At 51.2% G+C, this 63,672-nt stretch overlaps 3 protein-coding genes across 3 annotated transcripts; 1 reads left to right on the top strand and 2 right to left on the bottom strand.

The window, feature by feature from the left end:
• Positions 1–6,707: 6,707 nt before the first annotated feature.
• Pkn3 (protein kinase N3) lies at positions 6,708–19,874 on the top strand. Its single transcript, XM_032890627.1, is given in 21 exon segments — positions 6,708–7,095; positions 8,066–8,297; positions 8,498–8,643; positions 9,078–9,189; positions 9,270–9,397; positions 9,560–9,743; positions 11,473–11,619; positions 11,697–11,806; positions 11,917–12,060; positions 13,579–13,654; positions 13,736–14,106; positions 14,206–14,273; positions 15,531–15,594; positions 15,746–15,837; positions 16,148–16,324; positions 17,685–17,747; positions 17,853–17,929; positions 18,708–18,850; positions 18,935–19,042; positions 19,201–19,281; positions 19,389–19,874. Coding segments are annotated over 21 exon segments (2,751 nt in total). The 5' UTR covers positions 6,708–7,080; the 3' UTR covers positions 19,602–19,874.
• Positions 19,806–22,577, bottom strand: Zdhhc12 (zinc finger DHHC-type palmitoyltransferase 12). Its single transcript, XM_032890624.1, has 5 exons — positions 22,404–22,577; positions 21,325–21,461; positions 20,880–20,957; positions 20,534–20,700; positions 19,806–20,428 (listed from the first exon to the last, which is right to left on the bottom strand). The coding sequence occupies exons 1-5, from the start codon at positions 22,501–22,503 to the stop codon at positions 20,107–20,109; spliced, it is 804 nt and encodes a 267-aa protein (XP_032746515.1). The 5' UTR covers positions 22,504–22,577; the 3' UTR covers positions 19,806–20,106.
• A 3,415-nt stretch (positions 22,578–25,992) lies between these two features.
• On the bottom strand, positions 25,993–54,067 carry Zer1 (zyg-11 related cell cycle regulator). Its single transcript, XM_032890616.1, has 16 exons — positions 53,584–54,067; positions 42,033–42,268; positions 39,963–40,113; positions 39,444–39,880; positions 38,959–39,135; positions 37,464–37,578; positions 37,211–37,357; positions 36,756–36,929; positions 33,523–33,738; positions 32,150–32,191; positions 31,929–32,048; positions 31,331–31,446; positions 30,489–30,677; positions 29,661–29,758; positions 28,914–29,016; positions 25,993–27,508 (listed from the first exon to the last, which is right to left on the bottom strand). Exons 2-16 carry the CDS (start codon positions 42,188–42,190, stop codon positions 27,451–27,453), a joined length of 2,301 nt encoding a protein of 766 aa, XP_032746507.1. The 5' UTR covers positions 42,191–42,268; positions 53,584–54,067; the 3' UTR covers positions 25,993–27,450.
• Between the last annotated feature and the right edge of the window lie 9,605 nt (positions 54,068–63,672).

Raw genomic sequence — 63,672 nt, 5'->3', positions numbered from 1 at the left:
CAAACTGTGGATTCAACATCACCACCATGCTCTGTGGGAAGAAAGAAAAGCCCTCCAGTTCCCTTGGCTCTGCTAGAGGCTGGAGGGTGCTAGGCCCCTGTGTAGTAGTGCATAGAATTCTAGCTTTTTCTTTTCTCTGTATATTGGGCTCAGAGATTACACTGTGTCTCTATGTGAATACAGACAGTTAGCATTTACCAACATGGATCTGTCTACTTTCTCTTGTTTAATAAAAAAGGAAAAAAAAAGAAAAAGGGGGGGGATAGACAGTGAGCAAGGGTGGGATCGAGGTGTCGGGGGGCGGGTATGTGGGCATCTGACAACATGGCTTCTCCTTTGGCATGTTTCATTGTGACGTTTAACAGACATCCTTGCCGTTTAAGGTGACACTTAAATAAAACTCTCCTGATGAAGACTTGAGCCCACCACTCACGGGAGAAGCAGCAGACGCTGTAGGGGTTTATTTGGAGTTGGCATTCTCTGTTGTAACTTTCATCTTTAGTTTTTTTTTTTCCTTTTTTTTCTTTTTTTTTTTTCTCTTTTTTACTCTTTTTCGGTTTTCACTGGAAGGAAAAAGATGCTCATTTTAAATGTTGCCGTGTACAAGTTGCTTTGTTACAATAAAATCAATGTGTACACAAAGGACCTGATGCTTTTCTGTCAGAAGAGATGCTCCACAGACCTTCCAAGTTTGACCTGCGTAATGACACCATGTCAAACTTTGTCTCCCTAACTTCGTATTTTTTATACGCACTTTGCAGGATGACCTCAGGGCTGTGCAGATTGAGTTAAAGGGATTTGAATCATGTCTTAACGTCTCCGTAACTGAGTGGGCACAGCTTGCTGCTGTGGACTCGTACCCTTGATTTTTATCTCACATTTGGCATTTTTTTAAAAAAAAAAATAAGGGCCTTTAGTTACCTGGATCTCATGGCAGCACCTGCTCCCACTGTCATTGATCTGATGCTCTAATGCCATCTACAAAGGACAACTGCTGGTGTGAACTGGCAGTGTGAACTGACCGAGAAGGTGGGCTGTCTGTCAGGGTGAGCAGTCGGTGAGGTGGGCTGTCACGGGTATGTAGCAGAAACTCTCAGACGTGACTCTGACCTGGGTGGATGAAGAGCTGTCTGCCCAGCGCCATTGTGCAGAGAACAATGTTTCGGGAAGCGACCTGATGCATAAGCTTTTTAATGCTGTAAAATAGAGCTAAAATGAAATGCCACTTTTTCAGAGATGATTAATGGACAGCCTGGTCAAATTCAAAGCTTTCTGATGTATAAAACTTTATAAATGGAACTACTCCATCAATAGGCAAAGTGTAACCAAAATCTGTCTAGATGGATAGTGTGTAATTTCTGCACAGGACTCTGTTTAGTAAATACATCACTGTATACGTCAGGAATCTTGCTCCAATAAAGGAACATAAAGATTTTTTTTTGGACTGGGGTCATTCTCCTTGTTTTGAAGTGGGGTGCCAGTGCTGCTGGTTTGGCGGTAATTATGGCCCAAATGGCGTGCAGAAGGTTGAGTGATGCACGTCAGATTCATAAACGTTTGTTTGAATGTGATGTGGGGGTGGCGCTGACCTTACACTAAGTGAATACTGACCCCAGGAGAGTTGAGTGTGTGAGAGAATAGCATTGCATCACTTAAGCTATGTCCCTAACCTCCGACCCCCTTAGGTTTTTGCTGGTATACCAGTTAGTTCCTTCTATTTTTACATGTGTGTGGGTTTTCAGTGATACAAGATTCCTATCATTCTCTGGTATCTCCTTTATTTGAGGCATTTTATGCCCTTGTGCTCCATACCTATAATTCAGACAATCCTTGAGTTTTCACTTACCACACTTGAGTCTCCCAAGTATCTGGGGTTATAGGATTCAACATTGGGAAGGCTTTTTGAGGGGAAAGACCTACAGAGAGCTAGGATTCAGGAAGAAGGTGAAGGGCTATGTGTAACTTTTGTGTAATTATTTGTATGAATATTTTGCTTGCTTCCATATCTGCACAAGGAATTTTCTGGGAGGCCAGAAAAGGGAGTTGGTTGGGATTCCGTGGGCCAAATATTGTCACTGTCTCACGTAAGAATTGTAGACTGGGAGACGTGAGCAAGCCAAACGTGGGCTGCTTTAAAAGGGTTTATGAGACCTCAGAGGACTAGCATTAACAGGCCATACTGCTTAGCTGCTGGGCCCTTAGACTGGGTTTGAGAAGTTATGGTTTCATTGTTTTAAACATGCCTTTAATCAACGTTCTAGAGACAAGCGGGCAAGCGTAGTGAGAAGATCGCTATTGAACCTGCCATTGCCTGAGCCGCTTCCCATCTCAGTCCGGCAACAGCATTCTCTATAGAGCATAGCCTTGGTCAGGCATGCTGGGGGCAGAGAGATGCGGAGGCTCTGCTCAGTTCAAGGACATCCCTTTGGGGTTTTTTCGGTGGGAGGCAGGCTGATCTGCGTTTGAGACCAATCTGGTCTACAGAGTTCCAGGACTGCCAAAGCTACAAAAAGTATAGTCTGGATATGAAGGGTTTAAGTCTTGGGGGATGTTAGAGGTTAACATTTGACTCTCACAGAAGACCTGGGTTTATTTCTCGGCACCCACATAATGGCCAACAACCCTCAGTGACTCCAGTTCTGAAGCATCGTCACATTTCTGGCCTCTGCATGTACATATGGCACGGACATGGAAGCACTGATGGGACAAAAAACACATAACAAAATCTTACTTTGGGGTTGGGTAGCGCTGGAGAGATGGCTCAGTGATTAAAGTCACTGACTTTTCTTCTGTCCTGAGTTCAATTCCCAGCAACCACATGGTAGCTCACGACCATCTGTAATGGGATCCGATGCCCTCTTCTGGTGTGTCTGAAGACAATGTACTCAGATAAGACAAATAAATCTTGTAAAGGAAAAGTTGCACTGTGTGTGTCAGTTACTTTGGGTATGATGTGTGTTTCTGAGTGGATGCCATGCAAGTGGGTGGCCTGGGGTTGGAGTCGGGTTATTTGGGAACCACCTAGTGGAGGTGGATCCAAACATTGAGCCTCTGGATGCAGATGCTTTTTCTGAGTGCTGGGATTAAAGGCTCTGTCCTCCCCATCAGGTCTAATGGGTTGTAGTTGTGTGATTAGAGCAATTACAGGATGTTTCCCAGCCCTAGCCATATCTACTGATTTCCCAGAGGCCTAGAATAGCTACACCAGTGGGGTACAGGAAGATGTATCCTGTGTGGAGCCTGAGGCACCCTCAGGTTGTCCAGTATCTTAGGTGTGGCACCACGTATCCTGGTAATGGTAGAGGACCGGTGGTTCTGAAGTAGCATTCTATAAAAGACTGGGAGTTTTCATCTGTGGGGCAGGGTTTGTCTACAATGTAGAACCCCAGCATTTGACCCCCAGCACCAGAAGGCAGAGAGCATGCACGTACAGAATCTTTTAGAGGTCTTGGAGATCTAGTCACTGCCTTGGGAGTTAAGAGTTGGGGGCTGTGATCAATCACATGTGCAGGAACTTGGTTTGTGTATCCTTGGCTGCCTGGGACTCTATACTAGGCTATCCCTTGAGTTCTGCCTCTCAGATGCTGGAATTGTAGGCATGTGCCTTCCGTTCCTGGCTTTCCTTTTTTCCTGTTTGCTATGCATCTCTGATTAATCTTGAACTACCGTTAGCATCAGCCAGTGCACTTTCACCGCATGGAGGTTGGGGGTGGGGTCCCTATCTGAATTCCAGGGGCTAAAGTACTGGCAGCAAAATCCCTTTACACACAGCCGCTGTCCAAAGGAGAGCTCTCAGACGGTTTAGCTTCTAGGAGAGCAGTAGTACCTCCTGTTAAGTGAGAGGTTTGTGGGAGACAGAGGCTCACTCAAGGCCCATCTGAGAAGGTTGGAAGGCGGTGGAGGTGTGCCCATCTTTAATCCCAGCACTTGGAAAGCAGAGGTAGATGAGTTCTAGGCCAACCTGGTCTACAGAGCCATTCCAGGATAGCCAGGGCTACACAGAGAAATCATGTCTCAGAAACTGGAGGAAAGATGCATTTGAATGGTGGAATTACAGCCGTACACCACTGGGCCCCTCTTGAAATATCTTTAACCTGTGAACTGTAACACTGGCAACCCAAAGGGAGAGGTTTACTAGTGTGATTCATGGATTTTATAAGCTGTGGTACCTTTTCTTGTCGCCAGAGGTTCTTTTACTTCTAAGTGAAAGGTGAAGCCATGAATGGTGACACATTTAATCCCAGAAAGGTATATTAGTCCTTGACTCACATGTGTAATGCAGCACAGGAAGATCGAGAGAGCTCAAGAGAGTTCATGGAGAGCCTCAATTCCTGAAGCCAATCTGTGTTGCAGGTGATTCTGTCCCAAAGTAATGAAGTCGAGGCTTTAGAGATCCGTCAGAGATTTAAAACACTGCGCCTGCAGTGGATTTGATTCCTAGTACCTATATGGACCTGATGTCTTCTGATCTCCAAAGATACCAGGCAAGCGCTCTCTCTCTTTTTCTCTCTCTCTCTCTGTCTCAGACAAAACATTCCTACAGGCACATAAAGAAATCCTAGGGACCGGAGAGATAACTCAGTGGTTAAGAGCTCCGACTGCTCTTGCAGAGGTCCTGAGTTCAAATCCCAGCACCCACATGGTGGCTCACAACCATCTGTAATGGGATCCGAAACCTTCTTCTGGTGTGTCTGAAGACAGCTACAGTGTACTCTACTCACTCTACAGTGTACTCACATATGTAAAATAAATAAAAACCTTAAAAAAAAAATCCTAAAATTTTGCTAATGAAAGTAGCCCCTACCTGGGTGTTGGGGCACACACTTAATTCCAGCACTTGAGAGGCAGAGGGAGGTGAATGGATAGCTGAGTTTGAAGCCAGCAAAAGCTACATAGTGAGTCCCTTTCTCGAAAAAAATGTAGCTCCAGCAGGCTGCAAACTCTTCATCCATCTCTTACTATAGCCTTTCTGGTACTAGGATTGTAACCTATTATAGACTGGTTCCAGAGGTAGGTTTCAAACTACTGGTATTCTTAGGATTCCAGAAAGGTTTAGAGCCAGGATCCCCCCTCAGACCTTTTTTTTTTTTTTTTTTTTTTTTCGAGCTGGGGACCGAACCCAGGGCCTTGCGCTTGCTGAGCAAGCGCTCTACCACTGAGCTAAATCCCCAACCCCCCACCCCAGACCTTTTAAGACGTCCACGTGTTTTTTTTGTTTTTGTTTTTGTTGTTGTTGTTTGGAGACTTGATTTCTCTGTGTAGCACTTCTCTGTGTAACACAGCACTCTGTGTTGTTTGGAACTTGGTCTGTAGATCAGGCTGGCCTTGAACTCACAGAGGATCTGACAGCCTCTGCTCCCAATGCGCTGGGATTGGAGGTGTGGGTGTGGTGTGCTGGTGATAATGCGAACCATAGTTCTGTCTGGCCCTTTCCACAGGCACACAAGAGTGTTCATGACCACGCCTTGAGGTCAAGCGCCTCCCCCCCAACCCCTATGCTTTGGACAAATCCTACCCACCTGAGAAGTCCCAGGCCCCTAAAAACCAACAGTGGATTCTGAGAACTGGTCTAATCCTGGAGCTCGCAGCATTTTACTGAACTCCCTCCTCGGCCCCTACGGACATCCTTATGGTAAAATCACAACCTTGACTCCAGCTGAGTCAGAAAAAGCGTTTCACACGAGTCTGAGTTGGTTCGTATCTTACTTGGATCTGACTATAATTTGGGTCAAGGCTTACTCCGTGACCAAGCCAGGCCCCAGCGCACGCTGCGGGCCAAGCTGGAGCAGAGATGGCCCTCGGCTTTCCTGTCTCTAGGAAGAACAGTTGCGGCGCAGAGAGTGAGCGTGCACCGCGGGAAGGGAGCCTCGGATCCGCGGAGCTGAACTCCCGTGTGGGGTCCGGGACGCTGCTCCCGCGAGGCCGGGAGGGGGCGCTGTTCCCCAGCACCTGCCGGGCGCGCGAGTCTCCGGAGGGGGCGCCCGTCCGCGTGTCCCGCGCCACTTCCCGGGAAGTTTCAAGTTTGAAAGTCGGGCGCTGAGGCCCGGGCTTCCGGAACCGTAGTGGAGGAGAGGACTGGCGGGCAAGGCGCCATGGAGTCGGAGGGGGCGGCGCGCCAGGTGAACCAAGCGCGCGCAGCGGCCGCGTTTGCAGCTCTGAGCACCGGGTGCTCCGATCTTCACCCTACTCTGGCCTCTGCCTGAGCCCTGGGTTAAGACGCTTTGGTCCCCAGGTCCTCGAAGTGACTGAGATCCAGCCCGGCAGCATGCCTGTTACCGTGGAATGTGCCACCGGGGGTTGGGGGAAGAGGGCTCAAGTTCCTTAAAACTCGGTCTTCTAGAGACTTGCAGGCGGGTGGGAATTTGCCAGGAGCTCAAAGGTTGGGATATACGGCCCTCCAAGAGAACTCAGGGGTGGGGGGGGTGGGGGAACAGGACGGACAAGACTGTGCGCGCAGTGGGCGTTGTCCCCAACACACCACACCCACAGGCTAAAACAAGTTGGCCACTAGAGGCACTTGGCTCAGCTTTGTGCAGAAACTCTTGGCTCCAAAGAGGGGTCCACAATGTGGAGAGGTTCTGGTTAGATGTGTCACTTAAGTGGGGGAGAGAGGTACTGTTCTACGCCATGACAGTTAGAGGTGAGGGTGAGACGTTTATGTAGAAGAGAACATCCGAGTATCAAGTCAGGACACGAGGTGAGGGTAAAGTGCGGTAGATTGGAGCACCTCAGTGGTTTAGGCCGCCTGTGAGACTGGATCTCACCCCCTCCCAGTACCCTTCCTCCGGAGATCCCTCTTGGCCTGTCTAGCTTATACACATTTTCCGATTTCCTGTGAGCCTCCGCCCTGCAGCAGCGGCAGCGAGGTGACTCAGGACCCCGGTGGCCAGCAGGCCCCCAGCTCTGTGAGAGCTTTGTTTGCTCTGGCCTTCTGGCTTGGGGCGGCCAAAGGATTTCCTGAGCCTCGCCCTTGCCCTCTGACAGCTAAGGCAGGACCAGCCAACCTAGCTGAGGCCTGGGGCTGGGGGATTGGGGGGCCCCTAAACTGAGTAGCCATTCTTCTTTCATGGGTCTTAGGAGATGGAACACAGAAAGGTAAGAGGGATAAAATAGGGTGGCTTCCAGGATCCTAGGGATGGGAAAGGGGGTCATCGGGAGTTGCCCTGGGCTGAGGTCAGCCTCTGAGAGAGAGGTTTCTTCTCCATGCCTCTAATCTGGTGAACCGTTGTTGGGGTCTCTCTTTTTTTTTTTTTTTTTTTTTTTTTTTTTTTTTTTTTTTTTTTTGAGCTGGGGACCCAACCCAGGGCCTTGCGCTTCCTAGGTAAGTGCTCTACCACTGAGCTAAATCCCCAGCCCCTGTTGGGGTCTCTTATCTCCCTCCAGAGTTGACTTGCCAGACCTTGTTAGTTCTTGCTTGGCACCTCTGCTACAACACCTGTCTGTCACGTCATCTAAGGCAGAAGATAATAAGTTTTGGTGTTTTGGGGCACTGGCTGCCTTCTGCATGTGACCTAGAGTGAATTCTTTGTCTGTATTACTTCCCAGGTTCCACTTGGTTCTCAGACCTAGGGAGAGCCGTGTGGCAGGCTGGGAGAAAATGGGGTCACACGGTCCTTCGATCCAGGGTCACTCCTGTGTATTGCCTGTATGAGCAAGCCGTCTAACCTCTCTTCGTTCTTTGCTCTTGTATGAAATGAGAACCAGGGGTTGGGGATTTAGCTCAGTGGTAGAGTGCTTGCCTAGCAAGCGCAAGGCCCTGGGTTCGGTCCCCAGCTCTGGAAAAAAAAAAAGAAAGAAAGAAAGAAAGAAAAGAAATGAGAACCAGAGCTAAGCATGAGATCTGTGGCATCGCTGTGCTACGGAGGAGTAGGGAATCAGTGTGTGGTTAGAGCACTAGAACTCAGGACCCAGAAGGCAGCAAGAGGACCTGGTCTGTTTTCTCTCTCCCTTCTTTGAAAGGGAGACAGGAGCTAAACACAGACAAGGCAGAGTTCTAAGGCACCCAGGAGCTCTGCCTACTGTGTCTGTGCAGCCGGCTGTGCTAAGACTTCCCTGCCCTTTGCAGCCTAGGACTGGCCAGAGAGCCCCCGAGGATGAGAAAGAGATGATCCGTCGAGCTATCCAGAAGGAGTTGAAGATCAAGGAGGGCATGGAGAACATGCGTCGTGTGGCCACAGACCGACGCCACCTGGGCCACGTGCAGCAGCTGCTCCGGGCCTCCAACTGCCGCCTGGAGCAGCTGCACGGCGAGCTTCGGGAGCTGCATGCCCAAGTTTTGCTGCCAGCCTCAGCCCACGGTGAGTGAAGAGTCTGAACAGACCCCAGGGACCAGGAGGCGCAGGAACACCCTGATCCTGGCCTTGGCTCTGACCACTGGACCAGAGCCCCTGACCACCCTGTATCTTCTATGTTGCCTATATGGACATGAAGAAAACACTGCTTTCACAGAGGTCTGAACTCTAAGGTGGGATCACGCATCCCCTACCTTCTGTTGCAGAGCCAGTGACCTCAGGACCCCAGCCACGGGCAGAGCAGTCGAGGGCTCGGCTCCTGGAGGCCTTACATAGGCAGCTGCAGGTAGAGCTGAAGGTGAAACAGGGGGCTGAGAACATGATTCACACGTGTGCCAGCGGCACCCCCAAGGTAAGTGCTGGGCCTGGCTTCTCATCTCTCTGATGGGAGAGACTTAGCTCTCAGGTCTATGGAGTACAAAGCCAGGCCCCGTGCCAACAGGGAGATGCTACTCAGCCCTAACTCTTCAGCCAATGCTAGAAGCACAGTTGGGCGGGTGAGGCAAGGCTCTGGTCCACTCTGTCAGCTATGCTCAACAGAAGACAAACAGAAGGTCCAGCCAGCTGCCGGCCCAGATCCCAGCATCTTCTGCGCTCCATCTGACAGAATGCCTTGCTCACCCCGCCATTTTCCACCCCTATTACATAGTTCAATAAGGGAGGCTTGCCTGTAGTATCTTCCTTGTAGGAGTTTGAACCTTGGTCTCTAACAAGGACTCAGCCCCACCCAGTCCCTGGTGGTCTGCCATAACCCCCACCTGATGGGGCGAGTGTCACATCCCTTAGGAGAGGAAGCTCCTGGCAGCTGCCCAGCAGATGTTAAAGGACAGTCAGCTGAAGGTGGCCCTACTCCGAATGAAGATAAGCGGTCTGGAGGCCAGTGGGTCTCCAGAGCCAGGTGAGGCCTCTCAAAGCAGGGAGGGTAGCACCCAATGGTCAAGGCTAAGGGTCTCCCCCCCCACACCCCCCACCCTGCAGGCCCTGACTTGCTGGCAGAGGAGTTGCAGCACCGACTGCGAATAGAGGCTGCTGTGGCTGCAGGTGCCAAGAATGTGGTGAAGCTGCTTGGTGGCCAGAGAATGCAGGACCGCAAGGCACTGGCCGAGGTCAGGCCCTGTCCTCTGCCTCATTGCTTTCTCTGCAGACTGCTTGTCTCCCTGGTGCCTGCACCAAGGGCTTCCTGCCTGTGTTGGGTAGCAGTGAAGACCCATGAGGAGGTGCAGCCTGAGCCCATTAACCCATACCTGCTGTTTATGTCTCCTCTGTAGGCTCAGGCCCAGCTCCAGGAATCCTCCCAGAAGCTGGACCTCCTACGGCTGGCCCTGGAATTGTTACTGGAGAGGTTGCCTCCCACCCACTCTCTTCGCAGCAGGGTGACCCGAGAACTGCGGATGGCCATGCTTGGGAACCCCCAGCCTTTGGGGACACTTGTGAAACCCATTGCCCTGACAGGTAGGTAGCAAGGATTCCCTGTAACTTCAGAGGGCCCCTTTCCTTTTGGAGAGGATTCTGAAGCACTTTAGGAAAGAGTTCAGTCCTGTTTGTGTGACCTTGTGGTCACATTCCCACTCTGATTCTCGGTTTATCCATCTGTAACATAGAAACGATAGATAGTAGTGGCCCAGCATGGTGGTGCAGGCCTTTAATTCCAGCGTGCAGGGGGATGACTGTGAGTTCTAGCCTGGTTTACAGAGTGAGTTCCAGGCCAGCCAGAGAGTAAACAAAGAAAAGAAGTGCTCTCCTGACCCATAGGATAGCTTTGTAAATCCAGTAACTTCTGACACTTCAGCCGTGAACACAGTCAGAGCTTGACCAACATGGATGGCATTTAAATGTGTGGCCGTAATTAGGGAATACATCGACAATCATCCCACTCCCCTGGCAGCCTGGGGCCTGGGCAGCTTGGGCTACCTGTAAGTATTTTGTTGCCCTGGCTGGTCTCGAACTCAGAGACATACCTGCCTCTACCTCCAGGGTGCTGGGATTAAAGGCGTGTGCCACCAGCACCCAGCCAGAAAGTTCTTTCAGAAGCCAGAAAGATCTCCCTGAGATCTGTCTCCTTGTATCAGCAGCTGACTGGCGGTCAACAAATCATGTGAGCAGGCTAGACCCTGCTGCAGCCGCTGCAGAACACAATAGACAGACTAACAGAGTCTGTCCTGTGTGGGCTTTACCTAACCTTGGATAATCAAGGAGGGCTCAGAACGGGAGGTGGAGGGTGGGGAGGAGTGTGAGCTTGGCCTTGGAGTTCTCATGGGCGTGCTTATGTCAAGCCAGCAAGTAGGGGAAGACAAAAGGAGCCTCTTGTTTAAAGGCAAAGTTTGAGACTAGAGATCGGCCATGGGAAGCAGTTGGTAAAGTTCTTGCTTACTGTGTATGGGGTCCTGCGTTCAGTCCCCAACACCATATATGGTAGCGCACACCTATAAGCCAACCCCCTGGGGAGCAAGGCAGGAGGATCAGGAGTTCAAGGGCGTCTTTAGCTACGTAGTGAGTTTGAGGCTAACTTGGGCTAGCAAGATCCTGTCTTTAAAACAAAAGCAAAACCATATCCTAGTCTGTGGCTGAACCTCCATTTCCTAAGATGAGTATTTTGCCTGAATACCAGCCTTGGTATTTCTGAAAGGTCTCCAAGTATTATCTCCTGGCCCAGCCTACCAAAGTGGCATCCCCAGACCCAGTTTCTGTCTTCAGGAGCTCCTGGGTGCCTGCTACTTCCTCCTCTCGCCCTCTACCCTTTGAGATAAAACTCTCAGTGATCTTAGGCAAAACATGTTTTGTCCCCATTCAGGACTCTCCCTTGCTGATCAGGTGGGAAGGAATAGGGCAGGCAGCCAGACGGCTGCCCATGGCCACAGGTTTGTGCGCCTGCTGCCGCCGTGCACTTGAGGCCATGGTGCCCTCCAGGCCCCAAGCTCAAGGTAGCAGTGTCCCTCATCCTGTGGCTCTGCGAAGCTCTTGGGGAAGTCCTGTTCTTACATTATTGCTGTATTCTGCCACTGTTCAGGCACCAGGAAGGAGAGCTAGTATGGCTACTCGGGGTGCTGGATAGTTACCAAGTGTGGTAGATAGGGTTTAGTTCAGCAACTTCTAACTCTAACCCTCCTAGAGGAGGTGGTGTCCCTCTGGGGTTCCCATTGGTAGCGGCTCCTGACAGAGTGCTCTCCTGACTCCCAACCAGGGACACTGCAGGTTCGCCTCCTGGGCTGCAAAGAACTGCTGGCAACTGTGCCCGGACGGTCTCCCATGGCTGTCCTGGCAGCTAGCCCTTCTGAGGGCTGGCTCCGAACCAGGTCCAGGCAGCAGCGTGGTGGAGGCGAACTGGCCAGTGAGTAAAGGAGGAGCTGTGGGAGGTGGTGGGGCCCCTGCTCTGACATGTCCTGAACCTAAGCCTTGGCACTGCAGGTGAAGTACTGGCTGTGTTGAAGGTTGACAATCGTGTTGTGGGCCAGACAGGATGGGGATTGGTGGCTGAGAAATCCTGGGACCAGGCTTTTAGCATCTCCTTGGACCGAGTAAGGCTGGCCTTTGTGGGGTTAGGGTTAGCTGGGGGTACAGGGACAAGGGACACTCAGGTGAGAGCTGACACCAAACCCCATTCCTCAGCCTGGTCTTTTCCACATAGGCTCGTGAGCTGGAGATCGGGGTTCACTGGCGGGACTGGCGACAGTTGTGTGGTGTGGCATTCCTGAAGCTTGAGGACTTCCTTGACAATGCCTGTCACCAGCTTTCTCTCAGTCTGGTGCCGCAGGGACGGCTCTTTGCCCAGGTTTCTACTGACCCCTGACCTCTGATATGAGGTCTTTAGGACTGACATTTTGGGTTGGGGTGATGGCTCGGTGGGTAAAGTGTGTTTATTGTGGCCAGCATCTGGGTAAAAACCATGTATGGGATCGTGTGTCTGTAACTTCGCGGTATGGATTCCCTAGTCAGGTGGATTCCCTAGACTCGCTGGCCAGCCAGTCTGAAAGAAACGGTGAGTTCCAGGCTTAGTGAGAAATCCTGTCTCAGAAAATAAGGTGGAAGGGCAGAAACCACCCAGTGTAGTGTCAACATTGCCTACATTGGTGAGCACACACACACACACGTGTGTGTGTGTGTGTGTGTGTGTGTCTGTGTCTGTGTCTGTGTATGTGTCCGTGTGTCTGTGTTGTGTGTGTGTCTGTGTTATGTGTGTGTGTGTGTGTCTGTATGTGTGTGTGTGTGTGTGTGTGTGTGTGTGTGTCTGTCTGTGTGTGTGTGTGTGTGTGTGTGTGTGTGTGTGTCTGTGTATGTGTGTCTGTGTGTGTGTGTGTGTGTGTGAGTGTGTGTGAGTGTGATAAAAACTGGTAACCAATGTAATGTGGGACTTGAGGGATGGAGACAGATCCACAAACAGGCCCACAGGGAGGCTCACATCTCTACCCTGAGTTTGTCCTGCCTCTTATGTCGTCTTGGATACGTAAGTGTGTCTCCTCTGGGCCTCAGTTTCTCCATTGGCACCAATGAGGATGCGGCATCACGTCTGGGTCCTCTGAGTTCTGCTTCATACTAGCTTCACCTCACCGTTACGATAAAACACCAGTGGAGGCAACCAAAGGCAGGGAAGGGGTCATTTCCACTTACAGATTTAAAGCCGCCCCCTCACCCCACCCCACCCTCTTTTCTGAGGCAGGGTTTCTCTATGCAGCCCTGGCTGTCCTGGAACTCACTGTGGAGACCAGGCTGGCCTCAAACTCAGAGATCCACCTGCCTCTGCCTCCCGTATGCTGGGATAAATGTTGTGCTACACCATTGTCCAGTTGACAATCTATCTCCAAGGGAGTGGTGGCAGAAATTTAATAAGCAGGAACTCAAAGCAGAAACCATGGAGGAGGGGTTGGGGCTCAGTGGTAGGCTGCTTGCCTAGCAAGCGCAAGGCCCTGGGTTCCCCCCAGCTCCAAAAAAAAAAAAAAAAAGAAAAAAAAAAAAAAAAAAAAACCATGGAGGAACCCTGTTGGCTGGCTTGCCCTCTGCCTCCCTCACAACTTAGTTTGGCTAGCTTTCTTATATAGCCCAGTACCGCCTGCGTAGGGATGGTGCCACCCACAGTGTGCTAGACCCTCCTCCATCAGTTAACATCAAGACAGTCTCCCCTGAGACACACCCACAAGCCCTGTAATCCAGACAGCCCCTCTCAGATGTGTCGTATGGAAAGTTAATGCTAACTAGGACAACCTCCATGGTCAGGATTGGGGTCAGGCGGGTCAGCCTGCGGAGTGAAAGGCGGCCAGCCTCCAGGTCTTAAGCTCTGTCCCTGTCCCCTTAGGTGACCTTCTGTGAGCCTGTCATTGAAAGGAGGCCGCGGCTGCAGAGACAGAGACGCGTTTTCTCTAAGCGGAGAGGTACGAAGGGTTCAGACTGTGTGACGAGAGCTGGGCTGACCCCTGGGGATGCTGGGACTAAGCCTGGTCTGCCTCCTCTAGGCCAGGATTTCCTAAGAGCTTCCCAGATGAACCTCAGCATGACGGCCTGGGGGCGCCTCATCATGAGCTTGCTACCCCCCTGCAGCTCCCCGAGCACAGTCAGTCCCCCTAAAGGGTGCCCTTCGGCGGCGGCCTGTGAGACCTCCAATTCTGCTTCTCCCAGGTGAGCCAGAGTGTGCGCCTCTCTGAGGCTTCTATCCCCCTCTCTGCCCTTCCGCATGGTCATGCGCCTCCCTGCTCCATGTGACTGGGCTCAGACATTTCCTTCTTACAGTAACTTCCGGCCCGTGAAGACTCCCCCAGGAGAAGACGTGAAACCTCCACCCAAGCCCCCACGCCTCTATCTGCAGGAACCAGCCCCCGGGACTCCTGTAAGGGGTTCTGGAGGTCGGGGCAGCAGGAGCAGAGGCTGCTAGGAGGGAAAGAGGGTCCGTAACTTTGCGCTGTCCTGAACCCATCTGTCCTCACAGTGTACCAAGCGCCCCCACATGGACCCTAGAACTGGAGTAGCGCCTCCTCTGGCAGCCTTGTCCACCAGGTACTCACTGGCTTCCATTCATTTAGAGACTTTGGGGTTTTTTTTTTTTTTTTGTTTTTTTTTTTTTAAGATTAAATGTGCGTGTGCGCGCATGCGAGAGAATGTGTGTGTGCGTGTATGTGTGTGTGCCTGCATGTACATACAGACCCATGTTGAAGTCAGAACACAACTCTTTTTTTTCTTTTCTTTTTTTTTCGGAGCTGGGGACCGAACTCAGGGCCTTGCGCTTGCTAGGCAAGCGCTCTACCACTGAGCTAAATCCCTAACCCCCAGAACACAACTTTTAATGACTCCTTTTTAGTTTATGTTCATTGGTGTTTTGTCTGCATATATGTCTGAATGAGGGAGTCAGATCCTCTGGAAGTTGTGAGCCACCACGTGGGTGCTGGGAATCGAACCTGGGTCCTCTGGAAGAGCAGCCAGTGCTCTTAACCTTTGAGCCATCTCTCTAGCCAAGCACAAGTTTTTGGGAGGTGGGTTCTCTGTCTGCTTTGTTTCTGAAGCAGGTTTCGTTATTTCTACTACTGGACTTGCTGCTCATATACATGGACGGCAAGCAACGTCTCCCATCTCCACCTCCCAATATGGTGGTAGGAGTGTTGGGGCTGGATGTGGGCCAGCCATTGTGTATGGATTTTCCTGTTTCTCTTTCTTTGTTCTTCCTCCCCCTCCTCCTCCTCCCCTCTTCTCCCTCCTTTCTCTTCTTTCTCCCCCTCCTCATCTTCATCCTCCTTGTCCTCCTCCTCTTCCTCCTCCTCCCCTTCTTCTTTCTCTTCTTTCTCCCCCTCTTCCTTCTCCCCTCCTCCTCCTTCTCCTACTCCTTCTTTCTCTGTGTAGCTCTAGCTGTCCTGGAACTCTCTATGTAGCCCAGGCTGACGTTGAACTCACAAGAGATCCACTTGCCTCTGCTTCTAGAGTGCTGGGATTAAAAGTGTGCACCACCACCGCTTGGCCTGCATTTCTAAAGTGTGTTCCGGGGCATGGAATCTAAGCCATTTCAGTGCCTGAGACTTAGACTTCTTTAAAAATAAGGTCTTACAGCGTAACCCAGGCAGGTTGAACTTGTGATTCTCCTGCTTCTGCAGTCTGGGTGCTGGGATTACAAGTGTGCACCCCCACTCCTTTACATACTGATTGACACCTCACTCCCTAGCTCTTTGGGTATACAAACTGGCTTTCTCAATGTCTTCTTTCTGTGCTAAATGTGGTCTTTTAAGTCCAGATGTGGGGACAGCCTAGGCCCTTCCTCTCTTGCAGGAACCCCCCCAGACTTCAGGACTTCCGATGTTTGGCTGTGCTGGGCCGGGGACACTTTGGGAAGGTAGGTAGTTGAGGATGATGTAGTGGAGTTAGTGGATGGGCAAGCATCGTGTCAGCACATTGACTGGAGATGCTGGGATTGGGGGGAGCACTGTGTGGGCAGGTAGGCTCTCTGTTTTTCTCACCTGGATCTGACTTTTTCTGGTCCCTAGGTCCTCCTGGTCCAGTACAAAGGAACGGGAAAATACTACGCTATCAAGGCACTCAAGAAACAGGAAGTGCTAGGCCGGGATGAGATTGACAGGTGTATATAACTGAGAATTACTGGATCTTGGAAGCCTGGGGTGGCCAGCCTGGGCTCCAGAAAGTACCTCACGATCCCAAGGGCCAGGTTAAGGTTCTCTTTTTGGCATTGGGCAAGCCCTCTTGCTTTTTAGCACCTCAGGTAGCTCTTCTATAAATAGGACTGTGGTACTTTGGCAGGTTTGAAGCCTTCCCCACGTGTGAACCATCAACTTGCCTCCTTAGCTCTTTGAGTTCCCAGCCAGCCAGAGGGGTTGTATGGGTGTCAGGGCACAGCCCATGCAGGTTCCTTCCCATGTCCTCCCTTGCAGCCTGTACTGTGAGAAGCGGATCCTGGAGACTGTAGGTCGTACAGGGCATCCGTTCTTGCTCTCTCTCCTTGCCTGCATCCAGACCTCCAGCCACGCCTGCTTTGTTACTGAGTTTCTGCCCGGAGGAGACCTCATGATGCAGATCCACGAGGATGTCTTTCCTGAGCCCCAGGCCTGGTGGGTTCTGTGGTTACTTGGTGCTTGCACCTTTGGGGTAGGGGAGTACCCAGCAGAAAAACAGCATAGGATTGGAGGAGTCTTGGTGGGACCCTACAGCATACGAGGACTTCATTTGCATAGCTGTGGATGGATGGAATCTGTCATCAGAACTCAGAAAGGTTGTTGCAGAGATGGGAGTCATGCTTGCTAATTGTGGACCACAGGATGGCACCAGGGTCTGCCTACCCAGCTCCACTTGCCGCTCTGCTGACAACAGTCTGGCCCGGAACATCAGCTCTCACCCTAGTGTGCGAGCGACCCTGAGTCAGATCTCAGATCCTCACTTGACTGCATGTAGGTGTGGCTGTGCATGGCCACCTGCAGCTGAGTGCAGGAGCCCTCGGCAGCCAAAAGAGGGCGCCAGATCTCCTGAAGCCGGAGTGGTCAGTTGTCCAGAACTACCTGGTATTGGAGATCTTGTCTAGTTGTGGGTATTGGGAGAGTAGTACTTCCTCTTTTTTTTTTTTTTTTTAAAGATTTATTTATTATAGATGAGTACACCGTAGCTGTCCTTAGACGTGCCAGAAGAGGGAATCAGATCTCATTACAGATGGTTGTGAGCCACCATGTGGTTGCTGGGATTTGAACTCAGGACCTCTGGAAGAGCAGTCAGTGCTCTTAACCCCTGAGCCATCTCTCCAGCCCCTAGTACTTCCTCTTAAAGGCTAGGCCATCTCTCCGGCCTCTCAGATCCTGACCTGAGTCAAATTATGATTGTCCCACAGAGGAGCTTTGAACCAAGGGTTTAGTGTGTGCCGTGCTCTACAACAGAGCTACACCTCCAGCCCTTTATGTTCCCTTCTGTTTGTTTGTGTTATGGTTTTCTTTGAGACGGCTTTTCTGTGTAGCTCTGGCTGTCCTAGAACTTGCTTTATAGACCAGGCTGGCCTCAAACTCAGAGATCTGCCTGCTTTTGCCTCTTGAGTGCTGGGGTTAAAGGTGTGTGTCATCACTGTCACCACCACGACCACGCTCACCACCACCACCACCACCACCACCACCACCACCACCACCACCACCACCACCACCACCACCATCAGGCTTTTTGTTTGCTTTTTTGAAAGAAAAGGTTCCACTATATAGGCCAGTCTGGCCTCAAATTTGCTATCCTCCTGTCTCAGTCTCCCAAGTAGCTGGAGATACTAGACCCAGTAGCTCTGCCATAGTTGAGCAAGGACAGGTCATTCCTACATAGCACCACTGGAGTACTTTGGGCCCTTCCAGTGCTGTCCACATTACTTTGCTGAGACTCCTGCATTGCCCAAGTCTGGCCGGGACTCCCAGTGCCAGGCCTGAATTCTCCCTGCCCCTCCCTCAGCTTCTACCTGGCCTGTGTGGTCTTGGGGCTGCAGTTCCTACATGAGAAGAGGATCATTTACAGGTAGCCTTTGCCCGAGAGGTGCAGGGTGGGCCTGGGGGCTTCCCCGTGCTGTGGCTGTGCCCCAGGCCTTCTCAGCCCCTTTGGTCTTCACCTCTCCGCTACCAGGGATCTGAAATTGGATAATCTACTCCTGGATGCCCAGGGCTTCCTCAAGATTGCAGACTTTGGACTATGCAAAGAAGGTGGGCTCCCTGTCCTGGAATCACACCCAGGCCCGCCAGAAATCTCCCCATTCAGGGGTGTCCATCCCTGGCCTTCAGTCCGTTTAGGGGAACGGCTGAGAATACCCTAAATTTGTATTTGGCCAGAGAAGCTATGATTAGGACTGAAGAAGGCGTTTGTTCTGTCTTTTATGTCCTTGGCACATGAGTTCCTCAGAAACAACAATGACCTTGGCCCAGAAAGTCTCAGGGACCCGGCAGATCTTGTTATTGGGTGTCACAGAGGCTGGCACCAGTTGACAAATGTGTGTATGTGTGGTATATATCATACACGTGTGTATAGACATATATACACATGTATATGTATATATTATATATGTGTATTCCATTGCTGGGTTTCCACCCATGGTCTCACATATGCTAGGCAAGTGCTCTACAACGGAGTCACACCTCCATCTGGCCTGCTTTTTTTTTTTTTTTTTTTTTTTTTTTCGGGGGCTGGGGTTCAGAACCCCGGGCCTTTCGCTTGCTGGGCAAGCCCCCTACCCCCGAGCTAAATCCCCAACCCCTGGCCTGCTTTTTCTAAACTGTTTTTTGTATGTGTACGGGTGTTTTGCAGCGTGTATGTCTGTGCACCAGATGTATGTCTAGTGCCCATGGAGGCCAGAAGCGGGCCTCAGACACCTTGAAACTGGAGTTACAGACATTTGCAGGCTACCATGTGGGTGCTGGGAATCAAACCTGGGTCCTGTAGTGACACCCAGGCAGACACTGGCATGGATATTGGTTTGGTTTGCAGGAATTGGCTTTGGTGACCGGACCAGCACTTTCTGTGGTACCCCAGAGTTCCTGGCTCCTGAGGTTCTGACTCAGGAGGCTTACACTCGGGCTGTGGACTGGTGGGGGCTGGGTGTGCTGCTCTATGAGATGTTAGTGGGTGAGGTAAGTGCTAGGGCAGGGCTTCTGGGGCCTCTGGGGTGGGGACAGGGGGATGGCCTGCATAGCTTGCTGATCCCCAGTCTCCAGTGTCCGTTCCCAGGGGACACGGAAGACGAGGTGTTTGAATGCATAGTCAACGCTGATGTCCCACGTCCCCACTTCCTGTCAGCGCAAGGCCTCGAGCTCATTCAGAAGGTGAGACCCAAGGTCCAGGGCTTGGCTGGGCCCTGCTCGTGACCTGTGTGTACCCTGCTTCCACCTTGGGGCCCTATAGCTTAAGTGGGTACCTACAGGGCAGCCAGCATCTGGAGTGGCAAGCCCTCAGGTTCACCTCCTGCCCTGCTTCCTACCAGCTCCTCCAGAAGTCCCCAGAGAAGCGTCTAGGGGCAGGAGAGCGGGACGCCGAGGAGATCAAGGTTCAGCCATTCTTCAGGGTAAGTAGCTAGAATGCAGCAGTCCCCACTGCCTGGTGAGGTGGGGAGGCTGGGTGGCCTCTGGGGTCTGCGGTCCCCACATTCCTGTCCTCCTCTACCTTTTTCAGACCACCAACTGGCAGGCCTTGCTTGCCCGCACTGTCCAGCCCCCCTTCGTGCCTACCCTCTGTGGCCCTGCAGACCTTCGTTACTTCGAGGGAGAGTTCACCAGCCTGCCTCCAACCCTGACCCCACCAGTCCCCTGCCGTTCCCTCTCCGCTCGCCAACAAGCTGCCTTCCGGGACTTCGACTTTGTGTCTGAGCGGCTCCTGGAGTCCTGAGGGTCTCCTGGCACCTCTGCCGGAGTGTAGGAAGCCTCCACTTATCCATGTGCCTGGGCCAAAGTATTTAATGAGTGTGAGACTCCAGGTAGTGGCTGTGGGGCTGCCGTTCGAGGCTTTTCTCGGTGTCGCTGCTATAACCCCTCTCCTTATTCTTCTGCTTCCTGGTAGACCCCAGACCAGGAAAGACCCCACAGCAGCATGGTTGGTTTCTCTTTTTAATACTTGACTTCATATAGAGTATTAAATTAATAAAACTGTACACTCGAGGTAGCCAGGCCAGGGGTTGTGGTGGTGTCTAGGTTCTTTTTGAACACACTTCCCCCAACTTATTTCCTTTTCTTCTATGTCTTCCTCTAGGGGGATGCCATGGGGGTTCTTTCTGCTTCTCTGGTGAGGGCTGGAAGCCCTAGGAACGAGTAGAGGCCTTAGGCTGACTGGGCTGATCCCTAGCTGGCACAGCCTCCGGCTTTTAGGCACAGTAACAGCCTTCTCTCCAGCAAGCCTAGACAACCTGGCTGCTGCCTTCCTCCTCTTCCTCAGCCCAGAGGGTCTCCCAGGGCCCAGAGGGCCAACCACAGAAAAAGTGGGCCAGGTTTCGAGTCGGACCTCGGTCAAAGGGGTTGCTGGTGCGCTGGCGGAGGTAGGCGATTCGGTGTGAGGATATAAACTCCCACGTAGTAGTGTTCCTGGCTACCAGGTAGAGGTGCGAGGCCAGGAGCAGGCTAACCACTAATGCAAAGAAGGAGAGTAGCAGGAAGGTGGTGAACAGGAGCCCAGTGGATCGGAGCCACAGCCCCCAGGGCTGGAAGAACTGGAGACCAGACCTACAGGACAGTATGCAGAGTTAGAGCCGGGGAATGCAGGATCCCGGGGAGTCCTCGCTCTACGAGTACTGTGTGCATGCTGCCCGCACCCCTCGGTACACCTACCATGCCAGGTACAGGCCCCACAGCAGAACCACCAGCTGCAGTGCCAGGTAGGCCACAAAGAGCGGGTGGTTGCGCTCACCCACACAGTTCTCCATCCAGGGACAGTGGTGATCATAGCGACGAACACAGCGGCGGCACTCACGACAGTGTCGGGCACGCAGGGGCTGCTGTGGGTACAGAGGGCAGTTGAGGCTCAACACTGCCCCTCCTTTGGGGAGAGGGCTGAAGGCTATAGTCAGGTCCCACACGTGGGAGGCATTCCTGCAGGGGAGGCAGGGGAAGGTGCCAGGGCACCAAGGCTGGAATCTTAACTTGGCCTGGTTCCCCCTACAAGAGCCTCACTTACCAGCACCAGGCAGTACCTGCAGCGTCGAAGTGGGATAGCCTGAGGAACCATGGCTGTCTGTTCCTCCTTGGGCTCCTCCTGAAAATGAGAAAAGGGTATGAGATAGGGGGCGTGGGGGGGTCTCCTTCCTTCAGAGGCAGATGATACCGGGGGCATCTCTTTTAGGATTCACTTGGTTCCAGTTGTGCAGGACTTGGGGCCCATCCCATGTGGAAGGGAGCATGCACATGGGAGTATCCTGGACACTTGGTGGCTTTTGCAAGACAACTGTCCTCACTCGGGTCTTGGTGAGGTCATCCTTGTAGGAGCAAAACCATAGGATAGGCAAGAGGCTTCATCAGGATGCCCCTCAGTGTACGCAGCTCAGGGGTTAACATCAATAGATCTGAGGTCTCACTTCCCTGTTGACCCGAGGAGGTGTTTGGACCTTGCGGTCCAGAGTTACCTGAGGCTGGGGCTGAGTAGTCACATAGCCGGGGTCCATGAGTGACACAGCCAGATAGAGCAGCAGCGAGCCCAGCACCAGGAGCAGGAAAGTGAGGGGCAGGAACAGTTCCCCTTGCTCTTCCCATTGACGCAGCTCTGGGGAGGCCAGAGGACAGTGAGGCCCATAGCAAGGAGAAGGGAGGGGGAGAGAAAGTAGCTGGAGGGGATGGAGAGGCTAGGCCCGATGGGTGTGGAAGGGGAGAAGGGGTTCCCCATGGGAAGAGTCAGTCCTCAAAGAGGGTGGGGCCAGGAGCCCTGGCTAGGAAGGGCCCAGCCTGTTTAAGCCCATAGTAGTATGTGACAATTCTGGGAGGTGGGAGGGCTGAGAAGTGAGGGGACATGGTGACACCAGACAGCTGAGTGTAGACAACTCTAGAACCCTTGGTTGAAAGAGAGCAGAGGAGGTTTTGAAGGTGGCTGACTCCTGGTGTGGGAGCCTGAGGACAAAGGGCAAAAAGCAATGGAGGACGGCTGCAGAGGAAGGAAGCCTCAGTGGTGGGCTCTGCTGCTTCTGGAAGGGAGACCCAGGTCGGGGACTGCTGCAGGAAATGATGGGGAAAGGAGATGCAACCAGGGGTTGGGAGACCTGCTCCCCGATATAGTGGCGCTCTTTTGGGCAGTTTAGTCATTTCATAGGATTTGGGGAGCTGACCAGAAAGCCAAATCCTTAAGTCTAGTCAATTTCTTAATCCTATTTAGGGAGAGGTTGGGAGGCAGTTTCTGGGAAGGACAGATAGTGCTCAGGGCCGGGGGAGATGGGGCCTCTAGTCGGTCCTCGGATTGATGGGCTCTGGTGGTCTTTGGATGATGGATCTGTCGGTGACAGGAGATTACTGGGATTAATTAGGGACCAACTTGGGAATCAGGTAGAGAGGATGGCCCCTGGACCGACATATGGAGAAAGACGCTTGAGGAACTGGCGGAGATGGAAATGGAGATCTCAATGTGTCTGAGGATTAGGGGGACCTGGTGAGACCCACGCGTGAGGGGAAACACGCGGGATCGGGTGGGCTCGGGGTGGCGCGGTGTCCGGCTCACCGGTGTCGTGCAGGAAGAGCACCAGCGTGATTCCCCAGGTCAGCACGGTGTGCCCAGTTCGCACCAGCATCCCAGAGTTGAGCAGCGGCCAGAGAGCCATGGCCTCGGCCCCCGCCCGAGCCCACCCGGAAGAAGCGCGCGGAAGGTGGGGCCGCGGAGCAGCGGGGCTGCGGCAACGCGGGGATTGGTGGCTCTGCATTAGGGGCGGGGCACGGGCGACTCAGGGAGGCTGTCTATTGGGTGCCACCAGCGGCCCCTCAGGCCAACAGGTGCCCGAGGAGGCTGAAGGCGGGGCCCGCGCGCGCACAGCCCATAACTCCCTAACTCCGCCTCCGGTGGGCCAGGTAACTTTGCAAAACCCGGGAGGCGGAAGCATTGGAAGCCCCCTCCCCGCGCATGCGCAGACGTGCCTATCTTTGATTTTTTCCCCGGAGGCCACGCGGTGCTTGCTCCCAAAGGGTGATGGGCCGGGCTTGCACGAGGGTGCGCCTTGATGACACACTTGCCTCTTATTCGCTTTCTGATAAGGATGATGGGAAAGAGGAGGGCTCTGGTGCGTAGTCTGGAAACGCATGGCCCGGCTTGGAGAAATAAATTGTAGGACCCATGACTTTCGAGGCAAGTTACTGAACTTCTTTAAGCTATTTTCTCCTTCCATGGGGTTGGTGATAGTACGGCCTCCTAGGTATCTGTCTCCTCTGCTACCACCACGGCCCAGCCAGACTGACTTTCTCTCCTTGTGTTCCTAGGACCTCCCCCATTCAGCTGACTTCCACTTGATTACCTTCTTCCAGCCCCATCCCCAGTATTCAAGCTCTTGGCGGTTTGTTTTGGTCAAATAGATATCCCTTTTCCTGTTGGACATCTGACTTCCCAAGACCAGAGCGGGTGGGGGTGGGGGTGGGGGGGTTAGGGCCAATCAGGCTATTCCATGAGAATGAGATTACTAAACAGAGTCTGGGGATTAACACAATTGATATAGAATATTTGTCTAACAAGCACTAAACGCTGGGTTAGGTCCCCAGCATGGTATATATGGTATGGTGGTGGATGCCAATAATCTCAACGAGCTGGAGGTAGAGGCAAGAAAGTTTGAGGCCATCCTCGATACAGTGAAGGGAACCAAAGCCAAATGTGACATAAAAGCTTGTCCCCAAAAAAGGGGTTGGGCTGCCCACACCTTTAATCCCATCCTTTGGGATATAGAGAGCCAGACAGATGGCCAGCCTGGTCCACGTAACAAGTTCTAGGCCAGCTAGGGCTGAATAGTGAGGCTCTGTCTATGGGAAAATAAAAAAGATGAAAACAAAACAAACAACAACACACACACACACACCCTATTTGTGAGTTGGGGAGTGTGTGTGTGTATGTGTGTGTGTGTGTGTGTGTGAGCTGATGTGATAGTTCACAGAAATGAGAAGACAACTCTAGCTTAGCTGTTGCTTCTCTTCTGCCATGTGGGTTTTAGGGACAGAAATCAGGTCATCAGGCTTAGAGGCTAATTGTTGTTTTGTGTGTGTGACTGTTTTACCTGAAAGTATGTCTGCGCACCGTGTTCATGCCTCGTGTCTGCAGAGGTTATCAGAGTGCCAGGTCCCTGGAGGTACAGATGGTTATAAGCACCCTGTGAGTGCTGGAGACTGAACTGAGGTCCCTTGCAAGAGCCACAAGTACAATGGTGCATGGTGGTGCACACCTCTAATCCCTGCACTCAAAGGCAGAGGTGGCCTAGTCTGCATAGTTAGTTTCAGGTCAGCCAGAGCTGCGTAGAGAGAAAGGCCTTATTTTGGGGCGGGGCAGTTGGCTGGTGAGGCAGAAGCAGGTAGGTGGATGTTTGGAGTTTGAGGCCAGCATAGTCTATAGAACAAGTTCTGAGACAGCAGGGAGACAGAGAGATCCTCACTGGGAGTGTGTGTATGTGTGTGTGAGGGGTGTACAGCAAATGGCTCTTAACCACCAGGGCATCTCCCCATCCAGTAGGGTGTTTTTGTTTTGTTTTTTAAATTAAAAAAAAAAATTAGCTGGTGGTGGTGCCTTTAATCCCAGCACCCTGAGGCACAGTCAGGTGGAGTTTGAGGCCAGCCTGGTCTACAAAGCTAATTCAAGGACGGCTAAGGCTACACCAAGAAATCCTGTCTCAATAAAACCAAAAAACCAAACCACAAAAGCAAGACCATGCTTTACTGGGTGTGTGGGCTGCCGGAGACTGGTCTCCTGTCTCCCTATATGGGTCCTGGGAATAGAACTCAGGTAGTCAGTCTTAGCGGCTACTTCCGGCTAGGGCCTCTGTGTAGCACAGTCAGTAAGATCCCTGGGTGGGGGCTCAGTGGTTTACGCTTGCTGCTCTTCCAGAGAAGTTTGGGTCTCAGCACTCAATGACACATAGTTGTGAGCTGCTGCCCTCTTCTGGCCACCATGGGCACTGTACACAAGTAGCGTACACTCACACAAAGTAGAATGAATTTATAAAAAGTCCTGGATACCCAGGGTTTTGTGTTGTGTGCTGACCCTTAGCACAGCACTGATGCACTGTTTGTAATCCCATGGAGTGGCAGATGCCATAGCTTCAGCATCAAGAAGCAGCCAGGTTGGGGCTGGAGTGAGCAGGAAGCAGTGTTCTAAACACAGGGAAGAGCGGGCTCCTGGGCTAGGAGCACACGGTGCACCTGTGCAGCCTGTGCCCTCCTTTACTATGGTAACCTGAGGTGAGAAGGTACGTCACCTCTTGAGTCCATGTACCCATCTGTGGGCTGAGAATGTGAAATGCACACAGACAGCCACTCCGGCTTCCCCGCAGACTCAAGCAAACTGCCACATATGATGCCCTTTCTGCCTAGGCCGTGTGGGTGGCCAGTGATACAGGGCTCTGCTGAGGGCGAGGAGGGGGACCTCACTTCTATCAGGAAGGGTGCAGATAGCATGCCAGCTCCTGGAACTGTTTAATCTGGCTCTGGCACTCCTGCTCACACCCTCTGCGTGGTCTGGAGAGCATGTGACAGGCTTGGGAGCAGCCGCTTAGCTCTGCTCTCCCACCTGCACGTTCCTATGCTCCTTTTGGTTTGCAGCTCAATGGGACTGTCCCCCTGTGAGCTCCCTATGGCAAGGCCCTGTCTGAGATGCTGTCCCTGGCAGCACCACCTTTCCACTGGGTTCAGCTCAGCCTTGCTTAGAGGACCCCCTGCTGCCCCACCCCCATCTTCTCCATCCATAGGGAGCTGTATGGTCCTGTCTAGCACCTATCAGACCTTCTGAGCCACTCCACCATGCCTAGCAGCAGCAGCAGGAGGTATCCTTCCCGTCTTTGCTGCAGAACAGTGAGTTTGTATTTACTATGTGTCTCTCCCAGCAGACCATGCCGTCCCAGCAGGCACTCTGCCATGACCTCAGTGTCTGGGCACAGAGATGTGGAGAGAATGTCACAGACACATACTCACCTCAGTCTGCCACCTGTCTCCAGCCTGCAGGCACATACACCTACAGTCAGACTACCCACACTCCAGGAGACCCCTCGCTCCTTTCCTGACCTCTGACTGCCCATGTCAGCCCAGCATCCCCCCCCAATCTCTTCCGGAAAGAAAAGACAGCACTCTTTTGCACTTTGCACAAAATGTATTTCTGTGACATCCTGAAGTACAGACGTTTCCCCAGACCCAGGTGGTAAAGCAGTGGATGAGAGCTCTGCTCAGGGCCTGGCAGTGCCAGAGGGCGTGGGATGGAAAGGGCGGGCTGAGGTTGCCCAAGTGCTGCATGGGGGAAGCCACCTGCCAGGGAAAGTTTCCTCTGGGAAGGTCAGTTGCCTCTCCCCGAGTCCTATGAACAGCTGGGCCCCTTCTGACTGTAGGCAGGTAAGCCCGGAAACAAACAGGCACAGAGAAGAAAGAGGGCAGAAAAAGCCACACCAGAGGCTGCCTCCGGGGCCAGCTTTGCTCCCTACGCCTGCTGTGCACAGGTCTCCTGAGTACCTGTACCAATGAAAGGCAATGCAGAGACACAATGATGGGTGCACGGATGCCCCGAGAGCCTACACCACAGTGCAGCTTCTCAGGGCAGCCTGACTGGGCTGGAGGGACAGAGGACTGTCCACATGCTGGTCTGAAGGTGGTTTCCTGCTGCCACTGTGAGGCTGGAGTGGGGAACTCCTGCCTTGGAGGGAGCTGTAGTATCTTCTGGACAGTGGGTGGGCTCAGCTCTGCTGCTGGTGGGAGTGCCTGGGCACTGGGGTGCTGTGGGCAGATGAGGGCTACAGAACAAGGAGCAAGACCCTGGTCCCGGAAGGTGCCAGCTGCCAGAGCTGAGGTGGCCTGGGGCATGTTTGGCAGAAGGGGCAGTGGAATTGCCCCTGAGTTCTGGCCATCTCTGGGCTGGAACCTTCAAAAGCCTGGGGCCTGAGGGAGACTTGAGGCAGCCTCCATAGCAGCATGGCCACAGACAGGCCTGGCCAGAGAGCAGTGGCCAACAGAGCCATGCTTCTCCAGGGTCCTCGGGACAGGAGCCGCTTGGCCTAGGGCTGGGAACAGCTTACTCTTTTGGCCCCAGATGGCTCACAGCCTGGAGCACCAAAGCTGGGAAACCCAGTAGGGCTGGACTTAATCCCAGACCTCAGCAGCCTCACTCACCTGGGAGCCTGCACAGGGCACTCAGGCAGGGATCAGGGATGGGAGCAGCCTGGTAAGGGCCAGCTCCGCCCACAACAGACAGAAGGCAGGCCAGGGTCTGAGCTCACTGGGAAGGGACCAGGCACTCACAGCATTAGAGGCAAGCCCAGCTGGGGCAGGAGGGAACATGGCAGCAACGAAAGCTTGGAGGTGGATGAGAGTGGCAAGGAGCTGCAAAGACTCGGGAGAAGTCATACACACAAAACTTCACACTTCCTAACCAAAAAAAAAAATAATATATATATAATATATATATCTCACTAACATTAAGGAACCGCGTCGGCTGTGCAAAAGTCCTCGCTGTCTCTTCACCCTGTGGGAGGCTCCGCAAGGGACCTGCCCACTAGACCTCCAGCGCTTCCTCCTGGCCTGTGGTCCGAGCTGTGTGGCCTCTATCTTGACGTGTCCATGTTCTCCTCTCTAAAGTTACTGCAGTGCTCAATCACCTTGCTGGATGAAACCGGGGAGAGCATTGGAGGATGGCTAAGAAGGGCCGCTCCTGCTTGGGCCCCACAGCTACTTAACAAGCCTTAAGAGTGACCCTGACACATACTTGAACAGTGTACCAGTGACTGGGAAGTAGGACCTGTGGCCATGAATGCTGCCCCTGCCCCCAACTAGGAAAGGAGGAAGTCCTATAAGCAGTCAGACCTGACCTCCTCAACCCACCACTGCCCTCTTCAGTGCTTGCCCTGCCCATGCTCATTCTCTGTGCAGAAGTCCACAGGGCCCCAAACGGACAGGGGTCTGCACAGGCGGCTATACCGGCTCCAGGCCCTAAGTGTCCCAGCTCAGCCTGCTCCCTGAGATTACTGCCACCCACGGCAGTTTGACCTTACACCCCTTGCCTGTTCAAAAGGGAGACTCTGGGTTCTGGGGTCCACCGCAGCCTCCATTTGCTGAAAGGCTGTATGGAGGGCTTTAGAGAAGGAACTTCCCAGTATAGTTCATTCTTGATCCAGAGGACCCGCTGGCTCAGACACAACTCAGGTCAAAGGGCACCAAGAGGGCTCGCTGACAGGCCCCACCCAATGACTGAAAAGTCCTGGGATCTTGTTTAACACAGATATCCTTGAGCCCACTGGTAAAAAAGTCTGCAGGTGGCTGTTGAGTTCTAACACTTTCCAGGGGACTCCCAAGGGAGACTAAGTCCAAGGACCAGTCAGTTAAAACCGAACCCCAAAATAACAAATGGCAGAGCTGGCTGATGTCTCCAGGCCAGAAAGGCATATTCTGGGTATGGGGCGGGAGGAGGGTGGAGTCTGAGCCTCAGGCCACCCTGTGCTCAGATTTATGACAAAGGAGTATTCTCTGAGTGAGAATGGATCCAGGAAAGAGGAAGGCGGATCCAACTGATCCTAGCATATAGTATGTGTACTCGAAGGCATACGAGGGACAATCAGAACTGGGGCCTGGCACATGCTGGCCTGGCACATGCTGGGCAAGGGCTGTACTGCTGAGCTTCACCCCAGCCGCGAAGGGCACGTTTCCCTGGCGGCCTTACCCTTACCCCTGCGTTTAAATAACCCAGCACCGTGCGCCTGTGGCCTCTAGCAGACGCCTCACCACAGCGAGTCCGTTTTTATTGGAATAATGTAGGTCAAAAATAATGCAGAGTTCTTGCTAATGCTGGTGACAAGGGGGGCTCTCAGTGGGACTGGGGAAGCCTACTGAGCACTTGAAGCAGACCAGCTCCCCTGACAGTTGAGACCCTGTCTGTCATCCATGGGCAGGTGACAGAGGCCCCTGCTGGACACCCATCCACTGTTTGCTCCACACTAACCCTGAGTAACTCCCACTGAGCCCTTTGCCCTCCACACTAAGGTTCCTACCCAGGATGCAGTTTGTTTCTTACCGGGCCATCTCCTTGGTTTCCTGCCGGGCAGTAGCCATCTTGATCAAGTCCCTCAGCAGGGGCATCCCTCCTTCCTTAATCAGCAGGGGGCAGTACTTGTCAGCTACAAGGTAGGAGCAATAGTGAGGACCATGTTCAGCTACAGCCTGTCCCCAGACACCCACAGTTTCCAGAACCGTTCTACAGTTGCTGCCTGGGGAAAGACCTGCCAGGAGGGAGCAGGGACAGGCCAAGGGTGCCAAGCCTCCTGGGGCCACATGGCAGGGAATGGGCAAGTCCTTGAAAAGGACACTTCCCACTGTTCCCCAGAAATTGTGGTTACAATTTCCCTGGAGTTAGTCCTATGGGAAATATCTCTACCATAGGCCCAAAGCATGATATTTCTCTGAGAGGTTTGTATCATGACACAGGTTCCCCAGGCAGAAGTTTGTATTTATGATGTTGTTAGTAAGACACCCCCAGGTAACTATGGTGACCACTCAGCCATCTCTCTGCCTTGCAGGTGGCAAAAAGACTGGAAAGTTCACTCACAGGTAGGGTAAGTGTAGAGAAAGGCACACTGGTACGGGCTGGGTCACCTCTGATGGTGACTAGGCTAACCATCACACTGGCATCCTACCAATGCCAACTTAGCTCTGAGGGACATGGCCAACGGTAACTCTTTGTGTTCTTTCCTGAGTGCCAGCTCCCTGTGGACATGCTGTGTTCAGCTGAGGGACTGTCTGAGCCAAGGGAGGAGGCACTCACGGTAGACAGACACGAGGTTGTACAGGGCCCAGGTGGCCCAGTGCTGGCTGACTGGAGAGATGCCCTGGGGAAGGAGGCGGAGGATCGGCTCAAAGGACCTGCAGGAGAGAGGCGCCGTCATCCAGAGGCTGGAGAGGTGAGGCTTGCTCCTATGAGCTCCTCCATGCAGGGTCCTAAGGGCAGTATGGGCAAGCCTGTAGGATTTCAGGGCCCTGTGGCTGGCTCTACCCAGGAGCTCACCCTGGGGAAGACCAAAGTCAGAGACGAGGGTCTTGGCAACCAAGAGAGTGAACTGGTAAGGAAGGGGGACACCTTGGGAGAAACCTACAGTAACTCTAAGCCAGGCTGCAGTTCCAGCCCCCAAGCCAGGAAATCTCATCTGCAAAGCTTCAGAAGGGCCCTGGGATTTAGCTTCCTGCCTCCCAGGGACTGGGGCTTGAGCAAAGCCACACACCATGGCCTATCCTTTCAACTGAGTGTTTGACATAAATGACCAGCTGTCCCTAGTGTGGCAGGGAGAAGGACTGACCGGGTGACTACAAAGTCACCCTCCCAGTACAGTGAGGACTGAGGCCAGCCTGACAGGGTGGGGTTACAGGTGACCTGTGTTTTGCAGTGTGTTTAGTTCTGTATCAAACATGCGTAAGAGACAGGCCTTGGATATAACACACATGTTAACGAGTGGGAATGTGCCCCTCACACACTGGACCTTACAGTGAGTGAGAGCAATCGCCTTTGGAGAACAGGACCAGGGTGGAAAGCACTGGCACACCATGTTGGGACAAGCAGCTTCTGACTCTCCATGCTGTGTACCTTCCCATCTCTGACCTGTAGTTGATATTCCTTCGGGAGTTGATATCCCAGCTCTGGATGGCCGCCCACATACGCTCCTCCACCTCTGCCCGCTGGGGTTCACAGACACCCCAGGCTTCAGGCCCATCAAACATGATGTGGGATAGGACACCACAGGCATTGTAAGAAACCTCAATGCCGTCGGCCTTGCTTTCCAGCAGGTTGCTACCGGGAAGAAGAAGAAGAAGATCCACCATGCATTAGTGGGCAGCCACCCAGCCCTGCAGCCACTACCACCTCCTCCCGCTTCAGCCCCTGGAGCACAGGACCTCATGCCTGTACCGCCGGGCTCAGGTGTAAGTGACTTGGCCCTGTTTTGTTTGTTTTTGAGTCAGGATCTCATGAAGTTCAGGCTGGCCTGCTTCATCTCCCAAATGCTAGGATTACAAGCTCAGGCCACATCTCGCCACTTGGTATTTATTCAGAGTCCTTCAAAGAAAAGGATGTGACAGTGCGGCCGTCTGTGGCAGGCTGAAAGACTAAAGCCCACAGGGGCTGGGGAAACGGCTCAGTGTACAGCACAGCTCACTGTAGAGCACACACTGCTCTGTCAGACTGGAGCTGGGTCCCAGGACCCATGGCGGCTTGCAACTGTTTGTGCCCCTCAACTCTAGGAGACAGAAACCTTGGCCTTTCTGGGCAACTGCACTCATGGGCACACCTGTCCCTCACATACACAGAATTACTACCAAGATCAAGGAAAACCAAACGCACATTATAGAGAGAAGGAGTACAGTAACAGAAGCCTAGACAGAGCACAGTGTGCCCAGAGTACACCTGACTGTTCTGAGTTTTCTGGAGGCCCAGGAAGTACCAACCTGAAGACGCTGATGAACTGAGAGGTCATCAGCTGAGGCCGCAGCCCCTTCACCTCTGCCACATTCCCCAAGAGCCCGAGCATGTTCCGGTGTAGCTCCTGCTTCTCTGGGAACTCCTGGGACAAGAGCAGGCAAGGCCTTCACACTCATCACTTCACGTGATACTGTTACCCTGCGGACTTGTGGGCGCCTGTGTGGAGGGCCCTTCTAGACAAGGGAGAGATACAGTAGGCCGGCCTCGACTTTCTGGAGCTCCCAGGACAGAGGCCGGGAAGAGAGCTGACTTTGGGGATAATTACGGCTCCATTTGCCACAGCTCAGAGGAGTCCTTTCTGGGGAGCCCCTAAGAAGCTACAGAAACAAGCAGAGTCCTATATTCTGGGCAGAACTGTATCTTGTTAGCAGGGGACGGTCTCTGGGCAGGCAGAACAGGTTGGGGTTCCCTGGCAGAAGGGCTCTCAGGAGATGAAGCTGAGAAAAGCTTCCCGACACTTCTTCCAGCAGCAGACATGGGGTGTGTGGCTGGCCTGTGTGGCCATGGGAAGCTTGGGCGGGATGGCATGCTGGGTGTGTGGCAGCCCGTGCGGGCACTGCCTACCTTCAGGCAGTCGAGAAAGAGCTTCATGCCATTGAAGTTAAGGAACATCTCACAGTTGTCTGGAGTCTCATCCGTGATGTTCCACAGAGCGCTCCAGGAGAACTCCATGACCTGGTCACACTGTGGGGGAGGCACAGCTCAGCTCTGTCCTCTGGAGGACCCATGGCCAACTCTGGCAGAAGCCTCTAGGGAGAGGGCAGAGTGTGCTGGGCTCTGCTTACCGTCTTGTCCAGCAGCTTCTTCTGGATCAGCTTCAACATGGTCTGTGGGCAGAGGAGAGAGGCTGCCTGAGACCAGGGCCCCACCAGCTTAGGAGCTCAGCAGACAGGGAGGCACTGCCTGTCCTGGGTGACACAGCCTGGCAGCGTCCAACTCTACAGGTCTTTTGGAAGTGGCTCGAAGGTGGTCAAGGACACGTGGGTACTTGTCAAGTGCTTCTCTGCTAGGGGCGGCACTCCCCGGGGATAGAGGGAGGGAGGCAATGGACTGACTATCCTCAAACCTTCCTTTCCTTCCATATTTATCCTGTTCATGTGCTAGGCTAAGGATTTATTCATACCAGGCCAGAAAGGCATAGTGACAAGAAGGGCCAGCCCTGGGTCTTTTGTCATAGGGCTTACTGCATGGAGCTGAGTGGAACTAGTTAAAAGACAGAGAAGGGGCTGGAGAGATGGCTCGGCGGTTGGGAGCACCCGACTGCTCTTCCAGAGGTCGTGAGTTCAATTCCCAGCGGCCACATGGTGGCTCACAACCATCTGTGGAGAGATCCGATGCCCTCTTCTGGTGTGTCTGAGGGCAGCTACAGTGTACTTGTATATAATAAATGAATAAATCTTGAAAAAAAAAAAAAAAAAAAAAAAAAAAAAAAAAGAAAGACAGAAGACCACACAGTTAGAAGCAACATTAAGAAATCCTTCTGAAAGCCAGGCGTGGTGGTACAATCTTTAATCCCAGCACTGGGGAAAGCAGAGGCAGGTGGATCTCTGAGTTCAAAGGCAGCCTGGTTTACATATTGAGTTCCAGGACAGCCAGGGCTACACAGAGAAACCCTGTCTGAAAAACAAAACAAAAGAAATCCTTCTGAGGTGGGCATGGTAGTGCACACCTTTATTACGAGCACTCGGGAGGAAGTAGAGGTGAAGTTTTCTTTTCTTTTTTTTTTTTTTTTTCGGAGCTGGGGACCGAACCCAGGGCCTTGCGCTTCCTAGGTAAGCGCTCTACCACTGAGCTAAATCCCCAACCCCTGAAGTTTTCTTTCTGACTTAGAGACCAGCCTGTGGTACCTAGCAAGTTCTAGGCCAGCCAGGGCTACATAGAAAGACCTTGTCATATACAAGTAAGCAGGCAAGCAAGCAACTCTTCTGGGGGAGTGGAGAGATGGCTCTGTGGTTAGGAGTATGTCCTACTCTTGCAGAGGATCCAAGTTCAATTCTCAGCACCCATGTGAGAAGGCTCATGGTCACCTGTTAACTCCAACAGGTGGATCAAACAACACTGTCCGACACACACACTCTCTCTCTCTCTCTCTGCCATCTCCTACCCCTCCTCCCCGTCCTCAGAGCACAGGAGGATAAAGGCAGTCAAGCTCACATACCACAACGAAGCCCATCTTGCCCACGGCCTCCTTGTGGTCATTGTCCACCTGGCAGACGAGGGCATTGCACAAGTGCACAGCGATACGCTGGATCGACTCGTCCTGGCGGGTGGGGCTGAGGATGCCGAGCAGGAGCTCGTTCACGCGGCGGTACTGGAACTCCAGCTCCTCGGGGATGCTGAAGTTGCAGAGGGTCAGACAGCAGTTCCGCTGCACCTGGGCCAGGGTGGGAGACAAGCAGAGCACGTTCAGGGACAGACCTGGGACAGGGCTCCAGATCAGATGCCACCCAGGGCTGGGGAGATTCTCTGGAAGAGAAAGCTTCTAGGCCTTTTGGATGGAGTTTTCGGACACAGTCCACACTGAGCTCAGGCTCACCATGTAGCCAGGGCTGGCTTTCAACTCCCAACCCTGCTGCCTCAGTATACCGCCATGTTCAACTAAGGCTTGCTCTCTTGCTTTTCGTTTTCAGTAAGGTTATTCTAAAAGTTTTTAAAAACATGAAGTTTTTGTATTTTAAAATCCATGTAACCACGACCTCTGCCAGGAAACAAACACTGCCTACACCCAAGTCCCTTCCTGATCATAAGACCCTGTCTTCCCCCCAGGGAGCCACGAGCCCTTGCTCAGCACTGCTCCAAGGACAAGTGTTGTCACCTGTAGCTGAAATGCACTCGCTTTCATTGAAGTCTAACATTCTGTCATGACACCTCAGTTTACCCATCAGTTCTCCCACTAACGGACTTTTGGCCACTGTCCATAATGCCTTGCACATGCTGCCTGGTGTCTGTCACACAGCTGCACTAAGGTACACAGAGTTGAGGGATTTGGGGGTTTTCTTGAGAGGGTCTTATGCACTCCAGACTGGCTTCGAACACAGCTGAAGACGACACTGAACTCCTGGTCCTCTTGCCTCCAAGCCTGGCTTGCTCGAGGGCTTTCTGGATCAGAAGTGGACACGATTCATGTTGAGACAGCAGCTGGCTGTTAACCAGGCTGTACTGCTACCAGCAGTGTACAGGCATGTGGCCACCCCTTCTTTCCCAGCCTGTACATTCATGACGATGTATGTACTCCACGGGTCATCATTACTCTCCTTCCCTTCCTTATTAAACATATATTTTGTGTTTTAAAATTTATTTTATGTGTGCATATATATGTATACCATGTTCTACATACATGCACATACACACATATATGCACCATGCATTGTGATGGAAGTCAGAAAGTGCTGAATCCCTTGGATCTGGAGTTACAGCCAATTGTGAGCAGCCAACCAAATGGGTGTTAGGAACTAAGCCCTCGTTCTCTGCAGGGGTAACAGTAAAAGTTTTCGAATTTCAAGGCAGGGTTTCTCTGTGTACCCTTGGCTGTCCTGGAACTTGCTCTATAGACCAGGCTGGCCTTCAGCTTACAGAGATTTGCCTGCTGTGTGATGGGACTAGAGCAACAACCTGCTTGTAACAAGTGCTTTTAATCACTGAGCCATCTACCCACCCCTACACGCTTCTTTATTAAATACTGGCATTCACCAGGCTTTATGAATCACAATGTTTAGAGGGTATGGCCCCTTAGGGTATCAGACACTATGCATGCACACACATTTTACAATGCTGGGCACCAAGCCCTGGGCCACATGCTTTATCCACTGCTCCGTCACTGAGCTATCCCCGATCCCAATACTGCAGTCTGAGAAAGCCTATTCTAATTTTTTCTTGTTTGAAACAGGGTTTCTCTGTGTAGGCCTGGCTGTCTTGGAACAGTTTTAATCTTCCTCTGTAGATGAAACTGGCCTCAAACTCAGGGAGTCCTTCTGCCTTCTGCATTGCCTTGGCCTTAAAGTTTAAAGGTAATCCTTTATAGTGTTTATATGCTACCATTTCTGCAGAAAACTACTGCCCTAGCTCCTTTGTTGTTGTTGTTTAAAGATTTATTTATTTTATGTGTAAGTATACTGTCGCTGTCTTCAGACACACCAGAAGAGGGCATCACATCCCATTACAGATGGTCGTGAGTCACCATGTGGTTGCTGGGATTTGAACTCAGGACCTCTGGAAGAGCAGTCAGTGCTCTAACCACTGAGCCATCTCCTCCGCCACCCCCCCAACTTTTTTTTTTTTTTTTTTGAGAGGTTCCTCTGTGTAGCCTGGAACTCACTGTGTAGACCAGGCTAACCTGGAACTCCAAGGATCCACCAGCCTCTGCCTCCTGAGGGCTGAGACTAAAGGCGTGCACCCCACCACCCAGCATCTCCTTTGCTTTCTTGATTTTTATTTGATGTATGTTGGTGCTTTGCTAGAAAATGTCTGTGTACCACATGTAACTGGAGTTACAGATGGTTGGGATTTGAACCTGGGTCCTCTGCAACAGTAGCCAGTGCTCTTAACTGCTGAACCCTCTCTCCTTGCCCCATTTTCTTGATTTTCTTCTTGAGACAGGGTTTGACTCTGAAGCCCAGGCCTCAATCCCACCTCAGTGTCCTGAGGCCGGGGCTGCTGGCAAGAGCCAGCCCGATCCCGACTCTTTTCTCTTGAGAGCAGAGCTCAGACACACTGATGGGCACCACGCCTTAGTCCCAGCACTGGCGAGTGTTGGGAGAAAAGATGTGGTGCACACGTTAATCAGTTCTGGGGGCAGAGGCAGGCAGAGCTCGGTGAGTTCGAGGCCAGCCTGGTTCATGTAAGGACTTCCAGGAGAGGGCTACAGAGCGAGACTGTCTCAAAGGAGAAAACAACAGCATCCACACTACACAAGCAACATGCAGAGCAGTGCAAACGACCCGTTTACTACATTCCATGCACACACGACATTTCAGAGCAAGGGATGTCAGTGGGAGGCTATGCGTGTGGTGGACTTTTAGTGGTTTTCATGTCTTTGTAACTGTTCTATGGCAAATGTTCTTTTATAATTTTATAATTAAGAACAGGTACTAGTATATGTGCTGCTGAAGCGAGCACAAGGACAGGTACTAGAATCCAGCCCCCCGACAGTGGTAGGGAGGGAGGCAGAAAAGACGGAGCACAGAGGGCAGAGGTGGGTGGCCATGGGCAGGGCCCATAGTTGAAGCCAGCTTCTGGGGTCACTGTGTGCCAGGGGCAGGTTTCTGGGACAATAGCTATACAAGGAGAACTGGCAAAGGTCACCTAAGCCTGGGGGACCTGTGTGTCTGGGCCCTGGGAAGCGGGAAGGGGTACTGGGCCAAAGCATGCAGGCCGCAGTAGGCAGGGGCTCACCGTCACCTCCTGGTAGGACTCCATGCCATTCAGCACCACCTGGATGACCTGCCGGCGCAGCTTGACGCTCTGCTCTGAGCGGTACTCAGAGTTGGTCAGGTAGAAGAGAGCAGCACTGCCAGTCACTTGAATGTTCTTGTCATACTTGTGACACTTGAGGGCTGTGATGACCAGCTGTGTGAACACAGGGTATGGGGTGGGGCCGGGGCTGCCAGAGGCAGGCAAGGACAGCTTGGGCTCTATGAGTCACTGTGGCTTCTCTGGGGAAAGGCTGACCTTAGACCTGCTGTCCTGGGGAGATGTGAGCAGGGTAGGAACTAGGGCAGGGCCTGAACGAGCTGGCAGGTTTGCAAGGCAAGGCTGCCTGTTCCCCTGGGATAAGGGCTGGGTGCAGAAGGACAGAGAAGGAGGGCAGCAATATCTGGGAGCCTGAGGGCCTGGGGTTCTGAGCTGACCTTCAGGGCGCGCAGAAGCTGGTTGCAGCGTTCAATGCGTGCAATGTCAAACAGCAGGTTGATGGCCCTGGAAGTGATCTCAGGCCGGTGCTCTGTGTAGGCCTCGATGGCGTTCAGCACCTGCTCTTCATTTTTGTCACCACTTACCTAGTGATGGAACATGTCAGGACAACCCAGGAGAGGCCAGGTAATGGGACCCCAGACTGTGTTGTGCAGTACTTGGCCACGTCCTCCTCCCCACTCCGCCTCTTACTTTGTAGGCTGGAATGTGTGTGAGACGGCACAAGGAGGTCTCAAAGAGCCCAAGGAACTGCAGTGGCCTCTTCAGGGCCCGGAAAGGCATGATGCTGCTCTTGGATGGCTCGGTGCTGGGGAAAGAGCATACCAGAGCTGACAATTTGATCAGACCTAGCCTGGGCTCCCCCATGGACTGGGTACTCCACCCATGGAGAAACAAGGGCCTCTAATCCCATCGTGTCCCTGCCCAACCCACTGTGCAGCTAGGCCTGGCCTTCAACCCCTGGTCCTCCCACCCAACCTCTCAAGTGCTGTGATGCAGGCGCACGCTTCCAAGCCTGCTTAAGGCTGTGTTGGGATAAAGTCAGAGCTCTGCACCACCTGAGCCACATCCCCAGCTCCCACCTCTTGATAGAAGGGTGGGAGGGCAGAGTGTGAACACGGATCGGCAGCTGTGAAAGGTGTCACCTGCCATTCTCACAGGGACACATTTCACCAACAAACAAGGAAAAGCCCCTCTGCCGTACAGAACAAAGGATGGCTGAGGGCAGGCTGGAGGCAGTGACAGTGACTGGGCTGGAGTGAGAGCTCAGCACCGGTTCAGAGGCACGGGTCAGCTACAGTATTACCAAAAGGACAACAGTACCCCTGCCTGCTGTCCCCACCATTCCATCATGCCTGATGCTGTTTGTTTCTTAGGCCTCAGTGCAGATTGATCCAGATTGGTCCCATGCTGCAATGTGATCTCTTCAACAAACTCGGAAGGCTTCAGGCAGCCCTGAGTGTGCACTTCCCCCCCAGTGTCCAGAATGTCTGTCCTTTCCCCAACAGCTAACACAGGTTCTGTTTGGCTTCTCTGTTTTCCCCTTCCTTCCTTCCTTCCTTCCTTCCTTCCTTCCTTCCTTCCTTCCTTCCTTCCCTCCTGTTAATTTACTGAATGTGTGTGTATTACGTGCTTGTGCACGCTTGAGTGCTCACACTCATGAGGAAACCAGCAAATGGTTTGTGGAGTGGGTTCCAGGGACAGAAGGCAAGTTGTCAGATTTGGTGACAAGCACCTTAACATGCTGAGGCATCTCACTGGCCCTTGACTTTTTTTAAAAAAATAATTATTGACCTCTGTGGGGTTTGTGTGCTTGGCCTGGATATATGTTGTATTCCCTGTGTGTGCCTGGTGCCTGCAGAGGCCCAAAAAGGATGTCAGGTCTCTCAGAACAAGACTTACAGACAGGTTGTGAGCCTCTATAGGGCACCCAGGCCCTATAGAACAACAGGAGTCCTAAACTGCTGAGCCTTCTATCTAGCCACTCCCCCCATTCCCCCAACCCCCCTTGGAGGCTATGCAGCCCTGGCTGGCTTCAAACCACAGAGATGAGCATCCCTGTCTCTGGTGTACTGTGATTAAAGTGTGCTTACCACGCCAGCCTCACTGGCTTGCACAGTTTGGCATGAGGGCACTTGGTCAGAGCTTGGTGAGTGGCATCGTCCCAGTGGCAGAGCTAGGTACTCACCTGGTCTGCCCTGCCTCCTCATCTGTCTTGGAGATGCTGCAGTTCTCCAGGATCATGTGACCAGAGATGTCCAGTGACATCAGATTCCCCAGCTTTTGCACCAGGAGGCTGAGGACCTTCCGAGTCAGCTTGAACTTGTAGTAGCTGGAGAGGCGGTCTCGGGAGATGTCCAGGTGGCTGGAGGTCAGGTGGTGGCCACAGGTCAGGATCTTAGTCCTTTAGGCCACAGCAGGGAAGGGCCCATGCCTGCCACAGCTTCTCTAGGGAGCTCTGGAGAGACAGCCTGCTGGGACTTGGGTACCCTAAATTGCCCTCAACTAGCTACAGTGTGTGGTCTAAGGAGTGGGCTCTCTCCCTGTTCCATGCAAGGGTTCCCCTACTGTGGTTGATGGACCCAGGACTGACACCTTCCTCTCTTCTATCCTCTGCTTCACTCCCCAACTCCCGCCCCAACTCCTGCCCTGGCTGCTAAGTGGGCAGCTCACCGCAGCTTGTGCAGCTGGACAATGACACGGATGTGGTCGTCTGAAAGGTCCATGTTGTAGAGCACAAGGGACATCAGACTGTCCTTCCACTGTGTTAGGAAAGTGGCATCGCTTGTCTGGATGCCTGAGAGGTCCAAGGCAGCCAGGGAGTTGAGTGGCCGAAGCAGTGACTCCACGGGGATGCCGTCGATCATGCGGCCCAGGTTGAGGAAGCGCAGGCGGCTGAAGCCCTCAAAGGTGAAGTCCTTGACCAGCACCTGGCAGGTGGGGTTGACCAGGCACTCATCCTCACAGCCGCCCGGGTTGTCCTCCTCGTAGAAGATGTTGGCACATCCAAAGAGGCTCAAGGACACCAGACTGTGGCTGAAGCTCCGCAGCGTCTGCAGGCTCTTGGCGGACAGCTTTTCGCAGTTGGTCAGGTACAGCTCCACCAGGTCCTGGAGTAGCATAGCAGCCTCAGCTCCTCTGCCCACCCTGAGCCACCCCAGGCCTGGCTTCTGGGGGTGGGTGGGGTCTCACCTGCTTGCGAATGGCTTCCAGGTCCTGGTCTTGCACCAGGTCCTCACGGAGGTGGATGCGAGTGAGCCGCGTGCTGCGGGGGTCTGAGAAGAGGCTGAAGAAGGTCTCATGTGGTTCGAAGGTGCAGGCCGCACTGACCAGCTCCACATACCTGCAAGAGAAGCGAGCCTAGCTCAGGAGGTACCTAGGGGCCTGGGCTGCCTTTGGAACCCACATCAGGACTGAGGGCTTATGACATCACCCAGGCAACAGCCACCTCTCTCCACACATCTGCTTAGCTTCTGACTATCCCTATACCCCAGGGTCTAGGAATCTGAAGATGGTCTTCAGGGTGAGCACCAGTGATACAGGGACGCAAGGGCCTCTCACCAACAGCAAAGCCCAAGCACTCCCTTCTAGCAGTCTGCCTAAACACATGCCTGTCACCCTCAGCATGTGCCCCTCTCCCGGGCCCACGCCATCACCCCAGGTGTGCACTGACCTCAGCCACACCACGGTCTAGAGTCATCTTTCCTTACCAGCCTTCTGGTGCCTCATCATCATCCCCTTCCAGGGCAGGCACATAAGGGGAATTGGTTTGAGCTTACAGCTGCCTGCTGGGCAGAGTTTGAGCTGTCGGTGGAACCTATCTAGCCAAGATGCTCGTTTGTGCATGAATCCCAGGTTAGGAGCTTAGAGAGCTGGTCCAGCTGTTAAGATACTTGTTCTTGCAGAGTACTAGTGTTTAGTTCCTAGCACCTACACATAGTGGCTCTTTTAAAAAAGAAAAGAGGGCTGGAGAGATGGCTCATTGGTTAAGAGCACTGGCTGGCCTTCCAGAGGTCAAGATTTCAATTCCCAACACCCACATGGTGGCTCACAACCATCTGTAATGGGATCCAATGCCCTCTTCTAGTCTGTCTGAAGACAGTGTATTCATGACATTAAATCAATCAATCAATCAATCAATCAGTCATCTCAATGGGTGGGAGAGGGAGGAGGGTTGCGCACACCTTTAATCCCAGCTCTCAGGAGGCAGAGGCAGGTGGAACTCTGGGTTGGAGGCCAGCCTGGTCTACAGAGTGACTTTCAGGTCAGCTAGGGCTACACAGAGAAACCCTGTCTCAAAAAACAAAAACAATACGAGGCAGGTGTGGTATTGTACACGTTTAACTGTAGCATTTGGGTAGCACAGCTAAGTGGGTCACTGAGTTTGAGGTTAGATTGGTCTATATAGTAAGTTTCAGGCCATTTAGGAACAGTGCAACCTTTGTTTAAAAAAAAAAAAAAAAAAACAGAAACAAAAATACAACCCAGAAAAGGAGGAAGGAGGAAAAAGAAGGCCCTGGAAGCTCTTGGCACTGTGGAAGTCACAGCATGTCAGACGCCAGGCTGCTTCCACCTGGGAACCTTTCGTACCTGACTGAACCTCCCTGCACTGTCCACCTGCGAGATGCGCTTGCCTCCGGTGCTAGGCTAGGAAAAGGCTCGCCCTCATGCCTGGCACACACAGTGCTGAGAACACATCATGAGTTCAGTCCTTGGCTCCCATTTGGCTGTGAAACTCTTCGATCGTATGGTTTCCCATTGGGGTAACTGGTATAAAATTAAGCATTCAGGAAGGATAGGCACACTGTGCTGTGGGCTCCCAGAGCAGGGGGATCCACCAGGAGGTTGGATAAAAGTTCATATGTGTGATTCAGTCTCTGATCGCAGGGCTACTGTTCCAACCTTGACACACATGCTTATGTTCAGAGGTGCAGGAACAGCTGTGAGCACTTAATGCCCTAATTTACATGCAGGATTTTATACTAACTTATCCTTAAACACGCACATGCTGCTTCACATACATGTTCTGTGCTGCATAATCCTACACGTATACCCATTCCTTCACGTGTGCCGCCTGTGTACACACACCAATGCATATGTAACCATATCCCTGCTAATGCATACACACCATTGTTATCCCTCACCATCACAGCCACTTCCCCCTTGCCCTGGTCTGAACACACAGTCTTGATCTCCAGCTCACACTTCACCCCTCACATTGGGCTCCAACCCTGCCCCAGTCCGGGGGAGACCCTTGCTCACTCATTGACCAGCTGGTCACAGATTTCACTAGGCAAGAAGATGTCTGGATGCAGCCGCAGGGTCTCCTTGTCCAGCAGGTAGCCCAGGGTGCCATCGAGATTCCGGAGACAGAAGTCAGTACAGAGGGCCATGAGGGACTCGGGTGTGTCAGACGCCATGCCGGGAGAAGGCAGCAAGGGCCCACAAGGGCAACTATGGACTACCAATAGTCACAAGATCATTGGCAGAGCCGCAGCCTGGGAAGGAGAAAGCAGCCTGTGAGAGGCAGGTAAGAGCCGGTGTCCACTTCCTGACTGGGGAAAAGGAAGCCCCGTCCATCCATCACATTCAACCCAGCACAGGCTGTGCAAACCTGTAAGCCCAGCACCTGGGAGCAGAGGCAAGATGACCAGGAGTTCCAGACCAGCCTGGGCTATACAGTGAGTCCCTGACTAAACAGAAAGCTGAGCATCCTCCAGTCACAAAAAGTTCTCATGGAACACTGGGTCATGCTAACTGAAGAAACCAATTCTGAAGGTTGCAACATGGTCCTTGGACTGCAGCCACAAAGAACAAATCTACAGATGAAGGAAGACCAGCCTTGGGGGAAATGGGAGTGGCCACTCCTGGGATGGGCTTTCCTTTGGGAGTGTTGATATACCGTATCCACTGAAAACCAAGGAATTGGATACTTTTTTAAAAAAATTTTATTTATTTACTTTATATATATGAGTAGACTGTCATCAAACACACCAGAAAGAAGAGGGCATCAGATCCCATTACAGATGGTTGTGAGCCACCATGTGGTTGCTGGGAATTGAACTCAGGACCTCTGGAAGAACAGTCAGTGCTCTTAACCGCTGAGCCATCTCTCCAGCCCCCGGAACTGGATCCTTTAAATGGCTGGAATGTGCCACCTGAGAATTACACTCAAATTGTTACTTTATAATGTCAAGTCTTCCTGGCTGGACGGGGAGCTTGGTGGTTAAGAGTATCATCTACTGCTCTTGCATAGATCCTGGGTTCAAATCCCGGAACCTACATGGTACTAGAATTCCAATTCTAGGGGCATGCAGTGCCCACACAGCTCAGGAAAGAAATCAGATCTCCTAGAACTGGGTTGTAAGCCACCATGTGGGTGCTGAGAACCAAACCCAGGTCCTCTGCAAGAGCAAGTGCGTTAATAACTGAGCCAGTCCCTAGAAACTCCCCTAAGATTTCTTTTTTTTTTTTTTTTCCTTTTTTTCGGAGCTGGGGACCGAACCCAGGGCCTTGCTTGCGCTTGCTAGGCAAGCGCTCTACCACTGAGCTAAATCCCCAACTCCATCCCCTAAGATTTCTTAACAGACCTCAAAAGAGCCAATCACATGGGAGAAAAGGTTAAATTGGTATACACTGGCGTGAAGAAATTTATGTTCATACATACACAAAAGTTAATTCCAAATATGCTACAGGCCTAAAGTAAAGGTGCATTATGATATAAGAGTAGGCAGTGATTTCACAGAGAGATACCGATGGCCTAAGCTTGGCAATGTGCCTGCAAGCCCAGCCTTTGAGGGGCTCTCCACCCTACCTTAAGACAGAGGATCAATTCAAGCCTAAGGCAGCATAATGGGGATTCGGGGTGGGATGGGGAGGAGGAGGAGGAGGAAGGAGGGGAGAAAGGAGGAGGAAGGGAAGAGAGCCATAGACTACAAATGCATATCTGGGCCTTCCTTTGAGTGTGCCCATGGTCTTCACTGTGAACATTCACAGTGAGATTTTAAAATGCCTGGCACCAGCCAGACGTGGTGGTGGATGACGGCCTCCTCAAGGACACTCATCTTGTTCCGTCGGCATCAGCAGAATGCACCAACCCACAATGAGATGCCGTTCCCCACAGCCAGCCAGCTCTCCTGCAGACACCAAGCCCTGATGAAGGTACGGATGCTGATGGACGGTCGAACAGTGTAAAGCGGGCAGTAACTGGAGATGGCTCAACAATACTGACTGATGCTGGGCGGGAATGTGCTTTCATGTGGGTAACGGTACCTGCCCTGTAAGCCTAAGTCCAAGCCCCAGAACACACCGTGGAAGACAAACACCCAGAAGCTGCCTTCCGATCCTCACGTGGGGACCACGGCAGGTACATACATTCTCACGCATACCTAGTAATAAAATTTAAAAATGTACTAACTGTTCTTTTTCTTTTTTATAGATTTTTTTAAATTTATTTTATTCTATGTATGAGTTACACTGTAGCTGTCTTCAGACACACCAGAAGAGGGCATTGGATCTCATTACAGATGGTCGTGAGCCACCATGTGGTTGCTGGGATTTGAACTCAGGACCTCTGGAAGAGCAGTCAGTGCTCTTAACCGCTGGGCCATCTCTCCAGCCCATGCACTGACTGTTCTAAGCAGTATACTATGTGATGGCCCCCAGAAGAGACCCTTGGACGTCCACTGACATTGCAGGGGACGATTACAGTACATTGACTGCCACAGAGCACTGAGAACACAGCCAGCCACTTGGATGACCTCACAGTGTGACAGGAAGGAATCAGAAGCAAGAGGACACTGCGTTTGCTCCGGGTGCATTCCCTTCTGCTAATACGTAGGAGCTCTGTGTTAGGATGGGCCTGCCTCTCTGGCAAGGATGTGTGTGTGTATGTGTGTGTGTGTGTGTGTGCGCGCGTGCGCACTTGAAGGAAGTTTCTGGGTGCAGAAGGGCTCCGGGTCTTTCCTCTCAGTGGACTCACAGGTGTCTCCACTGTGAACACTCACAAGCATACTAGAGTTCTATAAAGAGATTAAAAATGGTTGACACCAGCCAGGCATGGTGGTGCATTCCTTTACTCCTAGAACTTGGGAGGCAGAGGCAGGTGGTTAACTATGAGTTCAAGGCCAGCTTGGTCTATACAAAAAGCTCCAGGCCAGCCAGGATTACACAGAGAGAACCTGTCTCAAACAACAAACCAAAACATTGGCACCAACCAAAGGGCCCCACACATGAAAGAGATCTGGATGCATTCCAGTGGTAAGTCGGTTAGTACAGTACAACACGACTGCACACACTGCAAACTGAACCTGCATATTACATTCAAGTGAGCAACAAACAATTCCCAGAGGCCGGAGAGATGGTACAGTAGTTCAGAGTGTGTACTGCTCTTGCACAGAAGCGAAGCTTGGGTATGCCTGAGTACTCTACTATATATAAACTCCTTGAACATCTGTGGATTTTGGTACCCAATCCAGTCTTGAATTCAATCCCTTGTGGATGCTGAACTTCAGACAAGTTTTAGTGTTATGGAGATGTAGTACATTGGTACAGCCCATACTTACCACATGGGAGATTTTGGGATTAATTCCCAACATGCCCCCAAAAGTACAGGCTCTATGGTCAGACAGACAGATCTCTCTCCTGACTCCATTCTGTCATTTACTCATAAACAGTGTTACTTCTCCAGAGCATAGTGTCCTCATCTGGAAGAAATGAAGATGATAATTCTTCTACCAGGGCTGGAGGAGCTGGGGGACAGTGCTGGGAAAATGCTTCCCACGGCGCAGTCAGTGAGGTCTGGTCATGTTTGACAGATAGGACGTGCAAGCTCAGAGACTCAAGGCTACTCTGTACAAGCTGGTCTCTATGGTTCCAGAGAATCATTCCTTAGAGTTCTCAACCTGGGTATCTCGACCCCTCTGGGAGGGTGGAATGATCCTTTCCCAGGGTCATCTAGGACCATTGGAAAGCACAGATATTTACATTGTGAGTCATAAGAAGTAAAGTTGCAATGAAAAGAATTTTAAGATTGGGGGTTACCACAACATGAGGAATTATATTTGAGGGTCACAGCATTAAGAAGGTCAAGAACTACTATTATCTTAGTTCCAAAGGGGTATGGGCTTGGCTTTTGGGTACCATATCCACCCCTGAGCTGTTTAAGCTACTCAGGACATGAGGCAAGAGACAACACTGCCTGTGCACCAGGGAGGCTGGGATAGGAGGATCACTAGTTCAGGACCAACCTGAACAACTAGCAAAGCCCCGTATTAGTAAAATAAAAATGGGGGCTGGAGAGGCAGCTCAGTGGTTAAGAGCACTGGCTGTTCTTCCAGAGGCCTTGGGTTCAATTCCTAGCATCTACACAGCAGCTCACAATAGTCTGTAACTCCAGTTCCCAGTGATCAGACATCTTCATATGAATATATATAAAATGAAATTAATTATTTAAAAAAAGGTGGGGTATCTTAGTGGTAGAGCACTTGCCTAGAATGTATAAGGCACTGGGTTCCATATTTGGTGGGAAAAACTAAGAATCAGCTATTTGGGTTGGAGAGGTGGCTCAGCAGTTAAGAGCACAGACTGCTCTTCCAGAGGTCCTGAGTTCAATTCCCAGCACCCACACGGTGGCTCACAACCATCTGTAATGGGATCCGATGCCCTCTTCCGGTGTGTCTGAAGACAGTGACAGTGTACTCACATACATAAATAAACTAATCTTTAAAAAGAAAGCATCAGCTATTCTTTTCCTGTTGTTTTGTTTTAGGATTTATTTCATTTATTTTATAAACAAGATCTCACTATGAAAAGTTGATGGCATGGAATTCTCTAGATAAACCAGATGGCCTTGAGCTCACAGAGCTGTTAGAATTAAAGGCATGTGCCATTATGCCCTACAATTAGCTTCTGTTTCATGGGGAACGGGTGGCAGGGGGTGGGGGGATATGCTCACAAATACATGGAGGTCAGAGAGAATGACAAACCCCAAGAGCTGGGGTTTTAGGTCACTGCCAGCTGCCTGATGCAGGTGCTGGGAAATGAGCTCAGCTATGGACATTCGTGAGCCACTGTGTGGCGCTGGGCCTCAAACAAGTGCTCTTACCTGCAGCGCCATCTCTCGGCCCCGGAAGAGCACACACTCTTACCTGCAGCGCCATGCACTGTAATTTTGACTTTTTCCTTTAAAAGCAGCTATTAGGATTGTCATAGCCACCTTCAGCCAGGCTGCCCTCACTGCTGTCAAGTAGGGTCTGTCCTCCCTGACACATGCCTCCCAGAAGCCCCATGCTTCAGCTGGCCCAGTAGAACACTCTCTGGGCATGGCACAGAACGTGCTGCCTGAACGTCCCTACGACCTTCCTCACTTGCAGGCCCTTCGGCCTGCTAGTACCAGAGGAAGCAGTATATTGAGGCCAGCCCTGCTGGGGACAGCTTTCTGGCTTCCTTAGTTCCTTGACTATCTCTAGCCTGCTTCCTCCACAGGATGGCAAGAGCCCCAGGCCTGGTCACCTGCAGCCCCACACTCTTACCTCCTCCATCTGCTAGGACTGTACAACTTCAACCAGTGAGTGTCCTGCTCTACAGCACTGTCTGAGTCCCCTTACAGAGCCCATTCTACCACTCTGATGTCCTGGGAGGTACCCCTGCCCTGTTAGGAGGCTCTTGCTGCTTCCATGGGCCCAATCCAGGTGCCAGTTTATTTCTGGTTTCCTTGATAAACCCAGGACAGATGCCATGCTGCTGGCTTCTTTTCTTTCTTTTCTTTTGCTTTTGTTTTTTTAAGACAGAGTTTCTCTGTGTAGCTCTGGTTGTCTTGGAACTAGATCTGTAGACCAGGCTAGCCCTGCAGGCTGACTGCTCCTGCAGTAATCATGGACCTCACCATGAGCTACTGAAGACACAGGTCCTATACTGAGCAAACCAGACAAAGTCCTGCCTTTATGAAACATTCTGGCACCAGAAGGAGACAATCCGCTACCCAAAAAGAACACAGATACAGTCACATCTCAGGAACAGTTCTGAAGGACAGGGGAAGGGCCGGTGTCACTCTGAGCTGGATCGTCAGGGAAGGTTTGACTTTTAGTTAAGATGGCAGAGATGAGCCCTAGCTAACCTCTGAAGGTTCAAGGTAGGAACCCAAGTGCAATGGCTGAGAGCTGAGGTACAGAGGATAGTGACACCAAGAGCCAGGCCCTGGCTCCTGGGAAATGAACACAGGTGGTACTAAGTACTAAGCGTGGGACTTGGGGCGAGGGACGTTTCAATAACAAAGGCCATGGCTGGAGCCACGGGGACTTGCAGGATGTGAGTCTCGTGAGGCTGAGAGTTCACTGAGTGACAGTTCACTGCCCCCAGAACACTGAATTCCTGCGGGCCACAGCAGAACCTTGTGAATGGCTGGGAAAGAACCACCTTTTCTGCAGGGCTGAGCCCTGGCCCTAGGGAGCTACCCTGCTCTAGCTGGGCTGTGCCCACGGAAGGGACACCACATCAGCTTCCCAGAAGGCCTCTAGAAAACAGACTGGTGAGTGGTCACCCGTGTTCATCTCCTCCAGGAGCCAACCCTGTAGCTTGAAGGTGTGGGTGTAGGGTGACCTGGGTGAGCTGGGGAGGAAGGGGAGCTGCCCTCATCTGGGACCAGAGTCTAGAGGCTCACAACACCCTACCACTCCACCCCTCGGAGCCTTTAAGGATTTTCACTCTCAAGGCAGGTTCCAGCCATCTGGAATTCTGGCAACTGGGGACAGTTTGGACTCTGATATTGATAGACTACCAGAGGAGGAGAACCCCATGTCTCTTTTCTTCTCACAGGCTCTTTAAGACATGCTGGGGGAAGGGGAGGGGGAGAAAAGATTGAGAAAAACAACAGCAGCCCAGGCAGCCACCCCCGCGGTACCACCTCCATCCTCTGTGCTTCCAGACAGATACATGCCCAGCCCCTTCCAGAATTTACTTCCTACAGTTTCTTATTTAACCAGCCGGACGTCGCAGCCCAGTATTCTGTACCAATAGAGACCTATTCATTTGCATAACAATTTGTCTGTGACCCTCCCCCCAGCTGCCAGCTCCAGAGGACCGACTGGCGGCTTACACCCACACCCACATCCTCAGTGCCTACTAGTGCCTGGCATTTAAGCGGAACAAAGGTTTGCTGTTGCCAGTATTACCTCACGATGGCACTCTGAGGTAGAGACCACTTGTCATTTGCTGAAGAAGACACCAGAACCACGACTATCACAGAGGAGCCTGGGGTAGCAACACTGTAAATCTAAACCGCTCACCAATCACACTGTTCCGTTTACCCGGCAAACCAGCTAAGAGAGAGAGTTAGTTGGGCATGGTGGTGCACACCTTTAGTCCAAGTGCTTGGGAGGCAGAGGCAGGGGGGTCCCTCTGAGTTGGAGGCCAACCTGGTCTACAGAAAGTTCTAGGGCATTCAGGGCTGTTACACAAAAGAAACCCTGTCTCAAAAATAAAAATAAAAATATAAAATAAAATAGTAAAGAAATAAAAGAGAGAGAGAGTAACCAAAGCTCAGAGGAGGAAGCAAGGGGCCATAGCAACATCTCAACACCTAGGGACAGAGAATCTGGGGAACCAGAGGCTCCAAACCTTGGAGCGGTGCCTACCCTGTGAAATGTTAGCCCATGAGCTCTGGGAACGCTCTTTATAGAGGCTGAATGCTTTTGAGGAAGGAATGAGTCCTGGGCTGGAGATTAGGGAGGGAAGTGCAGGTGAGGAGTAGAGATAGACGTCTACAGAGGCTATGCCTACAGGTCACGGTGCTGGGAAGACACAGAACGGGGGAGGACTGCACAGGCCCAGCAGGCTGTTGGTATCTCTCCTGATAAAGAAGCAGTGAACACACACTGAGGAAGGATGGACCTGGGGCAGGTTGGTTGTGCAAACTTCCTAATGCCCACCTGCTTACCCTGGCTATACACCAGCTCCCTCCATCTGCCCAGGAGGCAGGGGTCTATCTACAGCCTGCAGGTGTGGTGCTGAGGCTGCAAGCCGAGCCTCTGCAGTCTGTATGTAGATGCATGCTCTCTGCTCAGTAGGTCAGACCTGGGGTTTCTGGCTTTCCAGGTTTGTTCCCTGTGGTGCCACCTATGGGGACTTAGGCAAACCTCACTTCTTCTTCTCTGCCATCACTACCTCCTTACAACTCCAAGCATCCTTGTGCAGTGACCACAGATGACCTGGTTTTGTGGTAATAATTCTATGGGGATCATGGACCAGGGCTAGAAGCTTCCTAAAAGTAGAAACCCTGCCCGAGTCACAGGACCTCCATTATATATTAGTGAGTGAGTGTCAGGCTAGCTGGGATCCTCCCATCTGTCTCTCCATCTCTGGGATTACAAGTGCAGGTCACCAGATGGCTTTTGTATATGGGTGCTGGGGATTGGATGCAGGTCCTCATGTTTGCAAGCATGCTTACTCTCTGAGCCACATCCCCAGCTCTTTGCCCACTTCTGAAGCCAGAAACCCAGCTCCAGGGAATAAACCAGGTTTGATGCTGGTCCGCAAAGAGATGACTCCACAGGGGTCTCCGAGCTAACATTTCTGGAATCAAGAGCTGAAGCACTGAGACTAAACAAAACCCATCCACCAAAGGCAGAGGTCTGCAAGATGCTCAGTGGTTAATGGTGCCGCCTGCCAAGACTGAAAACCTGAGTTTGAGCCCCAGGTCCCTCATAGTCGAATGAGAACTCACTCTCATAAATTGTCCTCAGACCTCCTTGAATGTGCTGTGGTACCTCAGTAACTGTTTGGTTCTTTTTTTTTTTTTTTTTTTTTTTTTTTTTCGAGCTGGGGACCGAACCCAGGGCCTTGCGCTTCCTAGGCAAGCGCTCTACCACTGAGCTAAATCCCCAACCCCTCAGTAACTGTTAAAAGCAAACAAACACCCGGGGGCAAAGAGTAGCCCTGTGCATGGTGGGCCCTTGCTGCTCCTGCATGAACCTAGTGGCACGAACTGTAACGAGAAGTATTCTTCACCATGGCAAGCATGAGTGAAGGACAAACTCTTCTCTGACCACCACTCTCTCCAGAGTCAGCGGGGGCAGGAGGACACCATTTGCAGTGTAACTCAGGGAAAACCGAGGTCCGAAGGGAGGGACGGATTCACACAAATATATACAGTAAGCTGGCAGCAGAACTGTGCGAGGCCCTGGTTCACCACATGGCTAGTTTGGGGTTCTGGTCAGAGAAGCTTGCTCTGCCGTTGAGGGTCCTGTCTTCTTCTTCTTCTTTTTTTTTTTTTTTTTTTTTTTTTGCTTCTTTTTTTTCGGAGCTGGGGACCAACCCAGGGCCTTATGCCTAGGCAAGCGCTCTACCACTGAGCTAAATCCCCAACCCCTGAGGGTCCTGTCTTCTAAGTGCTAACTTTACATATTTATATGTTACTTAGTTTTTGTGGTACATGGGATGCATGCCAGGCAAGCATTCTGTTATTCAGCCATATCCTTTGCCCCCAGGCCTTGCATTCTCAAATCCTCTGGCCCTGCTCAGCTGACAGCGCAGGCCTGATGACAGACAGGCTCAAGGGGTGAGGAGGAAGATCTGGAGTTAGTCTTCTCAAAGGCTGCAAATTTTCAGGACCCACAGCCTCTACCTGAAATCTGACCACACACTCAGTGCCACAGACAGGCCCAACAATGGTCCTTTCCAATCTGTCTGGAAGACACCATTTTGCTTACATTATGTTACAGAATGGGGATTTTCAGGGCTTGGATTTCAAAAGTCCTCTTTGGGTGGGCTGGAGAGACGGCTCAGCGGTTAAGAGCACTGACTGCTCTTCCAGAGGACCTGAGTTCAAATCACAGCAACTACATGGTGGCTCACAACCATCTGTAATGGGATCTGATGCCCTCTTCTGGTGTGTCTGAAGACAGCTACAATGTACTCATATAAATATAATAATAAATAAATCTAAAAAAAGTCATCTTTGGGTCAGGCATGGTGGTACACACATATAATCTGCTGGAATTATATCAGGGGCAGGTCAATCTCTATGAATTCAAGACCACACTGTTTTACACAGTAAGACTGAAGCCAACCTTATCTACATGAGACCGCCTCAAAATACACACACACACACACACACACACGCACACACACGTGCACACACACACACACGGGCCACCAGCTGGAGTTGGTGGCTCATGTTTGAAGTCCTAGCCTTTGGGATGCTGAGGAGAACTGCTGAGTTCAAGGTCAGTCTGGCCTACACAGGGAGTTGTCAGTCTCACTACAGAATGAAAACTTATCTAAAAAACAAAACAAAACGAAAGTCAAGGCCAAGTTTGCAGATACCCTGAAGAATAGACCATGTGCTAGGTGTCACAGAATTCTAGCTTCCTCCAGTACTGTTACAAATCCTGAGCCAGCGGGGTCAGACAGAGCTGGTGATGCCACAAGCCAAAGCTAGAAACAAGGGTTGCAGGGCTGTATGATGGGAAGATCCTTACTGTCATATACCACGCTGCCACACATGCACTCTGTAGCTTAGCAGTCCTACTCTACAGATGGAAAGACTGAGGCAGAAGGTCACTAGCTCACATTCTAACAACAAGGAAACAGCAGTGTGACATGACTTTCCCACAGTGCAATTTTTTTTTTCCTTAAGATTTCTGTCATGGATGGTCAGTACAGACAGCAAGAGGGCTCTTAGAACACAAAGCTGAAGTACAATGGCCATTTATCACCTCAGACAATTTTGATTCTTCTCCAACATTTCAAAAATCACAGCCCTGCATCACAAGCCAGCCCCTAATATGTTCCCTGCTGTTATTTGTTCTCAACTGATTTCCTTGCCACCCACTCTGCCTCCTCCATTCTGACCCAAGTGGGTTCTCTTGCCACCATGGGACCTTTGCACCTGCTGCTGAATGCTGCGCCCCCGGAAAGCTGTAATGATTTTCTACCTCACTTATCTCTGGTTAGACAGCAACCTTATCTGAGACCTTCCCTGACCACACTGGATACAAAGGTCCCAGTGTCTGTCTGTTTACGTGTCTTCGTGACACCTATTACTAGCTAACATGTACGTTCATTTGTCGAGTAAGCCAAAGCACAGCGACCCTGATTCACATCTAACAAGCACCAACTGGTCTGAGCATAGCTTCCTGTGACCCCTTCAATGCTATGGTCACTCTAACTAACTCGAAGCCCGAAGAGAACTATTCTGTCAGAAACATCATTGAGCCAGCTTTTCCCAGGCATTAGGCGCCCCCTCCCCCAACGCCACCCCCAACCCACCCTTGCCCCTGTCACACACACAAGGCACAAGCAAGCACGGGAGATCTTTGACTGGTTAAAGCGCAGCTGAATCAAGTTCAACCCAGAGCTAGCCAGGCAGGTCAGTTTCAGTTTCACCTCACCTATGGGAGCCATTGGTCTTCAGCCTGCAAGCCCACCTGCTCTTTTCCGACCCTGTTGCACTATCTTGTTCCTTGGCATCCCATTTTGGGAGCTGATCCAGGAGCCAAGCCATCCCTAAGCTTTAAGCAGCACGGCTTGGGGGGTTGGGAGGAGACCTAAACTCATCCAACAGGTAGGAGGGGCAAAGGCCGGCCTTCTAAGCCCTACGTTGAGCCCCCATCTTGCAAGGGCGAGCGTCGTTCTCAACGAGAGAGCTCAATTTTCAAGGCAAGATCCTCAGACCTGGGCGGCAGGCGACGAGCGCCATCCCACCACTGGCCTGTGGTGGACCTCTGCAAGGAGTCGCAGCGACAATGCTTAGACCCTGAGGCAGGAGGTAGAGAAGGATGCAGGTACGTCTCTTGGCTCGGCGTTTAGGACATACCCTAGGAGGGGGCGGCCCTCAACGGGGAGACAGGATGCTTCGCAGGCTTACAAGCGGAGGCTGCGGCCCGGGGGAATCGGCGGCCAATGCGCCGCAGGAGGTCGGATCCGATCTCGGTCCGGGTCGGCGGGGCGGGGCAGGGCAGGAAAGCTGCGACTAGAGCCCTGGACGGAGGCCGTTCCCTTGCCCTCGGGCCGCCGGCTGGGCTGAGGGCCGCCGGCTGCTGGCTCCGGGCCCAGCCCCTCCCCCCGATCCTGCTCCGACGGCTTGGAGAGCCTGTGGCTGCGGGTGTGCTGTCAACAAAGCGTCACTTCCGGGCCGCCCCTTAGCAACAGAGGAGGGGTTCCCCCGTCTTGTCCCGCCGCGAACGTGGGCGGTGCTGCTGAAGGTTCCGGGCCTTCTGGGCTGCTCCTGCCCAAGCTGAGGCCTGCCTGAGTCCCCACGTTTGCCTTCAGGGTTCTTTCTAGCGAGGGGCTAGCTCGCAGGAACTGGTTCAGGACAGGATTAACTCCATCTTACCTAGTTAGTGCTGACTCACCCAGCGCCCAACCCGACGTCTTTTGGGCGGTCTCTACGTAGCCACCACATTGCCCCTCAGTGTGCTCCTCCTCCTTTCCTTCACGAAAAGGGCCATTCACCGGGGAGCTGTCAGATAGCAAGATTGAAGCTGTTCTTAGCCACTCCACTTTCTTCCAGTCACCAAGGATCTCTTGACAGTTGTTTCTCTCTTCCTCCAATAGTGCCCTACTGTCCATCATTTTATCTTTCAAAAAATATTTTTAATTATGTGTATATGTGTGAGTGGAGGTTTATGTACGTGAAGACAGCTGCCTGCTGAGGACAAAAGCCCCGGAGCCCATGAGTTACAGGTAGTCGTAAGCCCGACAAAGTAGGTGCTAGGAACCGAACAATCTCTCTAGCCTATACTTCCTTACTTTTCATTTTAAGATAATGTTTTTTCCATTTATTTACATGTGTGCATGCATATGTACATGTGTAGGAGATCAGAGAACTGTTTGCTGTTTTCTCTACAACCACCATGTTGGTTCCAGGGATCGAACTCGATCCTCACTGGCTCCTATCGCTGTTTCTTCTCCTGATTTCTACCGTAGCCTCCGAACACAAATCCCTTCATTCCTTCTGCAGTCCCATAATCCCAGAATGCATTTTCTAAAACATAAATCTCGTCAGGGCATCCAGACTTTCTTCATCTACCCTCTCTTCTTACCCAGTCCCTCAGGAAACTGCTTCCTTCTGGTCTCCTGTACAAACAGTCCACAGTTTAAATCAGTTTGGGCTCTTTTCATCTCTGTTTCTAGCTAGGCTCAAACAATCAGGTGGTGAGCTTAAACACTTTTCTTACTGCCATCTACATCTGGTAAACTAACAACACTTTTTGCTTGAGGAGCTCCCTGGAGTGGAGTTAGGAAGGTCCTGTGGCATACAGGAATTCTACCACTGAGCTATTTTCTTTTCAAAATATAGAAAAGGATCCATACACCTTAATCTCGCACTTAGGAGACAGAGATTGGCAGATTTCTGTTAGTTTAAGGCAAACCTGGTCTACAAAGGTAGTTCCTGGACAGCCAGGGCTACACACATCTCTAAAACAAAAAACAAAAAAGGAGGAAAAAAAAGAAAGTAGATGCCTTTAGCAGGAAGGTAAGCAAGTCAAAATAGCTTCAGGAAGTCCCTGAAACTAACTAGATTCACCAAGTCCCTCTCTGCCAGAGTAAAGAATAAAAAAACAGAGTTCTTAGACCAGCTGAGCTGCAAAGAAGATACTGAGACCAGACCAGCCACATGGAAGAGGAGGAAACCAGCTGAGCTGCTACAAGAGATTTACACAAGAGTCAGGTGGAAAGGATCTCTCCAACCTGCTGAACTGCCTGCAGGCTGTGCAGTGTGCTATCGGTTCCCAGCTTTTGTGAGCTGTCACTTATGCTGAGATAGATGTGCCTTGGTCATGCCACTGCCTCTGAGTCATTTCTGTCCCTGTGATAAAACCCAATAGCTCACCAACCTGCACTGTGGTGGTATACTTTGGTCTGTCCTGAGTTCCCTGTCTGGGGTAATATGATTACTTTCCAGGAGAAGTTTCGTCACACAACACCCTTGTGTATGGCAGCCCTAACTCAGCAGTATATTGAGACAATTCTACATGCATGGCTATCTTAGTTTAGGGTCACTACTGCTGTGATGAGACACCATGACCAAAAGCGAGCTGAGGAGGAAAGGGTTTATGGGGCTCACACTTCCACATCACAGTCCTTGAAAGAAGTCAGAACAGGAACTCAAATGCCAGAAGCCTGGAGACTGGAGTCGATGCAGAGGTCATGGAGGAGGCTGGAGTTGATCAGAGGTCAGAGGTCATGGAGGAGGCCAGAGATGATGCAGAGGTCAGAGGTCACTTGCTTGCTCAACTTTGTTGGTTGTTTTATTTTGGACAGGGTTTCTCTATGTAGCTCTGTCTCACTCTGTAGATCAGGCTGGCCTTGAACTCAGAGATCCCCTGCCCCTGCCCCTGCCCCTGCCTCCCAGGTGCGGGATTGAAGACATGAACCACTACAGTGGGCTATGTGTCTAAATTTTTTTTTTAAAGATTTATTTATTATATATGAGTACACTGAAGCTGTCTCCAGACACACCAGAAGAGGGCGTCAGATCCCATTACAGATGGTCGTGAGCCACCATGTGGTTGCTGGGATTTGAACTCAGGACCTCTGGAAGAGCAGCCGGTGCTCTTAACCGCTGAGCCACCGCTCCAGCCTGTGTCTACATTTTTATGGAGGGTCCCTCCTTTCAGATGGCCCTCGCTTGTGTCTCGGTGACATTAAACTAGCCAGGACGGTGACAAGTGAGATTTACTCCTGGAGTTCAAAGATGGGGTCAGTCATTCTAACACGGGGCATTGACATACGAATGAGAAAAGCTACCTTCTTCAACTGAGGAGCATCCAAATTAAAGTAAAAACACAGTGGAAATTAATACCATTTCATGATTAAAAGGAGATTCAGGGGCCTGGAGAGATGGCTCAGCGGTTAAGAGCACTGACTGCTCTTCCAGAGGTCCTGAGTTCAATTCCCAGCACCGACATGGTGACTCACAACCATCTACTATGTAATATGATGCCCTCTTCAGAGATAGTGTACCAACATACAAAATGTTAGGAAACATATAAAATAAATAAAATCTTAAAAAAAAAATTCAGGTTGGAGGTTCTCACCCCACCTGGCTGTGTTCCTAGTACTTGGGTAGAGGCAGGAAGATCACCTAATGGTGTTCCAGGTCATACTTGGCTACACAGAGGTCACTGCAGGCTACCTGAGATCCTGACTTTCTGACTTTGAGGCTAGCCTGGTCTATATAGAGTTTCTGGCCAGTCATGGTTATATGGTAAGACACTGTCTCAAAAAAACAAGTCAAACAAAAACTCCTTATAGTTAAGTAGGGACAGAAAAAAATTCATAATATCATGAAGGCTAAATAAAAAATCAGGGTTGACATCGTTCTGTGAAAAATGGAGTTTCTCCTCTAAAGGTCAGGGAAAAGACGCCCCCTTCCGTCTACTGCACACAGAGTTACGCATCTGTGTAGCTGCTGTTGGCTATTTTGTGTGTTCTCCTTGCGTACCCCCTCTCCATCCCCCCCCCACACTAGATAAGAGAAAAAGGATGAGAGGAGAGGAAAGAGATCCCTGAATAAAGTCAAGGGAGCAACATGATCATAAGATTCCTGCCCGCTGACTAGGGGTGCCGAGTTCCTGGGGTCAAGTTTGATCTTTGCTGTCAGGATATCTAATTTCTTCTTGCTTATTCATGCGTGACTAAGTAACAAACCACAACCCACCCCGCCTCTCTGGGCCTGAGCGATAATATATCCTCTGAAAAGTCCCCAGAATTCCAATCTTCGCACCATCATGGAAATTATCTGCAGCTGGAGATCAGTGCCATCCATGCTAGAGCATGAGGCAAATCATAGTCAGCTGATGTGGTCATCCCAAGCAGAGCCATATCCCACACCTGGGATTAAAACAAAAACACATTCTTACAATATTTCTGTAGATATCTTTTTAAGACTTACTGATTTATTATGTATACTGCACTCTACCTGCATGTATGCTGCAGGCCAGAAGAGGGCACCAGATCCCATTACAGATGGTTGTGAGCCACCATGTGTTTGCTGGGAATTGAACTCAGAACCTCTGGAAGAGGAGGAGCCAGTGCTCTTAACCACTGAGCTGTCTCACCAACCCGTATTTCTATGTTTCTTTCTTTTTTTTTTTTTTTCGGAGCTGGGGACCCAGGGCCTTGCGCTTGCTAGGCAAGCACTCTACCACTGAGCCAAATCCCCAACCCCTATTTCTGTGTTTCTTAAAAAAGCCAAAATTGCAACTATACATCCTCAACAGCATAGACTTAAAAGAAAAAAAGGGAAGAAAGAAAAAAGAAATGTGATTTGGTAAACCTTATTTCACAACATGTGAGAGCTAATAAATCCAGTGAAATTGTAAGGTACGATATAGAACATAAAACCTGTTGATTGCTTTGTACGATCTGAAAATATTTAAAAGCCTAATGGGTTTGTCAGCACATGATTTTGATCCAGGAGGCAGAGGTTAAGAGGATCTCTGTGCGTTTGAGACCAGTTTGGCCATATATTGCGTAAATAAATGATAAACAAATAAATACATAAATAAATCTTATTAAATGAATTTTTGTGGGCCAGGCATTGTGCCATATGCCTTTTTATCCAAGCACTCACTCCTGAAGCAAAAGCAGGCATGTCTCTGTAGGTTCAAGGCCAGCCTGGTCTATATAACAAGTTCTAGAAGTGCCATGGAGGGTGAGGGTAGCTGTCCATTCAGATGCCAGAGGTTAATGTTGGGTATCCTCCTCCATCACTATTTTTGGAGACAGGTTTCTCACTGAACCTGGAGTTCGTGAATCTGAATTTGCCACAACTCCAGACTCTGCACAGGTGCTGGGGGTCTTAACTCAGTGGTTGGGGTTTACTTGGAAGGCAGGCACTTTACTCAGGGAGCTACCGCTCCATCCTGCCACATCAGCAGAGCTTGGTTATGGAAACCTAACTGGGTGGAGAGGGATTGCCGAAAGGACAGACATACATTCGGAAAAGCTAGAACTGGGAGACTAGAGCAGCAACTCTGCCTAATAGCCTGGCATCTTGGCCATCCTAGTACGTGTCACCCAAGGAAAGGAGTCCAGTTATGAGCCTGACCTGTACTGGAAAGGCTTCCCTGTCCCCATGTGTCTGCAGCATCGGGTCCTTGACATCGTTCATGCCCGTGTTCACAGTACACATGTCTCTGGGCCTCTTCAGCTCCCCACAACAGTGCGACAGTTAAAAATGCCTGTTGTTCTCACTGAGGGCCAGGGTTGGTTCAGTTCCCAGCACCCACATGGCAGCTCTGACTTCAGTTCCAAGGGATCCCATGCCCTCATCTGACTTCCTTGGGCACCAGGCATGCATGTGGTGCACATACATACAGGAAGGCAAAACACTCATATAAATAAAATAAAACTATATAAAAGTTAGCCAAAGAAGTGAAACAAAAAGTACAAACAACTGCTAAAGGAAATTAAAGACGTACTGATGGAAAGACACCCCATGCTCACCGGCTGGAAAGCTCAGGACTGTCAGGGTGACAGTGTTACCCAAACTGATCTACAAAGCAAGTACACTCTTTCAAAACTCTTAATAGCAGTTTAAAAAAAAAGAGCAAAACCTGAGGCTGGAGAGATGGCTGAGCAGCAAAGAGCACTGGCTGCTCTCCCAGAGGTCCTGAGTTCAATTCCCAGCAACCACATGGTGGCTCACAACCATCTATAATCAGATCTGGTGCCCTCTTCTGGCCTGTAGTTGCATACATGCAGGCAGAAAGCTGTATGATGTATACATAATAAATAAATGTTAAAAAAAAAAAAAAAGAAAAAGGAAGCTTGAAAGACTTGCCCGGATATTCATTCGGAAGATCAAGGTTCACAGAGAAGAGCAGACTTGAAAAAGTGAACAGAGTTGGTGGTGGATTCAGACCAGTGAGAGCAGGTAGAGCGAGTGGGGAGAGAGAGGGGAGAGCAGAGGTGGTCAGCAGATAAGAGCACTGCTGTCCTAGTGAGAATTCGAGGCTGCTTTCCAGACCCACGTGGCTCATGACCACCTGTAACTCCAGCTGCAGGGGACCCCCACCCTCATCTGCCTTCACCAGGCACCGGCATGCATGTGCACAGACATTCATGCAGGCAAACACCTATAAACATACAAATAAATAAAACTATAAAACAATAAAAGTAGTAAGTTTGGGTGCCCAACTAACAAAGGGTGGGTGTGGTGTTTGAACAGGAATGGCCCCCAGACTCACGTGTTTGAATGCATGGCCATAGGGGTGACACTGTTAGGAAGTGTGGCCATGTTGGAGGGAGTGTGTCACTGTGGAGGCAGGGCTTTGAGGCCTCATATATGCTCAAGCTAGGACCAGTGTGTTTCAGTCCCCCTTTGCTGCCTGCTGATCAAAATGCAGAACTCTCACTTTCTCCAGCACCATGTCTGCTGCATGCTGCATGCTACCATGAAGATAAGGGACTGAAACCTCTGAACCTGCAAGCCAGCCTTGGTCATGGTGCCTCTCTTCACAGCGATAGAAATCCTAAGACAGTGGTGATATGGTGAGTAACTCTGCTTATCTAATAAATTAGAGTAAAAAACTCTAAGGGGCCAGATTGTGGTGGCCGATGTCTTTAATCATCCCAGCACTTGGGAGGTAGAGGCAGGCAGATCTCTGTGAGTTTTAGGACAGCTTGGTCTACACAGAGAAACCCTGGAGGGGGGGGAGGAGGAAGAGGAGGAAGAGGAGGAAGAGGAGGAGGAGGAGGAGGAGGAGGAAAAAAGAAGAAGAAAAAGAAAAGGAAACTCCAGGCAGGTGTACAGAGATGGTTCAGTGGTTAAGAGCACTTGTTGCCGTAGTAGAGGACCCCAATTTGGTTCCCAGGACCCATGTTGGGCAGCTCACAACTATCTGTGACTACAGTTCCAGCAGGTCCCACACCATCTTCTGGCCTCTGTATGAATCTGCAAACATGTGGCATACCTTTTCTCTCCCACAGACTTATAAGGAAAAACAAAGATAAGTGTGGAAAAAAAAAAAAGTAACAGGCTGGAGAGATGGCTCAGTGGCTAGGAGCACCTGCTGCTCTTCCAGAGGCCCTGAGTTCAAATCCCAGCAACCACATAGTGGCTTGTACCCATCAATGATGAGGTCTAGAGCCCTCTTCTGACCTACATGCAGGCAGAACACTGTGTGTGTAATCAATCTTTAAAGAAGAAAAACAGCTCATAGGCCTTTCTAAGACACACTTTTGGGTGTGTCAGTGAAGATGTCTCCAGAGTCATTAACCGGCAAAGGGGAAGATTCACCTTGATTTTGGGCAGCAGCATTCTATGGACTGAGTTCACCTGAGCTCCCTCATTCTCCCTGCCTCCTGTGAACTAAACTTCTTCCACTGAGCTCCCTGCCATGATGGGCGGAGCCTTCTGAATCCTTGAGCTGAAATAATCCTTCCCTAAGTCTATGTCAGATATTTTACCACAATGATAGTAAGAAATGACTGCGGGCCTGGAGAGATGGCTCAGTCAGGAAGAGCACTTGCTCTGTGCATAACCTGACAAACTCAATGCCCAACACCTAGGTAAAAAGTCAGGCATGGCTGCATGTGTTTGCAGCTCCAGCATGGAGAGACCGGTTGGATCCTGAGGGCTCGCTGGTCAGCCAGACTAGTTGGAAACAGCTAAGTTCTGGTTATGCGAGGCACCTGTCTCAAGGCAATACGGCCCACAGTGGCTACCGTGATTTGAGTGAGACTATCTTCCAAAGGCTCATGTATTTGGAAACTTGGTATTCAGCCATGGTGCTATTTGGGGAGGCTTAGGAGATGTGGCGTTACTGGTGGGGTTAAGTCAGTAGAGGCAAGCTCTCAGAGTTTAAAGATTCAAGCCACTTCTAATTTGTTCATTTTCTCTCTCTCTCTCTCTCTCTTTCCCTTCACTTTTTGTAGGTTTATTTTATTGTTTATGTGCATAAGCGTATGCGCACTATGTTCATGCCTCATACCCTGGAGGATGGTGCCAGAAGAGGGCTTCAGATCCCCTGGAACTGGAGTTACAGACATTTGCAAACTGCCATGTGGGTGCCAGGAATCGAACCTAAGATCTCTGAAGAGCAACAAGTGCTCTTTTTTTTTTTTCTAAACTTTGCTTTTGTTCTTTTTTTTAAGACTTATTCATTTATTTTATATATGAGTACACTGCAGCTGTCTTCAGACACACCAGAAGAGGGCATCAGATCCCATTACAGATGGTTGTGAGCCACCATGTGGTTGCTGGGAATTGAACTCAGGACCTCTGGAAGAGCAGTCAGTGCTCTTAACTGCTGAGCCACCTCACCAGCCTTGATCTGTTTGTGCTTGTGGCTCAAGATGTGAGCTGTCACCTCGATGCTCCTGCCAACACTGATGGCCTGCTGCTGCCCCTTTGCCACAATAGTTATAGACTATGATCCCTTTGGAACCATGATTCTAAAGGAACCGTATTTCCCTCTATAACTTGTCTTGGTCATGGTTTTTTCACAGCAAGAGAAAAGTGACTAAGACAGAAGTTGATACCAGGGTTGGGGTGTTGCTGCGACAAACCCTGACCATGTTTTTTTTGAGGAATATGAGAGACTTTGGAACTTTGGACTAGAAAAGCATACACCTGCTCTACTGACCAGTGAAGTGTTAGTGGACAGGGACATGAGAACAAGAGGAGTTGAAAAGTCATGCTGTCCAACATGAAAGTCTTCATTGGTTCTTGGGAAAAAATTAAGAACTAAGTACAGTTATGAATGTATGTGTTTGTGTGTGTGTAGGGAAGATTGAGAATTTCTGACATCTTACCCTTTCCTCCCTCCTCTTTACTTTTTAATTTAATTTTAATATTTATTTATTTATTCAGGCAGGGTTTATGTAACAATAGCTCTGGCTATTCTGGAACTCACTGGGTTCCTGAAATCGATTTGTAACCAGGCTGGCCTTGAACTCACAGATATCCACTTGCCTTTGCCTCTCGAGTGCTGGGACTGAAGGCATGCACCGTTGTGACCAGTTGTGTTTTTTAAATAAAAAAATATTGTGTGTGGGGCAGGTGCTGAAGAAATAGTTTAGCAGTTAAGAGCTCTGGTTGCTATTACAGAGCATCTAGTTCAATCCCCAGCACCCAAATGATGGCTCACCACCATCTACAACACCAGTTCCAGAGGATCCAGCATCCTCTTCCAACCTATAGGCAGGTAAGTGGTGCACAGACATACATGCAGGCAAAGCACCCATACACATAATTTAAAAAAGAAACTGTTCAAGTATGTGCAAATATGTGTAGGAGTAATGTGTGTGTAGGGGGCCCTGGCTTAAAGGTCAGTTGCCTTCTTTGGTGGCTCTCCCCTTTTCTCGCTGAAGCTAGTTCAGCGAGTCATTTTACCGTCTCCACCTTGCACATTCCCGCCCCTCTTGACAGCTCTTTCATGAATTTTGTGGATCCAAACCCCAGTGCTCATGACCCCATGCAAGCGCTTTATTCCCCCGAGCATCAACAGCGAACTTACTTCTAGTAGATGACCTTGAACTTCTGATCTTCCTGTCTCCACCTCTCAAATGCTGGGATTACTGGCATGCATCCCCAAGTTCAACTACAAGGAGTGCTGAACATGAAACCTGGCTTCGTGCATGCTAGGCAAGCACTTTACCAACTGAGTTATGCCCTCAGTTCCTATTTTTCCTTTTCTATTGCTTTGGAATTGTGCAATTACAGAAATTCTACTTTGGGGGTGGGGGAAGGTGGCACAGGGTTTCTCTGTGTGGCTCTTGCTCTCCTGGAACTCGGTAGGTCAGTCTGGCCTCGAACTCAGAGATCTTCCTGCCTCTAGCTCCCGAGTCCTGGAATTAAAGACGTGAGCTACCACCGTCCGGCTTGCCCAAAGTCAAGAAAACCCTGAGCTGTACTCCGGATTCTCCCAGAGGTATATACTGAGCAACGGGG

This window comes from Rattus rattus, unplaced genomic scaffold, assembly GCF_011064425.1.
Source record: "Rattus rattus isolate New Zealand unplaced genomic scaffold, Rrattus_CSIRO_v1 PGA_scaffold_81, whole genome shotgun sequence".
NCBI lineage: Eukaryota > Metazoa > Chordata > Mammalia > Rodentia > Muridae > Rattus > Rattus rattus.
This window is presented reverse-complemented; position numbering and strand designations above follow the sequence as displayed.

Bases quoted from the DNA above. Each gene is read 5' to 3' on its own strand.
- Zdhhc12 (XM_032890624.1), bottom strand. From the start codon at position 22,503: ATGGCTCTCTGGCCGCTGCTCAACTCTGGGATGCTGGTGCGAACTGGG. The intron at 20,701-20,879 runs GTAAGTGAGGCT...CTGTACCCACAG, and splicing joins GCAGGTACTGCCTGGTGCTG to CAGCCCCTGCGTGCCCGACA. The intron at 20,429-20,533 runs GTAGGTGTACCG...ACTGTCCTGTAG, and splicing joins TGGGGCCTGTACCTGGCATG to GTCTGGTCTCCAGTTCTTCC.
- Zer1 (XM_032890616.1), bottom strand. From the start codon at position 42,190: ATGGCGTCTGACACACCCGAGTCCCTCATGGCCCTCTGTACTGACTTC. The intron at 39,881-39,962 runs GTGAGACCCCAC...ATGCTACTCCAG, and splicing joins TGGAAGCCATTCGCAAGCAG to GACCTGGTGGAGCTGTACCT. The intron at 29,017-29,660 runs GTGAGTGCCTCC...CCTACCTTGTAG, and splicing joins CAACCTCGTGTCTGTCTACC to CTGACAAGTACTGCCCCCTG.